This window comes from Macrotis lagotis, chromosome 7 (assembly GCF_037893015.1).
Source record: "Macrotis lagotis isolate mMagLag1 chromosome 7, bilby.v1.9.chrom.fasta, whole genome shotgun sequence".
Lineage (NCBI taxonomy): Eukaryota > Metazoa > Chordata > Mammalia > Peramelemorphia > Peramelidae > Macrotis > Macrotis lagotis.
The window spans coordinates 160,069,354-160,141,442 of record NC_133664.1 but is presented as its reverse complement, the minus strand read 5'-3'; the positions used below and the strand labels follow the sequence as shown (position 1 = coordinate 160,141,442).

The 72,089-nt window shown below is 33.3% G+C and overlaps 1 pseudogene; it reads right to left on the bottom strand.

The window, feature by feature from the left end:
• Nucleotides 1–32,059: 32,059 nt before the first annotated feature.
• LOC141494185 (adenosine 5'-monophosphoramidase HINT3 pseudogene) lies at nucleotides 32,060–45,817 on the bottom strand (annotated as a pseudogene).
• Between the last annotated feature and the right edge of the window lie 26,272 nt (nucleotides 45,818–72,089).

Below are 72,089 nucleotides of genomic sequence, written 5' to 3'. Positions count from 1 at the left end.
GAGAATAAATCTCTCAGATCCTAAATTGGACAAATATAAAATGAGAATAAATCTCTCAGGTCATCAATTGGACAATTACAAAATGGAATAAATCTCTCACATCATGAATTGGACAAATACAAAATGAGAATAAATCTCTCACATCATCAATTGAACAAATACAAAATGAGAATAATTCTTTCAGATCCTCAATTGGGCAAATGCAAAAAAAATTCTGTCAAAAACTCAATTGGTCAAATGGAAAGTTCTTTCAAAAGTAGAACTGAGGGGCAGCCAGGTGGCACAGTAGATAAAACACCAGCCCTGGAGTCAGGAGTACCTGGGTTCAAATCCTGTCTCAGACACTTAATAATTACCTAGCTATGTGGCCTTGGGCAAGCCAATTAACCCCATTTGCCTTGCAAAAACCTAAAAAAAACAAAAACAAAAACAAAAAAAGTAGAACTGACCAATTCAAAAAGAAGTTGCAAAAGGTTAAAGAAGAAAACTCATCCTCAACAAAAAAGAATGGAGGCTACAGAAACTAATGACTCCATGAGACAGCAAGAGTCAGTTAAACAAAATCAAAAAATAGAAAAAAATGAAGAAAATGTAAAATACCTCATCAGCAAAACCACTGAACTCAAGAATAGATCGAGGAAGGGCAACTTGAAAATTATAGGACTTCCTGAAAACATTGAAGAGGAAAAAAAAGCCTGGACTTACAGGATCTAGTGGTGGAAAACTGCCCTGATATCCTGGAATCAGAGGGCAAAGTAGTTATTGAAAGAGTACATTGATCCCCACCAGAAAAAGATCGTAAAATGAAAACACCAAAGAATGTGGCCAAATTCCAGAACTATCAGATAAAAGAGAAAATCCTGCAAGCAGCCAGATAGAAACAATTTAAATATCAGGGAGCCACAGTAAGGATCACACAGGACCTGGCTACATCAACATTAAGGGATCGAAGGGCCTGGAACAAGATATTTCAAAGAACAAGGGAGCTTCGAATGCAGCCAAGAATCTACTTTTCTGCAAAGCTGAGCATTCTCTGCCAGGGAAAAAGATGGACATTTAACGAAATGGAAGAATTCCAAAGATTTCTCATAAACAGACCAGAGCTAAACAAAAAATTTGGACATCAAACAGGAGGTTCAAGAGACACATGAAAAGGTAAAAAAAAAAAAGACAAAAAAAACAAAGGGGGTGGTAAAAGGAAATAAAATGTTATCCAGCAAGTTGAAACTGGCTATATCCCAGCATGGGGAAAAAGATTATCATAAATCTTGAGAATTGTAACTCTAACAGAGAGAATATAACTAGCCAAAAATGATGGACATTCATGACCTATCCATGAGATTGCTATCTAAAGAGATGTAACTGGCTTTAACCCCACTTGGGAGAAATAATTATCAGGAATTTTGACTCTATTTGATAGAATATACTGAACTAGAAGGGACAGACACTGAGAATTTTCTATGACTTAGATAGAATGATCTAAAAAACACTACCTCCTTAAAAAGGGGGACAGGAAAGAGACAGGAGGAAGGAGGGGATTGAATGGGGTAAATCTCATTACACTAAGAGGTACAAAAAAACCTATGGTAATAGAGAGGAAGAAGGGAGCAGAGGAGAAACACCTGAATCTTCTTCTCATCAGACTTGGCTTAAAGTCAACCTGCACATACTCAGTTAACTTATGAAACATCTAACCTTTCAAGTGTTAAAAGGGGAAAAGGGAAGGGGGGATGGAGAAAGGGAAGGGGAGTGGGGGGGGGAAGGGGAAATAACAAAAAGGAAGGGAAGGGAAAAGGGAAAAAGGGAAAGGGGAAAGAAAGGGCAGGGGGGGGAGATATAGGAGGGCAAACACACTGAAGGGGGTGGTATTCAGAAACAAAATACTGGGGAATATGAATAGGGGGAAGGGGAAAAATACAAACAGAGGGAAGATAGTATGGAGGGCAATAAAGAATGACTAATCATAACTTTGAATGTGAATGGGATGAACTCTCCCTTAAATGTAAACAAATAGCAGAATGGATTAAAAACCAGAATCCTACAATATGCTGCTTACAAGAAATACATTTGAAGCAGAAAGATACATATGGAGTAAAGGTAAAAGGTTGGAGCAAAATATATTTTGCTTTAGCTGAAGTGAAAAAAAGCAGGAGTAGCAATCCTTATCTCAGACAAAGCAGCAGGAAAAATAGATAGCTTTAAAAGAGATAAGGAAGGAAACTTTATCCTCCTAAAAGGTACATAGACAATAAAGTCTTTTCAATACTGAATATATATGTATATCTGTACCCAGTGGGACAGCACACAAATTCTTAGAGGAGAAGCTAAAAGAACTACAGGAAGCCATAGACAGCAAAACTCTACTAGTGGGAAACCTCAACGTCCCACTATCAAATCTAGATAAATCCAAACATAAAATAAACAAGAAAGAAGTTAAGGAGGTAAATAGATTGTTAGAAAAATTAGATATTGTAGACGTATGGAGGAAACTCAATAGGGATATAAAGGAATATACCTTTTTCTCTGCAGTACATGGAACTTATACAAAAATTGGCCATGTACTAGGACATAAAAACCTAATGATCAACTGAAGAAAGGCAGAAATAGTGAATATGTCTTTCTCAGATCATAATGCAATAAAAGTCATATGCAATATTGGGCCAAGGAGATATAGACCCAGAACAAATTGGAAACTGAATAACCTCATTTTAAAAAATGAGTGGACCAAAAATCAAATTAGAAAAAGAATTAACCATTTTATCCTAGATAATGATAATAATGAAACAACATAACAAAACCTATGGGATTCATTCAAAGTGACTTTCAGGGGATATATTATAGCTCTAAATGCTTACATGAATAAATTGGAGAAGGAGGAAATCAATGAACTAAACATACAACTAAAAAAATTAGAGAAAGAACAAATCAAAAATACCTAATTAAATACCAAATTAGAAATTCTAAAAATTAAAGGAGAAATCAATAAAAGCAAAAGCAAAAAAACTATTGAATTAATAGATAAATGAAAAGTTAGTATTATGAAAAAAATGAATGAAATTGATAAATCTCTGGTCAATTGAATTAAAAAAATGAAAGAAGAAAACTAAATTGCTGGCATCATAAATGAAAAAGGTGAACTTACCACCAATGAGGAGGAAATTAAAGTAATAATTCGAAATTATTTTGCCCAACTCTATGCCAATAAATTTGAAAATCTAAGTGAAATGGATGAATATTTACAAAAATATAAGTTGCCCAGGTTAAATGAAGAAGAGATTAAATACCTAAACAAACCTATCTCAGAAAAACAAATTCAATGAGCCATCATTGGGCATGATGGATTCACAAGTGAATTCTACCAAACATTTAAGGAACAATTGGTTCCAATCCTACTTAAACTCTTTGGAAAAATAGGGAAAGATGGAACTCTGCCTATCTCTTTCTATGAAACCAATATGGTGCTGTTACCTAAACCAGGAAGAATTAAAACAGAGAAAGAAAATTATAGACCTATTTCCTGATGAATATAGATGCAAAAATCTTAAATAAAATCTTAGCAAAACGATTACAACAAGTTATCACTAGGATAATAAATTATGATCAAGTAGGATTTATTCTAGGAATGCAGGGTTGGTTCAATATTAGGAAAACTGTTAGTAACGCCAATTATATCAACAACAAAACTATCAGAAACCTATGATCATATCAATAGATGCTGAAAAAGCTTTTGACAATATACAGCATCCAGTACTATTAAAAACACTAGAGAGTATCGGAATAAATGGACTGTTCCTTAAAATAATTAGCAGTATCTATCTGAAACCATCAATAAGTATTATATTCAATGGGGAGAAGCTAGGGGCATTCCCAGTAAGATCAAGGGTGAAACAAGGGTGTTCATTATCACCACTACCATTCAATATTGTATTACAAATGTTAACATCAGCAATTAGAAAAGAAAAAGAAATTGAAGGAATTAGAATTGGGAAGGAAGAGACAAAACTCTCACTCTTCGCAGATGACATGATGGTCTACCTAGAAAATCCCAAGAAATCATCTAAAAAACTACTGGAAACAATTAGCAATTTTAACAAAGTTGCAGATTATAAAATAAACCCTCATAAATCCTCAACTTTTCTGTATATGTCTAGCAAGATACAGCAGGAAGAGCTAGAAAGAGAAATCCCATTCAAAGTAACCTCAGACAATATAAAATATCAGGAGTCTATTTGTCAAGACAGACTCAGAATCTTTTTGAAAACAATTATAAAACACTTCTCACACAAATTAAATCAGATTTAAATAACTGGGCAAATATCAACTGCTCATGGAAAGGTAGAGCTAATATAATAAAAATGACAATTCTACCAAAATTAAACTATCTGTTTAGTGCCCTACCAATAAAAATTGCAAAAAATTACGTTAATGAGTTAGAAAAAAATGTAAGTAAATTCATATGGAGAAATAAAAAAGTCAAGAATTGCCAGGAGCTTAATGAAAAAGAGTGCAAAAGAAGGTGGCTTAGCCCTACCTGATCTAAAATTATATCATAAAGTATCAGTCATCAAAACTGTTTGGTATTGGCTAAGAAATAGAGTGGTGGACCAGTGGAATAGACTAGGTGTAAAAACAGGAGATGATTATGGTAATCTGCTGTTTGATAAACCCAAAGAGTCCAGCCATTGGGATAAAAACTCCCTCTTTGATAAAAACTGCTGGGATAATTGGAATTTATTATGGTAGAAACTTAGATTAGACCAAGACCTCACACCCTTTATCAAGATAAGATCCAAATTGTTACAGGGCTTAGACATAAAATACAATATTATAAGCAAATTAGAAGATCAAGGACTAGTTCACCTGTCAAATCTATGGAAAGGGGAGCAGCTTATGACTAAGGAAGAGTTGGAGAACATCACCAAAAACCAATTAGATCATTTTGATTGCATTAAATCAAAAAGCTTTTGCACAGATAAAACTACTGTAACCAAGATAAAAAAATGTAGTAAATTGGGAAACAATCTTTACCATCAATGATTCTGACAAAGGACTCATTTCTAAAATATACAGAGAACTGAGTCATATTTTTAAAACAAAAAGCCATTCCCCAATTGACAAATGGTCAAAGGATATGCAAAGCCAATTTACAGATGAGGAGATCAAAGTAATTCATAGCTACATGAAAAAATGCTCTAAATCATTAATTATTAGAGAAATGCAAATTAAAGCTTCTCAGTACCACCTCATACCTCTCAGATTGGCCAATAGGACCAGAAAGGATAATGATCATTGTTGGAAGGGTTGTGGGAAATCTGGGACACTATTATTACACTGTTGGTGGAGCTGTGAACTCATCCAACCCTTCTGCAGAGCTATTTGGAACTATGTCCAAAGGGCAACAAAAATGTGCATACCCTTTGACCCAGCAATACCACTACTGGGTCTACATCCTGAAGAGATGATGAAAAAAGGGTAAAAACATTACTTGTACAAAAATATTTAGCAGCCCTGTTTGTGGCAGCAAAGAATTGGAAATCAAATAAATGTCCTTCACTTGAGGAATGGCTTAGCAAACTGTATGTCATGGAACGCTATTGTTCTATTAGAAACCAGGAGGGACAGGATTTCAGGGAAGCCTGGAGGGATTTGCATGAACTGATGCTGAGTGAGATGAGCAGAACCAGAAAAACACTGTACACCCTAAAGGCAACATGGGGGTGATGTTCAACCTTGAAGGGCTCGCTCATTCCATCAGTGCAACAATTGGGAGGAATTTTGGACTGTCTGCAAAGGAGAGTGCCATATGTATCCAGTTAAGGAGCTGTGGAATTTGAACAAAGTTCAAGGAGTATTTCCTTTAATTTAGAAAATTTTGTAGCAAAAAAAAGTTGTATACTCTATTGGGTTACTACAAAGTGCTAATATAATAAGGTATACAGAAGTGATTTTATCCATTAAGTGTTACATAAGTATAAACTAAAATTATCATAAAAGGAAATCTTTTAATCAATATTATATTGAAATAATAATAATGATATTAATAATAATAATAAACTGGCATTTGTATAGCATTTTATGATTTATAAAACATTTCACATATTTTCTCAATCTTCCCTCATATCAACCCAGGGTGGTAGGCACGATTATTATCTTTATTTTTCATAAGAAGGAAGAAATTAAGGGACTTAACTGGGCCATAGAGCTATTAAATGACTGAGAATGGAAATGAACTCAAGTCTCTGAGCCTGGTTCTCAATCCACTGAATCGCCTACCTGCCTTTTAGGTAATATCAGTAGACTTGAGATTGGACTAAAGAGAAGAAATATTTTAACAACAAAAAAAGTCATTTCAAGGTTGACAAGGTCTGATCCTTATAATGACCTTATGAGCTAGATCATGTAATTCATATGCCTTATAGTCTACAGATGTGAAAAGAAAGGATGAAAGAACCACAGTTCAGGTTATTTGCCCTCATTTACCCAGAAAATAAATGTGAAAGTCAAATTTCTAGCTCAGTCTTTCCAGACTCCAAAGTCAAATGCTCTTTCCTTTAACTTCTAGTCTTAGTTATTGAACCTGGTCCATATCCCTACATCTAACAATAACCCATTCAAATAAAAACATTTCTAATCTCTTAGGAGAGTGGATTTCTTTTAAAATGAAAGTCAATTATAAATATGTAATAACATAATAACATAATTTTTCACTGAAATTCAGATAACCACAGAAGCAGCAGCTGTTAAAGGGCATTATTATAAAGATCTTGGCACATCCTCTAACAATGACTAGAAACACTCAGGAAAAATAATCACAGAGTCAGTGTAGAAAGCTCCCAGTGGAACATTAAAACTGTGATGTTGGTAATATCACTTGCTAAGCATTCTTGAAAAGTGTGATAGAACTTAGTTTTATTGAGGTAAAACTTCTCCATGATATTATAACAAGAGGTAAAAACAACATCTTTAGTCAGTAATGGTCTAGATTATATTTGCTGAAGGGAAGAGATAGTAGCTGTATCAGTGAGAACCTAACACTATAAAGTAAATGATAGAACTTTACTCTAATGAGAATAAGAATGCCTATTTGCAACAGTGATTCCCCATTTAAATCTTCCTTATAGCCAAATTTTATCTGTTCTTTATTCAATTGCCTTGGGTCTTTTGAGATGCAAATATATCTCATCACTTTCAAAATGCATTGGTCTCTTCAGACTTTAGAAAGCTTCTGCACATCCAGTTTTCCACCTCTGGACCTAAGTAGAATCTAAAGTTAATTCCAGGTTTTCAATGAAGTCTTCATATTTAAATTTCCTCCTAAATTCAATATGATTTTTGCTATGTACCTTATTTTAAAGTGGAAAAAAATAAAAAAAGTTTAATTTTAAATCATATAGACAGGTAGTCAAAAATTAATTTTGCAACCATTTATAAAAATCACTGGTATTTTACATATTATTTATGACATTGAAATTGTATATTTGACTTATTTAGTTTTTATATTAAGTCTTACATACGTTTAGAAAACTAAAATACTTTTAAAATGATGAGATAACTTAAGAAATGGCTTTTCAAAGAGCAAATAAAACATGATCTTTCCTAGATCACTTAATATTTTGTGGTCTACTTTATCTGAGATAGTTCGACCAGAGGGATTCAAAATTCTCTTCCAACTTTAAATCTATTACTTGATGTTTGTAAGATCCTGATCCTCTAGTTCTCCAAATATTTCTATAATTTGATAATCTTTTCTATGGCATTTTTTGTTAACCATTAGTCTTTTCATTAAGGTGGTGATATGTTTAATACCCAAATCCAGGAGGGATGGAGTCAGAAAAATGTAGGATTTCTCTTCCCTTCTAGAGTAGCAGAACCAACAAAAGAATGGGAAAGAAACAATTTTTTGGACAGTACAATATAGAAGACCAGCAATAAAGGTCTATCCAATCTGGGGAGGGAGGGAACCAGAGGGGAACACAGCCTAGTGAAGGCTGAGTCCAATTAATCAGCAGCAGGCCTTGAGAAGGTGATAGCCTCTTCAGGAGCTCTCAGATCACATATGTAAAGAGTCCTACAAGTGGTCAGAAAGTTATTACAGGAGTCCCTTTGCTGGCACTGGGTGCAGGAGTCTGTTGCATTATCAAAACACAAATCCAGGTTTCAGTCTTTGGTATCAACTCCAGAGGAGTACAAGCAGAGTAAAACTTGGAAACACAGGGGAGCAAAGACCATGGTCACAACTTCAGGATGGGGAAAAAAGCAGCTGTGGTTGTTCACAAAGTAAAATACAGGCCAGAAAAACAATTACTACACCTCTTCTGAGATCATAACACACCTTGAAAAAACTGAAAACTTACAGACTCCAAGAACTAGCTTTGAGAGCAGGATCAAAGACTTGAAGCTTGGGATATCTGTCTCATGAGAAAAACCTCACTTTAACATAGACTTAAAAATTAAGAAATAGGATTGAAAAATAAACAAACAATAAAAAAAGGAACCTGATCATAGAAAGATACAATGTTAACAGGGAAGATCAAAATTTAAACACAGAAGGAAACAAAATCAAATCTTATCCATCCAGTGACACAAAGTAAAATGTGAATGAGTCTTAAATCCAAAAAGAATTCCTGGAAGAGCTAAAAAAAGAACTTTAAAAATAAAATTAGTTGGGACACTAATGCACTTTTACTGAAATTGTGAACTGATGCAACTATATTGGAGAGTAATTTGGAACTAGGTCCAAAGAACTACAAAATTGTGCATGTCCTTTGAATATTACTACAGCATCTATATCCCAAAGAGACCATAAAAAGTATTTCTCTGTGTGTGTGTGTGTGTGTGTGTGTGTGTGTGTGTGTGTATGTGTGTGTGTATGGAGGAAGGGTGTGGGAGCCATCATGTAAAGAATATTTATAGCAACTCTTTTTGTGTTGGCAAAGAATTGGAAATTGAGGGATACCCATCAATTGGGGAATGGCCTAAAAGTTTGTGGTATATGAATGTAATGGATTTTATTCTATAAGAAACATGAGAAGATGGAAAAACCTGGGAAAATTTACATGACCTGATTCTGAATGAAATGCTAAAACCAGGAGAACATTGTTTACAGTAACAGCAACATAGTGTACTGATCAGCTATGCTAGATATAGCTCTTTTCAGCAATACAAAGATCATCCATATCCAGAGAAAGAAATACAAGTCAGTGTAGATAAAAGCATGCTATTTTCACTTTTTTTAATTTGCTTTTTTTCTTGTGGTTTTTCCCATTTGTTCTGATTCTTCTTTCATAGTATGACTAATATGGTAATATGTTACCATTATTAGGCATGAATAGCCTATATCAGATTGTTTGTTGTCTTGAGGGGGGGAAGGTGGGAGGGAGAAAATGTGACAAAACTAAGTGCTGAATCTACTCTACAAGCAATTTTTAAAACTATATCAAAAATAAAAGTTAAAAAATTTAAATTAGATATGTAGAGGAAAAATAGGGGAAAAAAAGGAAAGATAGTGAAACAAGAAAAGTATGAAAAAAGTCAATAGCTTGGTAAAGCAGACACAAAACTACTGAAGAAAATAAAACCCACCAAAAAAGAATAAATCAAATAATAAAAGATACACAAAAATCCAATGAAATGTAGAACTTCTCAAAAGAAAAATTGACTACATGGAAAATGAAATACAAAATTTCACTGAAGAAAATAACTCCTTAAAAAAGTAGTATTGGACAAATGGACAAAGGAGTTATAAAAACTCACTGAATAAAATAATTTCTTAAAAATTACAATTGAGCAAATGGTAGCCAATGACTTTATGAGAAATCAAGAAACAATAAAAGAAACAAAAGAATTAAAAAATAGAAGACAATGCAAAGTATCTATTTTGGAAAAAAACTGACCTAGAAGTGGATTGAGGAGGAATAATTTAAAAATCACTGGACTGTGCAAAGGCCATGATCCAGGAAAGTACCTAGACATCATCATCTTCCAAAAATTTATCATGGAAAATTTCCCTGATGTTTTAGGAGCAGAGAGCAAATTAGTTAAGGAAAGAATCCACCAATCACTTTCTAAAAAGGATTTCAAAATGAAAGCTCCAAGTAGTTTCATCATCAAATTCCAAAACTCTCATGTCAAGGAGAAAATGGTTCAAGCATTCAGAAAGAAATGGTTCAAATATTCTGGAATTAAAATGAAGATTATAAGAAATGTAGAGGGCTCTACATTAAAGTATTGGAAGGCTTGGGTTATGATAGTCCAGAGTGTAAAGGAGCTGGAATTGCAACCAAGAATCACCAGTCCAGCTAAACTGAATATAATCCTCAGTAGAAAAATGTATATTCAATGAAATAGAGTACTTTCCACTATTCCTGATAAAAAGACCAGAGATAAATAGAAAATTTGATTTTCAAGTAAAAGACTCAAGAGAAGCATAAAAATATGAATAGGAAAGAGAAATCAAAAGGATTCAATAAGATTAAAATGTTTATATTGCCATAGGGAAGATGAAATTTATAACTCCTAATACTTCTCTTATTAGGGCAGTTAGAAAAGAGCATACATACAAGATGAATGTTATTGAATGACATCTAAAGTATAAAATTAAACTAAAGGTTGATAAAGAGGATTATACTAGAAGAAGAGAGAAGGGAGAGGTCATACAAAAGAGAGGTCATATACTTCACTTTTACAGTGATGGGAAATTGGTGGAGGAATAGTGGGGGAAGCACTTGAACCTTTGTGCCTTCAAAATTGGCTTAAAATGGGAATAACATCCAAGTTGAGTAGAGAAATATATATATATATATATATATATATATATATATATATATATACATATATATATATATATTATCTTACAAAAATAGGAGAAAAGAATAAGACAAGGAGAAGACTGAATGAAGAGGGATGGATTAAGGGAAGCAGCAGAAACAAAACACTTTTGAGAATAGACAGGAGAGAGAAGAAGTAGAATAAACAGGAAAAATGGATGAAAGAAAATATACAGTAATCATATATTGTGAAAAAAAATTAATCATAGCTTCTCAATTTATATTTATACAGAGAGAGAGAGAGAGAGAGAGAAATCAAATTTATAAAAATTAGAGCCATTTCCCAATTGATAAATGGTCAAAGGATAAGAACAGATAGTTTTCAGGCAAACATCTATAATAATATGAAAAAATATTCTAAATTATAATTTATTAAAGAAATGCAAATTAAATAAACCTGAAGTAACACCTCACAACTACCATATTGTATAATAAGACAGAAAAGTAAAATGAGACATTTTGAGAAATATGGGGAAATTAAGACACTAATGCATTGTTAATAGAATTATGAATTGATTCAGTCATTCTGGAGAGAAATTTGAAACTATGCCCAAAGAGTAATAAAACTATGCATATCTTTTGATTCAGCAATGCCACCATCAGATTTATATCCCGAAGTGAAAAACAACAAAAAGGAAAACTACTTATATGTATGTAAATATTTATAGTAGTTTTTTTAAGGGTGGCAAAGAATTAGAAAGAATATATCCATCAATGGAGAAATAGCTAAACAATACTATTGTGCTATAAGAAATGATTAGTAAGACATAAGAAAAAGTCAGTAAGACTTAGGTGAACAAAGGTGGCTAGGTGATGCATTGAATAGAGCTCCAGCCCTGGAGTCAGGAGTACCTGAGTTCAAATCCAGCCTCAGACACTTAATAATTATCTAGCTGTGTGGCCTTGGGCAAGCCACTTAACCCCATTGCTTTGCAAAAAAAAAGACTAAGATGAATTAATGTAAAGTGAAATGAGCAAAACTAGGCAAACTGTGAAAGATTTAATTACTCCCGCAATAAAATGATCAAAGACAATTCCAAAGGACTTATAAAAGAATGCTATACATTTCCAGAAAAAAGTACTAATAGATTCTGAATGGAGATCAAAACATACTTGTTTAACCTTTTTTTTTTTACTTTTCTTTCACAGCATGAGTAATATAAAAAATATATTTTTCTTGACTATACATGTATAACCCATATCAAATTGTTTACCATCTCAATAAAGGGGAAGGGCAATAGAGAAAGAGACTATTAAAAATGAATGTTAAAAATTCATTTTACATGTGGCTGGAAAAAATAATCTATTAAATCAATGTTGTAAAAATCAAAGTCAATTATTAATCTGTTATATAATTCATCTATGCTATCAAAATTTTTCATAAAATTGCCATCACCTACAAAAGCTTGAAGTGTTAAAAGGAATTATTATAATGATCTCAGTGCATCTAAAATGATTACAATTACTCAGAAAAATAATCATCATGTCAGTTTATGAAGCTGCCAGAGGTAAGTTAAAATTTTGTTGTTAGCAATATTACTTTCTGATATTTCCCAAAAATCTAATGAATCTCACTTTTATTGAAAGCTTCTCCAATGTTATTATAGTAAGAAGTTCAACAGCATCTTTGTTTACTAATCAGGCACATTATATATTTTTGCTAGGAAGAGAGGGCCACTATAAAAAAAAAAACTGAAAAAACTCATGGGTTAGAATCCTTAAATGATAAAGAAAAAATTCAGGTTTTACTCCACATGTTAGCTATTCAGTCAGCAAAATTCATTCAAAATAAGCTTATACTCTAAGTAAGTATCATTCAATATGTTAACATTTGTTTAGAAACTACTATGTTCCAGGCATTTTGGTAGCTATAGAAAATAGAAATAAAAAGTGATATGATTATCTCACCTCAAAGAAATTAAACTGGGAAGAATATTATGTATATACACATGAATGTATACATGTACATTTACATTATTTGTACATGATATATATATGTGTTATATAATATAGTACATATATATGCATATATATATATATATATTTATTTCAACTTTTAAGATTTATAGCATAGATCGCATAGTACCAATCTAACATAATCAACTTTTTGATTTTGGTATATTGTTGCAAGTCCATTGGTTTAGAGAATTACCTGTGTGAATTTTCTACACATGAAATCTGACAAATCACTATGTAAGAATTCCCTTAAATCTGAGACTTAAATGAATTACTTACCCATGATAACAGTTCATTGTTGTTAGGGTCACGTCATGAACAGAGGTTATACTAATTCCTAAATTGTTTCTCAATGCAGTAAAATGGGCTTCCTCTCCAACTTTTAAATCTGCATTAGTAAACAACAATACATAACTTATAGTTATGTTTTAGATATTCAGTATTTGGAGAGGTTTGAATCAGATCTTCAGGTTCCATTGAGATCTTCCAATGAAAAAATCTATCTATAAAATCAATATGCATTAGATGTGGATGATGAGTCCAGGTCTTTATAATACTAAGTTATGCCCTCTATTCATTATGTCATATTCTAAAATCTTTACAATATTTTTAAGAAATTATTTTAAAGAAATACCACTAAAGTATAGTTATAATAACCTTTGATACGAGAGTGGGATATTTCAACATGCAAAGGGATTGGATGTAAGACTATTTTAAGATGATAGAATGAAAGTATTAATTAACCCAGTCCTTAGAACAAATTCTCTAGCAAAGATTTAAAAGGTCACCAGAAGAAAGAATAAAAAGAAAAATCAAAGGAAAATAACAGTTAAAATCCTTTATTAATACCAAAATGACAAAGTAACATGGTCCGTAGCTTCTGGACCCTCTGAAAACATATCTATGGTGTCGGAAATTGGTCTAACCTCAGGTAAAAATATCATGAAGCCATGATATGTTAAAGTGGGTGGAGTTGGGCACAAAGCCAATATTATGTCTGATAAAAACGTATAAGCAAAATTGACCTGAAACCAGCAAGATCTTTATTATGGTCAATAGGGTCCTATTTAAAAATAGATCCTGCTCCCAGATGTAGCTAAGTCATAGAAAAAGACTTTACTGACAGAACTCATATAGCATGAGACCAACCAAAAGATATAAAGTTTATGTATTTCTATGGACCACAATAGAAGACAGGACCAGAACCCTTAGGACAATGGTTGATCAGGTCCAGGGTCCCGCCTGCAGACCTAAGAACAACACAGTCTTTGAATTTTTTTTTGGAAACTGAAAAGCCTTTTTCAGAAGACAGAGGACTTGTCTGGGATTGTTCAAGGAGAAGGAAATGGAGACAGAATTTAGGTCAACAAAATGTACTGAAAGACCCACCTCATCTTGGGCCAAAAGGACACAAAGGTAGAATTCAGAGATTATAGCAGAGATCATTTCTAAGTTAAGTCACACAATTAGAAATCCAGTTGTCACCAGTCATCTAGCGAGGGGGAAAGCTAGGCAACATGTACTTGTTCCACTCAAATGTGTGGGAGAACCTAAAACTTCACCTTGATAGAAAGCCTTACTTTAGAAACTGAGTGTGTTGGTTCTTGTCCTTCAAAATTAAAGAAAACCAAAATGACATCACTATGTCTGAGACAAATTACAGTGAGTCCAACTGAAGTAGATCAGACCAATATGAGTTTGGAATGTTCTACCACAGGTCAGGCACAAGTAGTCCATGTGAACACTTGGGAGGGATTCTCTAAACTTACATATGTCACATTTCTTTTGAGCTGCTTCAATTCTGCATTCCTCATAGAGTTCAGGGAACTGATGAGGGAACATCATGCTGGGCAGTCCTGTGCCAGTGTCTCCCTTGTTTATAACCATTTCTAAAGTTCTTCAATGAGACCTTCAACGTCTTTCAGTATCACTTCTGACCCCTTGTGAGCATTTGCCCTCTGTAAGTTCTCTATAAAATAGGTTTTTTTGGCAAGTGGCATGGGCACTGAAAAGAAAATAAACCTCTTAAGAAAAAAAATTAGAAGCAAAATTATAAATAAATAAAGTTATAAATAAATAAGTAAAAGTTGGAAAATCTTACTCAAGTAGTTTTAGTCTTATTCAAGAAAAAATTGTAGTAAAAAGAAATCAATTATTTTATCCTTAAATAAAATAAAGTCAAAAGAGAGAATGGAAATCTAATTAACTGTCTTGTTTTCTGGTTCAGGCAAAGAAAAATTAAATACAGGCACTGAGATTTATATAGAAATAAATTTTTAAAAAATTGGAGTTCATGGAGTAGAAAAAGGATACCAGAGAGAATATAGACTTGAAGAATGAATAGTCATACAAAATATTTTTAAAGTGAATAATAAGGGAAGCATTAAAGAAAAGAAAAAAATCTAGTTATGAGGGCCTTGGGTAGATAAAGAAATGAAAAATAGTGGAGTGGGTTCAAATGACTTTATTTGTAGATTTTTAGTGGTCATCTTTTTAGTTCCCTACCTTCACCTTTCTAAAGATGGACTAGAACATAAACAGAAAAAAAATTTAAAAGATATATTGGAAAGAAAAACAAACTTCATTTAAAATTAAGACAGTATAAATGGGATGAACTCACCAATAAGATGAAAGATAATGGCAGAATTATTTAAAAAGCAGAATTTAGCACATTCTATTTACAAAAATTATATTCATTTGAAACATAAATATATAAACAAAATGAGAGGTTGGAAAAGAATGGATTAGAAAAATAAAAAAAGAATAAAATAAAAAAAGAATGGATTATTACTTCTGTATTTTCAAAAATCAGAATTGGTAAATATGAACTCAAACAGGGAAATAAAGTTTTGTTTGATTTTAACAAGTGACTAAAAAGGATATTAAGAAATACATTTTGCTAAAATATGCAATAGCTAAAAATATACTTTACTTTTTTACTTTGTTGTTGTTTTTGTTGCTTTTGCAAGGCAATGGGGTTAAATGATTTGCCCAAGTTCATACATTTCAATAATTATTAATATCTGTGGTTGAACTTGAACTCAGGTCTTCCTGTCTCCAGGGCCACTGCTCTATCCACTGTACCACCTAGCTACCCCTAAAGATATAATTTCAATAAACACTGTGATACACAGTATAGTAAACAGTTATAAATAAATACTGATTAACATAGAAAAGTATTTAAATACTTAAAGGGAAAGCTGAATGAATTATAGGTAGAAATTATTATCAGAATTATAGTCATTCACTAGTAAATTAAAAAAAGTTAACAGGAAAAGTCTGTTGCACCATGATAAGGAGTGGAGTGCTGTCCAGGGTAGGCAGCTCCAGTCCAGACCCCAGTAGACAGGGAGGAGGCTTTGGAGGTGACTAAATTAATGTACCATCATTAGTGACCATTTCTGAACCTCTCGGTTCACAGAATGGATAAAGAAAATAATAGAATAAATTCTCAAATAAGGATCAATGAGAATATTGGATAAAATATTAGCAAAGAGGGGACAGAGCCAAGATGGCAGCATGAAGGCAGCATTCCTTGAAAACTCTGACCCCCCCAACCCTGAAAAATCAAAGCGAGCTTCACCAAAATCAGGGTTTGGAAAAAACCCCAGGTGCAACCCAGCCCAACCCAGGGAAGTCCAGCCCAGAGATCACCAGCAACAGCCTGAAAGGGCGGTGAGAGAACTCTGCTGCACCTGGGTGAGTGTGGAGTGAAGAGCACCAGCTGCAGAACCTTCATCTAGAATCAGGAGAAAGCAGCATGGTAAGGGAAATCTGCAGAGATTTCTCTGCTCTCTCAGGGGTAGGACTCTGCTATTTGCCTACCTCACATATTACAGTTTGGGCTTCCATACTTAGATAGCTGGATTCCACCTGCCTAATAGCCCCAGGGTAGAGGGAAGTAAGGGGACCATCTACATATCAAAGCACAGGCAAGATAGCATAAGACCTTGGAGGAATAAACATCCCAGTGGGGTTCCCCCCCCCCAAAAAAAAAACCCAAAGCCTTGGAAGTGCTGTAATTAGTCTTGGGCTAATGAAATGAGTAAATAACAGAAAAAGAAGAATCTGACCATAGAGGTTACTTCAGTCCCATGGAAGATCAAAACACATACTCAGATGATGACAAAATCGAAGCTTCCACATCCAAAACCTCCAAGAGAAATACAAAATGAGCTCAGACTGTGGATGAGCTAAAAAAAAAAAAGACTTTGAAAAACAATTAAGGGAGGTGGAGGAAAAATTGGGAGGAGAAATGAGAGCAATGCAGAAAAATGAAAACCAAATCAAAAGCTTGGTGAAAGAAATACAAAAAATACTGAAGAAAATATGTTAAAAACCAGTTTAGGCCTAATGGAAAAAGCAAAACAAAAGGCAAATGAGGAGAAGAATGACTTAAAAAGCAGAATTGGCCAACTGGAAAAGGAGATAAAAAAGATCTCTGAGGAAAATAACTACTTCGGATGAAAAATGGAACTAAAGGAAGCTGATGAGTTTGCAAGAAAGCATGAAGAAATAAAACTCTTTCAAAAAAGCCAGAATTTAGAAGAAAATGTGAAATATCTCATTGGAAAAACAACTGACCTTCAAAACAGATCCAGAAGAAACAATTTGAAATTTATTGGACTATCTGAAAGCCACGACCAGGAGAAGAGCCTAGACTTCATTTTTCAAGAAATAATACAGCAAAATTGCCCTGAGATCCTAAAAGCTGAGAGTAAAATAGAAAAATGAGAGAAATCACCGGTCACACCCTGAAAGGGATCTCAAAAGAAAAACTACCAGGAATATTATAGCCAAATTCCAAAACTCCCAAATCAAAGAGAAAATTCTAAAAGCTTCCAGAAACAAGTAATCCAACTACAAAGGCTCCATAATCAGGATTACGCAGGATCTGGCAGCATCTACATTAAGGGTTCATAGGGATTGGAATATAATATTCCAGAAGGCAAAAGATCTTTGTTTACAACGGAGAATCAACTACCTAGCAAAACTGAACATACTCTTTCAGGGGAAAAGATGGATTTTCAATGAAGCAGGGAACTTTCAAACTTTCCTAATGAAACAGCCAGAGCTGAATAGAAAGTTTGATCTCCAAGTACAGGATGCTGGTGAACCATAGAGGGAGTGGAAGAGAGGAACTAATTATGAGGAACTTGATGCTGTTGAACTGTTTGTATTCCTGCACAGGAAGACGACATTGACAACTCATATGAACTTTCTCATTTATAAGGGCTGTTTGAAGGAGCATATATAGACAGGACATAGGAAGGAGCAGAATATAATGGTATGATGTGGTAAAGGATGGAGTCAATGGGCAATGGGGCAAAGTACTGGGAGGAAGGAAAAGGAGATGAAGAAGAAGCTGAGAGATTTCACATAAAAGTCAAGAAAAAAGCTTTTTCAACGAGGTGGAGGGCGGGGGAAGGCAAGGGGAATGAGTGAGCCTTCATTCTCAGCATAAATGGCTCAGGGAGGAAATGACATGCACACTTAATAGGGTGAGGAAATCTGTCTTGTCCTGGAGAAGGATGGGAGGAAAGGGACAGGATGAGGGGGAATGGGGGGAGAGAAGGGGGAATAAGTGATAGAAGAGAGGGAAGAAGGTACTCAGATGCAACACACTTTTGGACAGGGCCAGGATGAAAGGAGAGAGAGAGAGAATAGAATAAATGAGAAGTGGGAGGAATAGAATGGAGGTACAGCTAGTAATAGCAACTGAGGAAAAAATATTGAAGCAGCTTCTCTGGTGGACTTATGATAGGGAAAGCAACTCACCCCAGAGACAGAGCCATTGGAATCTGAACATGGACTAAAGTATATTTTTTTCCCCCTCTCTCTATTTTTGATTCCCCATATTCTTGGGGGAGGGGGTTATGTTTATTCTTATGTTTACTCTTATAACATTCAATTTACATCAATGTATGGCATGGAAACAATGTAGAGACTGTCAAACAGCCTTCGGGGGGGGAGGGAAGGGAGGCGGGGGGGGGAATTGTAGAATTCAGAGCCTTGCAAAAAATGATGGGTACATATTACTATTGCATATAATTGGCAAACAAATAAAATGTTAAAAAATAAAAAGATGAATTAACAAAATAAAAAAGTAGCAAAGAAGATATAATAGCATTAAAACAATTTGTATAAAGTATAAGAAATAAAGAGTAAATCAAATTTATTTGAAACTTAGGATAGTATTAACATTATAATAATCACACATATTTGCATGTATATCTATATCTATTTTTCTCTACTTTACAGTTACAAAAAAATATGCTTCTCCAGAGTTAAATTTATCCCTTCGTTTTTTGGGTGGGAAGTGTTGCAAAGCAACAGGGTTAAGTGATTTGCCCAAGTACACACAACAATTAAGTGCCTGAGGTCACATTTGAACTCAGGTCCTTCTGACTCCAGGGCTTATGCTCTATCCACTGCGCCACTTAGGTGTCCCAAATTTACCCCCTTCTAATCTCATCACTATGCTGCTGACTCAAGTATTTATTCAATCCTCCTGCTTTAAAGGACTAGAAAGCAGAATATCAAACTCTCCCCTATGCCTTCCTTTATAAAGGACAGATATTGGACCCTCAAATCAATTTTTTTGCTCTTCCTGGTTTCAATTCTAGGGAACAGGAGGCCCTGGTTGTATAACTGCTAATTTGCCCCACCCATCCATGGTTTCTTGAATCCTTTTATGTGTTCTCTTTGCCCCCACAACACATTATAAATTCTGCGAAGACAGAAACTATCATAATTCTTATTACTTTTATTTCCAGTGCTTAGCACACAGCCTGACATATAATAATAGGTCCTTAATAAATATTTATTGAATTTTTAAATAGATAGATACATAGATACATAGATATCCATATCTTTTATGTATGTATATGAGTGTGTATGAATAAATATTTCATTTGTGAAAAAGGCTATCTTAATAGTAAAATTAAATAATGTTCCATATTAGAGCCATACTTGCAGACAAATCTATTGACAAAACACAAGCTAAAACATTTAATAGTGGAAGGTGAAGCCAAGATGTCAGAGAAAAGTAGCTTTCTCCAAGCTACTTTACATACCTTTAAATAATGTCCCCAAACAAATTCTAGAGCATTAGAACCCAAAAAGGACAGAGTGAAATCATTTTCCAGTCCAAGATAATTTATAACATTAACAAGAAAGGTCTATTGCACCATGGTGGGAGTGGAGTGCAGTCCAGGCAGGCTGCAGCAGTCCAGGGTCCAGTAGATAGGGAGGAGGCTTTGGGGGTGACTGATTCAGTGGTGGCATTGGTCATTTCTGAACTTCTCAGTGCACAGATAGTAAGGGGTCAGACAATTGGCCAAAAAGGAGATTTTAGAGATTCCTTTGCTGGTACCTGGAGCAGAATTCTGTTGCATAGTCCATACATGAATCTAAGTTTCTGTTTCAGGGCAAGGGGAAGCACCATTATACTACAGCTTGTAACCACAGGGTACCAGGGACCATGGTAATAGTTCCAATTGGAAAAGAGTGCTTGCAGTCACTCAGTGACCAGTGCACAGCAGAGGAAAACAGTAAACACACCTCTCCCTAGATCATACAATCTTGTAAAAAACAAAACCTTACAGGTCCCAGAAATATCTCTTAAGAAATTTTGTACAAAATATCTGAAGCTTGAGATAGTACCACCTCCACTCCAGAAGCAGAGCTCAACTTTAACATAGGGTTAGAAGTTAAGAAATAGACTGGAAAATGAGCAAAGAATAGAAAAAGATCCTGACTATATAAAGTTATTATGGTGACATACACTCAGAATAACACAATACAGTTAAAATTCCTACATCTAAATCCTCAAAATAAATTGGCCTTTAGGCCAGGGAAGAGCTCAAAAAGGAATTTTGAAAATCAAGTAAGAAAGGTGGAGGAATAATTGGGAAGAGAAATGAGAGAAAGATGCAAGAAAATCATGAAAAGGAGACACACTAAAAATGTAGTGAAAAAAATCACCTTAAAAATTGAATATTCTAAATGTAAAAGAGGCACAAAAATCAAATGAAGAATATAATTGTTTTTGTTGCAAAGCATCTGGTAGCTGTATCTATAATTTAGTTTTGGTTCATATGGGACAAGAAATGACCAAGAGTCTCAGATTATGAAAGGTTTTTTGTTTAATAAGTGAATATCATAAGTTTCAATAAAGAAAAATTCTCATAAAAATTAAGTCACTAAGATCACAAGTCACAGTATAATCAGTCATCTTACCACAATCAATCAACATCTGTCATATCAGTTTATCTTCTCACAATCAGCTATCATATGCAAGGGATTAGCAACACCTGGATTCATATGCCTGGGGAGTACCAAGAATATTCATCCAGAATCTTGCAGGGAATATGCCCTGGGATATGCATCCATACTTCAAGGGGATCTCCAAAGAATAGCCCCTTCAGCCTCCAACTTAAATCAGTCTCCAAACAAAGAAGTCTCCGTGCCAGGTCATATGGTCTGCTTTGGGTGGTGTTTTCAGCAGCCCAGGAATTTGACATCCATAAAACACCTCAAGGGAATGATTATGCTTAGGGAGAAAATGACTATTTCTCCCCAAACCTAATCATTTCCCAACCCACTTATATACTCAGTCTCAGGTCTATCTTGTCAGCTTGAGGTCAGATAATGAACAACTTTTACAGAAGACAATATAATTTTTTGTATTCCCAATATAGTCTTGTAAAGTAGAATTGGCCAATTGACCAAATTAACTAAAGAGAAGAACTTCTTTAAAAAGTAGATTTGACCAAACAGAAAAAGAGATACAAAAAGAGGAACAGTGAAGAAACTAATTCCTTAAAAAACTAGAATTCAAAAGACTGAATTTATGAGATATCAAGAAACAATAAAATCAAATCAAAAGATTGAAAAATATACAAAATGTCCAGTATCCAACTGGAAAAACAATTGAGCTGGATATTAGATCTAGGAGAAATAACTTAAGAATAAAAAAAAAATCTAGACATCTTTGTTCAAGAAATTTATCAAGTAAACTACCTGGATATTCTGGACCAGAAGCAATAAATTGAAAGACTCCATTGATCACTTCCTGACAGAGATCCCAAAATGAAAACTTCCATGAATTTTATAGTCAACTTCTAGAGCTCCTGGATCAATGAGAAATTAATGTTAGCTGCCCAAAAGAAAAAAAATCAAATATTGTGGAGTCATAGCCAGGCTAATACAAGATTTAGCAGTTTCTATATGAAAAGATTGGAGGTTTTGTAATATATTTTTGAGAGCAAAAGAGATAGAAACAAAAATCACCTATCCAATAAAATTAAATGTAATACTCAAAGGGAAAATGGACATTCATGATGAAAAGACCTTATTTTCCAACACAACTGTTAAGAAACAAGTTTCTATCAGAAAAGGACATCATTTCTAAAGTATATATAGAATACAGACAAATTTATAGAAATAAGACCCATCCTCAACTGATAAATAGTGCTTTCCATCAAAGTAAAGCAATCTAGTCATGTGAATAAAATACACTGTCAATATTGATTAGAGACATGCCCTTAGTTGAGCTATCAACATACTGAGCAGATTAACGAATATAATAGAAAAGGAAAATGGTAAATATTGGAGGCATTGTCTGAAAAGTGAAGCACTAATGTATTATTGGTGAAGTTATGAAATGATTCAGCCAGTTTGGAGGACAACTTGGAACAATGCCTAAAGTATTATAAAACCATGCACAGTCTTTGATCCAACAATACCACTATTAGGTCTGTACCTCAAAGAGTTTTTTTTTTTTAAACGTACAAAAATATTTATAGCAATTCATATATTAGAGGCAAGGAATTGGAAACAGAGCAGATATCCTTCAATAAGGGGATGGCTGAACTAGTTGTACGTGATTGTGATGGAATACTATTGTGCTATAAGAAATGATGATCAAATCCAGAAAAAGCCTGGCCTTACATGAACTGATACAAAGTGAAATGAGCAGAACCAGGAGAACACTGTGCACAAGATCAACAAAACTGTACAATGAGTATTGTGAATAGCTTAGCCATTCACAGCAATACAATGATCCAAGAGAATTCTGATGAACTTGTGATGAAGGGAAATGTCCCCTCTCCAGAGAAAGAACTGGTAGAGTCTTAATGCAGATTGATGATATTCTTTTTTTACTTTCTTATTTTTAAGAGTCAGGCATTGTGTGTTTTCTTTAGTAGCTTGACTTACATGGAATTGTGTATCTCATTTCAACACATGTATGAATTAATTCTAGTTGTTTGTCTTCTCAATGGGAGGGGCAGCTGTGAGAAAAGGACTGAGTGATTTTGAAACACAAAATTTGAATAGAAGGTTAAAAGTTTTTTATATGCAATTTGAGGGAAAATAAATATTGAAAAGAAAAATTTTAAAACACATGATAGAAATTTTCTTAATATGGTATTTAGGAAAAAAGGCTGGAGTTTTTATTTCAAGGAAGATTAGGAGAAGAAAAGTCCTTTAACATATACATACATACATATGTGTGTGTGTGTGTATATATATATATATATATATATATATATATATATATATATATATATTGAACAGTCTCAGGATTCAGTCCTTTTCTAGAGAAGCAGGATTTTCCTTTGCAAAAGCATTAAATTCACTAAAGTATTTTAAACAGTGAACAGAAGAACAGCTAGCATTTATATGGTGCTTTAATTACAGCATTATTACAAAGGACTGAATCCTGAGACTGTTCAAAATGAATACGAATATTAAGAATAATAATAAAATTAATCTGCTTAAGTGTTGAGTTGAGATCAGACAAAAATGATTCATATGTTTTCATTTAAAATTTTGAACAGATAACTCACAAGATATGAAATGTTCTGGCAATGGGGTGAGGAATTCAAAGAAGGTAATGTGAGGTGAATAACTTAATTTAGGAGGGTTGATAATCAGAAGCATCAGCAGCTCCCAGACTTTTCCAAGGTAATGTAAACTCCTTGAAGGCAGAGACCATTTTCATATTTGTCTTTATGTCCTTCTTTGTAATATAGAGTCTAAGAGATTTGCCTATTAAAACAAGCATTTAAATAACTTACCAGTTTCATACCTCCATCTTTTGTCTGATATTTTTCTTGATCTTAACTCTATCTGACTATAATGCAATTTTGACATTTGTAACTCACAACACAATTTGAAGCATCTTCATACCAATCTACAAGAGTCATAACTTTCAGATTTGGAAAGGACGTCATTTGTCATCTGTTTTAAAACCATATTCCCAAGGTATCTCCATTACAATATTTCTAACAAGTTATCCTCTGGTCTTTCCTAGACCTTCAATGAAATGGAACCTAATATTTCCCAAGGCGGATCAGTTCACTTTGAGGCATATTTAACTGTTAAGAAGTTATTGTTATTTCCCTGACATAAATTTTCTTGTTCACAACTTTCACTCAATTGATACTCATTCTCTCTTCAAAGGTCAAATAGAAAATCAAATTTCTTACCCCTACAACAGTCCTTCAATTATTCAACCATAGGTAATTAACTTATCTCTCTCTGCTTTTGCCTCTGAATTTTTTCTTTGTCCATACTAACATTTTTGTTGTTTGTTCCACGTATTCTTGTAGAATCATGTCCTTTCACCATCCCAGTTATCATCATCTGAATCCTCTCTCGCTTTTCATTTTCCTTGCTAATTTACCTTGCCCAAAATTGAACACCATAATCCAGAAGTGACCTGATCAGGTAGATTTTGCCCTATACTACTTATATCTATCTTCCTCAGTCAGTAAAGTATAATCATATATGGACCACATGTCTAGATGCTCCTACTTCCTATTTGCTCCAGTATCATCCTTCAAAATTCTCAATAAATTATACTCTATGTATTTGCCAATCTCTTTACTTCTACTAGGGATCACCACAAGTCAATAATTTTTCTGAGTCAGAATCAAGTTAGTCCCCTAGTTTTTCCCCCCTTTATCTTTTAAATGTCATAGTCATCATCTGATTTGAACATTTATGTCTTAAGAAACTTGCAGGTCATGAATTAGATCATATATATGCATTAAAACCCACACAATCTAAAATAGAATAAATATAATTAGTCATTGATTTTTTTTTTTAAAATGACCTACAAAGTACAAAACAATTAGTCATAAAAGACTACTTTTCCAGGGCTAGGACCAGATAGCACAAGTTATCAAACAGGGCATGTGACAGGAAATGAGAGTTTGTTATAATTCTCAGAACACCATTATATACAAACTGATATTTTCAGTTTTCTCTGCACGTTAGTCTACACAATAATTGACCTTTGTAATAATGCTGTAATTAAAGCACCATATAAATGCTAGCTGTTCTTCTGTTCACTGTTTAAAATACTTTAGTGAATTTAATGCTTTTGCAAAGGAAAATCCTGCTTCTCTAGAGAAGGACTGAATCCTGAGACTGTTCAAAATGAATACGAATATTAAGAATAATAATAAAATTAATCTGCTTAAGTGTTGAGTTGAGATCAGACAAAAATGATTCATATGTTTTCATTTAAAATTTTGAACAGATAACTCACAAGATATGAAATGTTCTGGCAATGGGGTGAGGAATTCAAAGAAGGTAATGTGAGGTGAATAACTTAATTTAGGAGGGTTGATAATCAGAAGCATCAGCAGCTCCCAGACTTTTCCAAGGTAATGTAAACTCCTTGAAGGCAGAGACCATTTTCATATTTGTCTTTATGTCCTTGGTACTTAACACAGTAAAAACATTAGATGATTAATAAGTGCTTGATAAATTAGATAGGACTTTGGATCTTATTTATTTTCCTTTGAGAACCAAAGGTTGCCAGTTTAAAAAATAAAATCTATGCTTAGGATTCTGTACATGAACCATTTTACTGAAACTTTTATCTTTTTTTATTTATGGGGGTGGAAATGTGGTAGAGCTTTCAATGACCTTATAGCAGATACTTCTCTTTCTTAAACCAATATCTATTGGAAAAGATAGATGAGAGTACAGCAAGGTCTATATAATATAATGAAGACTGATCACTTCTGCCTTTGAAATGTGAAGCTCATTGGGCATCGATTTAAATCACAGTTCATGTCAAGCAGAGGCAGGTAACAGGATATGAAAAAAATAAAACTAAAGACAAAATTTCTTCTTTTAAAAAAATCTGAACAAAATCAACTGACCCATTTCTAAGATGAGGATTCTATTCCAGATTTGTAAAATGAAAAAAAAAAACCCTGGATTTTATTTTCCCCTATTTAGAAGACCATATAAAATTCCTTTTGAAATATTTGGACCCTATTATCAAATCTTTTAGCATTTTGTCCATAACTATTTTATACAGCAAAATTAAACATGCTAACCAAGGTTTTGGTCCAGGAAAATTGTTACAGGGCAGGAAATTTGACCCAAGGAAGGAGATTAAAAGACTAATGAAAAGTTATTGTATCCCTCTTCAGGAGAAAGTAAGGTAAGCCAGGTGCTGGGAAGAAATCTTATATTTCAGTGGGGTAGAACTTTGGTCAGTTGAAGTCACTGACAGGATAGTAAGAATGGAAGCCTGAACACACCTTAATAGAAAAACAGCTTCATTTTCTGTGTTCTAATGAGATAACATGGGTCAAAACAGGGGGCTTTAAGAGGCCTTCAGTAGTAGCCTAGCCTAGAGAAAGTGAGACAAACCTTACCTTGGTCTAATGGTGCTTTTAGCAGTCATATTTGTCATAATTACTTTAATCTACCTGTTATTTTTGTTTATGATCATTTATTCATTTATCTAAATATGTACATACAGTTGTATTTTTTTAAAAAAATTAATGTTCTTAAACACGTCCCTCTTGTTCCCACAATGAGGATGTAAAAATCATTGAGTTCATTTCATATGAGGATATATTAAAGACATTCATCATACACACACACACACACACACACACACACACACACACACACACACACACATATATAAAACTCAGAGAAGAGAAGATTCTGAAAAGGGGGTTAGATATAATATATGTCTTCAAGTGCTCAAAGGGTTATCTTTTTTTTTAGGTTTTTGTAAGGCAAACGGGATTCAATGGCTTGCCCAAGGCCACACAGCTAGGCAATTACTAAGTGTCTGAGACTGGACCTGAACCCAGGCACTCCTAACTCCAAGGCCGGTGCTTTATCCACTATGCCACCTAGCTGCCCCTATCAAAGGGTTATCTTGCAGGAAAATATTTGTTCCATTTGGTTACAGAAAGCAGAATAGGTATGAACAAAGGGCAAAAGTTGGTGTCAAGAAAAGTTTGTTAAAAATTACAGCTATCTGAGGTGGCTAGGTTGTGCAGTGGATAGAGTACTGGCCCTGGAGTCAGGAGTGCCTGAATTCAAATCCGACCTCAGACACTTAATAATTACACAGCTGTGTAGCCTTGGGCAAGCCACTTAACCCAATTTGCCTTGGGGAAAAAAACACCTAAAAAATTATAGCTATCCCAAAGTGAAACAGGCTACCTTAAGAGACAGTAAGTTTACCCCCTTGGAGCTATAAATAAAAGATCAGATGATCATTTGTAGGATAGGTATTGAGGTTTTGAGTGTGTTATTTTTGACATGGGGGGCAGTACATGGAAAAGGCTAACTTGATGTACCTCGAGATCTTTTCCATTCTATATTTTTGTTTTAAGTTTCCTTCCATTGGTGAATTAAAACAAACAAACAAAAGAAGGATCATCTCCACTTCACAGTAGATAACTGAATATGTACATTTTTTTAAAAGCTAGTTGTATTGTGTAAAATGAAAGTATATAAAAAAGTTCTTGTCTTGAAGCCTGAAAAGCAGTATTGGGGAAAGCTACATAAAAATGAATATATATATATATATATATATATATATATATATATATATATATATATATATATATATATTTAGGTGAAGGAAACTGTGCCTACAGTTGTCTATTCGGACTAGATGAGACACTAGACATGTGTTATCAATTCCTTCTCTAGCTATTTCCATACCAACTACCAAAGCCTCCAAGTTCACTTTCCAGATAGGAAATCATCATAATCAAATCAACTCTTCATTTTTCAAGAAAAATGCTTTATCACTCTACTTGGCCTTGGGTCTATATAGCATCCCTTTCACTGTCCAAATCAAAATATGCCTACTAATTTCCCATGCATACTATGTATACTTAGACAAATATTAAATTACTTGAGATCTCAGGCAATCTTCTATTTTCATACATATCTTTAGTGCTTTGCAAGGAATTTGACAAATAGTAATGCTTAATAAGAGGGGTTTTTTCATTCATTCATATAAATTAAATTAAATTTTGTTCAGTTTTAAAAAGGAGTATGTTTGCTGTTTTGATTAAGATTTTATTGAATATAGAAAAATAATTTTGGTAATGTTTTATTTTTCTGTTCTAACCCAACACTTCTATGAATGCTGAATTTATTTCTCATTTTTTACTCTTAAAATTTTAGTCATGAGTTCTCTTTTTACTATTACTATGCATTCCTACTCAAAATAATTCTCAAATAGTTGGGGTATTTTTGTCTTTTTTGTAAATTATGTTAATTTTAAAATTTTCAATCATATTACAAAAATTAAGAAAAATCAATATTTGTATACTTTTCTTTTATACTGATAAAATTTTGTTGTTTCCATGGTTTTTGCTACAGCTAAAGCAAGTAGATTTTCTATGCACATTATCATATGAATTCATAATCATGATAGTTTTCCCTCTTTATTTCCAATATTGATCTCTCTAATATCTTTAAATGAAGAGAGAAACCTCAGCATCTCTTTAAGATCTAACATGCGCAAGGCATCATACAGTTTGCAAATATTATCTCATTTGATCATCAAAACAACCATGCATTGTAGACACAATGATTACTTTCATTTTGCAGTAGAGAAGATTAAGGTAAATGTATGTCCAATGACTTTCCTGGGTGACATTAACTTTACAGTTTTTAACATAGGTTTTTCTGAGTCTAGATCTAGTACTCTAACTAGACACTTTTATGTTTTGTTTCTTACTATAAAATTTTAATAGACGTAGTAGTTCTATTATAATTAAGAAAGAATACATATTTTGTTTCATAATAATTATATTAATAGATTTAAAATATGTTATTATTTTTGTTGATCTTTTATCATGTAGCTTGAATTTACCCCTTTAATACCTGTACTCATCCATTTACTTGTGAATTTTTCTTGATAAAGTTTTCAATGTTTTATTGTTCTTTGAAATAAATGACTGTTTTCAAACTATATGGAACTGTTTGACAAAAAAGAAAAGAAGTAATTTTAAATCCAGTGCTATGTTTTGAAAACATTGTATATTGTTATCAAATTTGAACATTTTTCTTCCTTTTTAAAATACCATGGTTGCTTCATTATATATTTTAAGTGAAAATTGTTTGTAAAACCAAAATATTTCTTTCAAAAGGATTTTTATTGGTTCAATTTCATTTTTTAATGATTATAAATTGTTTGTTGTATAACTAAATGTTTAAGCCTCAATTTTATTTTTCTTAATTTATCTTCAACATAATATATTTTAATATTTGCAAATTTTTATTGATCTTTTTCTTTCACCAATTATTTCTTTGATTTTTTTGTATTTTATTTGAGTATTATCCTCCTTTAGTGTCCTTATTATATTCATAATTCAATTTAATTTTCATTTGGCATGTGTTTCTGTCCATTGATATTTCAACTTGAACTTCTGAGAGAATTTCATTCCTTTAACATTTAATATTACAGATTTTTTTTAATTTTTACTTACTTTTTTCTTTTTCACATTTTTTATGTGGCTAATAATCTAGCATATCTCACAGTTCAGTAGTTACAAAGTACCACAGTATTCATAAGTAATGTTTTCAACAGTACCTTAATATTTTTTGCAAAAACTTACAAATTCTTATTCTTATTGTATTATTGTATCTTGAAGATAGCTAGCGAGCCCCTTTTTGATCTATTTTACTGAAAAGGTCAAGTGAAAAGTTTAGTAAACTGAAAAAAACATTCGTTCTGGCAACAAACATGATGAATTTCCAATAAAAATGATTTCCTCATTTTCCTTGGGATTTCCAATTAGGACAGGGAGGAAAAAAAAATGTTTATTGTACCTATATACAAATATCTATGGAACAACTAGAAGAACTTGAACTGCTTGGGAAAAATCTATGAAACCACACAACAGCACTTTAGTTTTGTTAAATATGTACATCTACCTAAGACCATTGGAGTCCATTACATCAATTTAAATTAAAGAACTGGCAAAGTGCTAAAAAGATGAGAAGCAAGAACAAAGCTCCTTTCCTGTAAAGTGATTTTTGAAGACAAAGACACTGACAGTGCTTTCACTGACATGGAAGGATTATTCTGAAGTTTTTCCTGAAAGCCAGGCCAGAATTTAGCTTATATTCAATCTCATTTGCTTTTTTAGTTTCAGGTCTCCCCACTCTGCAATGGATGGAGAACTTGGAAGACCCAGTTTCAAGTTCTTCTACCATTTCACATCTTATTATGTGAATAAACTATTCTGGGCCTCAGTTTATATGTAAAGAAGGGGTTGAATCAGATGATATTCAATATTTCTTCAACATCAAACATTTTCTAGGTCTAGGGTGTATATAATCATAAGTCTACTAGCAAGTCTCCAAAATCCAGTGACTAAAATTAAATCTTGAAGCTCATTTCACACTTCAATCTTGAATAAGAATGGAAAAACAATAGTAAAATTTAATGCCAGCTTTTTTATAAATATTCCATTAATTAAAAGTATTGTTTCTTTAGTAACAAAGTAGGCAAACATGAATAGCTATGACTAATTACCATTCCATTCCAACACAGAAGCTCTAATCCTTACATATGCTTTTATATTCATCAAATAATATAATTCTCCAGAAGCAATATACTATTATTCATTATTACTCACCATTTTGAGTGTAAACTAGAAAGAGATATACTAAAATGGACTAGCATCAAGACAATGGTACTTCCTTCTTTCATCAATGTATCTAATGAAATAAACTATCAGGAATAAGAATTTTATTTATTTTTTTCCAGACTTGTGATTTCATCCATGTAGGGAACTGCTGCTAGGATGGAAACTCTCTACTAACGCAAACACATATATCCAAATTTCATCTTAGAGAGTTGCACTGGAAACTTAGAAGAAATTGTGACTTGCCCATGGTCACAAAGCTAGCATATGTATTAATAGGCAGACCTTGCTATTTCTAGGGCCAGCTCTCCATCCATTATACCCTTTGGCTTTTCATTAATTTTATAGGCTTCAAACAGGATCCCGTTTTATTTTACTTTACTTTATAAATCCTAAGCATGTGTGTGGGAGGGGTAATGGGGCAGCAGGAAGAAGCAGCATAGGAAGAACAAATTTATTGATTTTTAGGTTCTTCAGGCAGAAGAAAATTTTATCATTTAAAACAGTTCCTGCCCATTTTTAATAAATTCATGAGTTTACGTTGTATAAGGACTCTTACCCACACCATGTCACTACAGGCAAAATCTCATCCACTTACAAAGAACAATCTAAATTTAATAAATTTAATGAATATATTGCTAGGAGTCACAATCACAGCCTTTATGAAGCTGAAGATGAACTATCTGAAGAAAAGCTGAACTTTAAAAAGTGGGATGCACTCTGAACCAGTAGAAAGGTAAGTGGTATCACACACACAAGAAACCTTTCTAATCCAAGTTACTGGAATTCTTAGGTGGTATTTTGTCAGTATATTTAGAGAATATTTAAATGGGATGAGGTTAAAGGAGATGAGAAATAATTATTATGAATTAGAAAACAGATCTTGGAATAAATAACGTGGTTTAAATCTTCTTTCATTTCCTGTCATGTAACAGCTATAACCAAGTACTACTAATACTATAAATAACAGGTAATAAAAGTGGATTTTTTAAAAAGACGAGCAGAATTTCTTGGAAGTGTGACCCTTTTTAGACACATTGAAAAAGCAATATTAGAGGTCATCCATCAGATATGAAAATTAACTTATGCATACGTATATATATACACACACATCTATGTATACAGAACCTTTTTATAGGTTTATTATGATTTTACCTGCAATGTTTAGCTGACAATCTCCATTAAAACATTCCCAAGGTCATCAGGTACTTCTAAGAACAATGACCACATGACTCATTAAGAGTCAAACAGAAGCTTTCCTGTCTTTTCAGAGAAGGAAATTCTAGACTGCTTTAGATGGTCTGTCCCTAAACACATATATTTTATACAATGGCAAAGAGATTCCTAAGCACCCAATTTTTAACTGACTGTGAGCCCAGATTAAGACAATTCTTCAACTGTTAGCATTTCCAGCCTGGAGAAGTTCAATCAGCTGATCAGCTGTGATGAACCAGTATGAATTGAGTCTATAAACCAATCTGGATAAAAAGCCCAGTTGACTGGCTGGTGCCAGCACATGAAGGTGCAAGAGGGCTGTGGAGCAGAATGGAGGCCAGTGGAAACCCATTCTCACATCATTCAGGTCTGCGACATTTTTGTGCTGAAGAACAGTTTTTCCAACAGTAACCATTTTCTCCACTAAGAGTAAATCTTCTTTCTTTAGGGCTTTACAATTTCCAGTGTGCTTCTTTGGCACCACAAGATAATGGTGTGGAGCACCAGGTCTGATATCTTGGAAGCAAACCAGGTCTTCAGGCTCGCAGGGCAGCAGTTGGGTGCTGGGCTCCTCCCGCCGGCCGATCCGACGGAACACGCACTTGGGGTCGTAGCCCTCGCCCGCCGGGGAGGCGGCCGCCCCTTCCTCCGCGCCGCGGTCGCGGCGGCTCGCTGCTGGGGGACTCCCGCTCCCCGGCCATGTCCGAGGCCCCGCTCTCAATATTACAGATTTTTTTATTGAGTTACTATTCTTTTTGAATTGTTTCTCTGAGATAAGAACAATAGAAAAGATATATCCCACATGTGTAACTTTGGAGATAGACTTAGGAGTTCATAAGTGAAATTAGCCAGGTGGCAAAATTTTCTCTATAAAAATAGAACAAAGCATTTTCTATGGTCATAGCCTGATAAAGCTATCCTGAAGTTTTACTTAGGTTGGGGTATTCATCCTATATAGATAACTAAAAAACAGGGAGACTTTTACATCAAGAATGGGGATTACTTTTGGTTTAAAAAGTAGGCCAATAAAGTAAGATTACCTACTATTTTAAAAGACAGAGGAGGGGCAGCTAGGTGGTGCAGTGGATAGAGCACCAGCCCTGTAGTCAGGAGTACTTGAGTTCAAATCTGGCCTCAGACACTTAATAATTACCAAGCTGTGTGGCCTTGGGCAAGCCACTTAACCCCGTTTGCCTTGCAAAAACCTAAAAAAAAAAAAAAAAGACATGGAGGATGAACAAAGAAGATTCCTTTTCTCAGGATAGTATTGGGATAAGGGAACTCTAGGAACTCCCTGTCCATCTTGGCCTATGAGTGATAAAAGCTCTAAGCTTCCAAGGCAATACCAAGGTTTGCATAGCTAGGCAGGAGGTAAGGTAGGAAAAGACCTCAGAAATCACTGTTCAATCAGTACATGTGATAAAACCATGGATATAGGGAAAATTGAATGCCTGCCTGAAGTCCCTGAAGGAAAGCATACCAATAAATCATTAGGATAGTATCAGTTTGCCCCTCATATGTCTTTGTTACTCTGCTATTAGTATACTCCCAAGAGATTAAACTGAATGGACTGTCCCTAGAAATTCAATGCTTTCAGATCCCTCTCTTGGGATTCTACATGACCTTGTCCTTCACAAAGAAAAGAGAACTCTCCCTTGGGTTCCTGTCAGAACACTTCACAGGTCCATCTCTGTCACTCCAGATTTAGGGATCTGAACCTTACTCCCTTTTTATTGGCAGAAGGCAACAGAAACCATCTCCCAGTCCCTTCAGAAAGATTCTCTGCTCTCTATCAGGACCAATTGACCCATGCTCAACTTTAGCTTACAAAGGGGAAAGTCTGAGAAGAAAGGTCATACTGAAAATTAGTCCATCAAGAGAGAGGTTAGGAAAAATCTGGTTATCAACATTCCATCACCAGACATATGCTGGTACTTGCTCAGCGCTGACAGTGTATTGTGGTACCTCAGTAATACAGGAAAAAGTGAAACCAATTCAAGTCCAAGAAACTCTAATAGCAGCTAGATCACCACCAATAGTCCTATTTTCCTTTCATTCAGGTTATAGAGTAGAATGGTTTTAGTAAAGGCAAGTGAGAAGGCTGCCTTGCACAACATGCCCCTCAATATAATAAACAGTCTCAAAAACTTTTTGAAAACAATTACAAAACACTTCACACACAAATAAAATCAGATTTAAATAACTGGGCAAATATCAACTGCTCATGAACAGGTAGAAGTAATATAATAAAATGACAATTCTACCAAAATTAAACTACATGCTTAGTGCCCTACCAATCCAAATTTCAAAAAATTACTTTAATGAGTTAGAAAAAAATGTAAGTAAATTCATATGGAAAAATAAAAAGTTGAGAATCTCAAGGGATTTAATGAAAAAAGTGCAAAAGAAGGTGGATTAGCCCTACTGGATCTAAAATTATAATATGAAGCATCAGTCATCAAAACTGTCTGTTACTGGATAAGAAATAGTGTGGTAGATCAGTGGAATAGACTAGGTGCAATAGCAGGAATTGATTATAGTAATCTGCTGTTTGAGAAACCCAAAGAGTCCAGCTATTGGGGAAAAAAAACTATCACTTCAATAAAACTCTTGAGAAAATTGGAAGTTAGTATGGCAGAAACTTGGATTAGACCAACATCTCACACCCTATACTAAGATAAGATTGAAATGGATATAGAAGCTAGAAGATCAAGGAATAGTTTACCTATTAGATCTATGGAAAGAGAATCAGTTTATGACCAAGGAAGAGATGCAGAACATCATTAAAAATAAGCTAGAAATTTATGACTACATTAAATTTATAAGTTTTTGCACAGATAAAACAACTGTAAACAAGATCAAAAGAAATGTAGTAAATTTGAAAACAATTTTTGCAACTAGTATTTCTGACAAAGACTCATTTCTAAAATATACAGAGAACTGAGTCAAATTTTTAAAAAGACAAGTCATTCTCCAATTGACAAATGGTCAAAGTATGCAAAGGCAATTTACAGATGACAAAATCAAGGTGATCCATAGTCATATGAAAAATTGCTCTAAATCATTACTTATTAGAGAAATGCAAATTAAAGCATTTCTAAGGTACCCCCTCATGCCTCTCAGACTGGTCAATATGATCAGAAAGGACAATGATCAATGTTGGAATGGATGTGGGGAATCTGGGACACTTGTTGGTGGAGCTGTGAACTCATCCAACCTTTCTGGAGAAAAATTAGGAATTATGCCCAAAGGGCAACAAAAATGTGTATACCTTTAGATCCAGGAATACCACTACTGGGTCTATACCCTGAAGAGATGATGAAAATGGGTAAAAATATTACATGCAAAAATATTCATAGCACCCTGTTTGTGGTGGCAAAGAATTAGAAATCAAGTAAATGTCCTTCAATTGGGGAATGGCTTAGCAAACTGTGGTATATGTATGTTATGGAACACTATTGTTCTATTAGAAACCAGGAGGGACAGGAATTCAAGGAAGCCTGGAGGGATTTGCATGAACTGATGCTGAGTGAGATAAGCAGAACCAGAAGAACATTGTACACTCTAACAGCAACATAGGAGTGATGGTCACCCTTAATGGACTTGCTCATTCCATCAGTGCAATAATTGGACACAATTTTGGGGTATCTGCGATGGATAATACCATCTGTATCTGGAGAAACAATTGTTGAAATTGAACAAAGACCAAAAGAATATTACCTTTAACTTAAAAACCCCCCATTATCTTATGTAATTTTGCTATCACTTATACTTTATGTTTCTTCCTCAAGGATATGCTTCCTCTCTCATCACGTTCAATTTAGATGAATGTATACCATGGAAACATTGTAAAGACTAACAGACTGCCTTCTGTGGGGAGTATGGGGAGGGAAGCAAGATTAGGGGGGAAAATATAAAATTCAGAATAAATAAAATCTTTTAATAAAAAAAAATAGTTTTCCACAAGACCTTCCTTACTTTCTTCAAACATCATAAGGATAGCCATAGAGAATTCTGGCTATCTATGAGTCATTACTGTTTGACTAGACCATTTTCTCTTTCTGTTATAAGGTTCTTTGGTAGCATCCCTTACTCTTCTTCTTCAGAGTTCTTGATTGTATATATGTTGCCACTTGATAATATTCATCTTGTGCCTTCTGATTCCCTTTTGGTTGACTCATATTATTAGTTCTTTGAGGCCATGATATTTTATCCTTGCTTCCAAATAGCATTGGCTGCATACATATATACATACAGACTTACATGTGTATGAATTTGTCTATATGCTATATTGTATATGATACACACACACACACACACACACACACACACACACACACACACAAATGATTACAGAAAAACCTGGATGGACTTATAAGAATTGATAGAAATAAAAATGAACAGAATCAGGAAAAACATTGTAAACAATATATCTACATTAGGTGATGATCAATTATGAATGATTCAGTCCTTCTGATCAACATAATAATAAGAAAAGTACAAAGTACTCACTATCTGTATGTATTCCCATATAGATAGAAAACTGATGTATGATGAATGCAAATTGAAGTATACTTTTTCACTTTATTTTTTTCCATGTTTTTCTTTTGATCTGTTTCTTCTTTTTCACAACTCTGACTAATATGGAAACACTATTTACATGATAATACATGTATAACCTATAGAGAAATGCCTACTATTTTAAGAAGAAGGAATAGGAAGGAGGAAGTCAAAATCTTTTTTAAAGTGAATTCTAAAAATTGTCTTCACAAATAACTGGGAAAAATAAAATGCTATTAAATTATTAGAAAAGCTGGCAATGGTATTAAAAAAAGAAAAACTGAAAGCATCAGAATGGATAATGGGGTAAACAAATTATCTCTTTTTCTAGATGATATGATTATACACTTGGAAAACTAAAGGCTACTTGAAACAATGATTTTTAACTATTTCAGCAAGATATAAAATGAATACATAAAAATAATTTCTATATATCACCAACAAAGTACCCTAAGAAGAGTTAGTAAAAGATACACTATTTAAAATTACCACAGACAGTATAAAACACCTGGGAGTACACATGACAAAACAAACCTAGAGATTGGATGAACATAATTACAAAACACTATACAAATAAAGTCAGTTTTAAAATAATTGGAGAAATATCAATTGCTCATTGGTAGCCAGAGTCAATATATAGGATAATTCTACCTAAACCAGTCTGATTAGTCAATACCATCCCAATTAAATTCCTTAAAAAAATTATTGAGGTAGGTAAAATAATTTTAACAATTCATTCGGAGTAGCAAAAGGTCAAGAATAATGAAGGAATTAATGAAACTGTAAATGAAGAAAGTTTACCTGTACCAGATCTTAGACTGTATTATAAGAAATAGTAAGTTTTATCAGTGGAAGAAAGCAAACACAGCACATTAAAGGAGATGATTATAGTAACTTTCTGTTTGACAAATGAGAAGATTTAACCTTGTAGGATAAGAATTTACTCAAATTAAAGTTAAAATTGTTGGGAAAATTACAAAATTGTCTGGCAGAAATTGGGTATAGACCAGTATCTTAGACCATTTACTGAGATAAGATCAAAATACAGACATGACTCAGATGTAATGGGAGATATAACTTAGTTCAATAGAACATGGAACAAATTCCAAATCAGATCTATAGATAGGAGAAAAATTTTATGAACAAGCAAGAAGTAGAAACTTTGTGAGATGTAAAATGGATAATTTTGATGATATTAAATAAAAAAATTATACAAATAAAGCCAGTGTAATCAGGAGTAGAAAGAAACCTAAAAATTGTGAAATTAAATTTATAGAAATTTTTTTGAATAAAAGTCTCATATATCAAGCATATAGAGAATTTGTCAAATATAACAATGAGGGGAAAGAAAAATACAAAATATATACATATTCATTTTTGCACTTATTCTTTCCAGCTATTCTGAATCTGTGTTTGCAAAAAGGCATTTCTATTTCTTTTTTTGTATTTGTTTTCCCAGCAGTAAGATTAGTACCTGATACAGGTCTTTAATAAATGTTTGATGTGTGTGAGAAACTCCATGAGTTTGACATTAAAAATAATAATTAAATTAAGTATGTGTTAACTTTCAAAGTTTGTCCTAATAAGGGACACATATTCACCACCAGGTTTAAGAAAGAGAAAATCAGAATTAAGTTACAAAAAACATTTATTTTTTAAGATTTTATTTGAATTTTACAATTTTTCCCCAAAACTTACTTCCTTCCCTGCCCCACAGAATGCAATTTGTCAGTTTTTACTTTGTTTCCATGTTGTACATTGATCCAAATTGAGTGTGATGAAAGAGAAATCACATCCTTAAAGAAGAAACAAAAAGTATAAGAGATACCAAGATCAGACAATGAGATATTATTTTTTTTCTAAATTAAAGGGAATAGTCCTTGAAATTTGTTCAAACTCCATGGTTCTTTATCTGGATACAGATGGTATTCTCCATTGCAGACAGCATAAAATTGTCCTTGATTGTTGCACTGATGGAATGAGCAAGTCCATCAAGGTTGATCATCACCCCCATGTTGCTGTTAGGGTGTACAGTGTTTTTCTGGTTCTGCTCATTTCACTCAGCATCAGTTCATGCAAATCCCTCCAGGCTTCCCTGAATTCTTGTCCCTCCTGGTTTCTAATAGAACAAGAGTGTTCCGTAACATACATATACCACAATTTGCTAAGCCATTCCCCAATTGAAGGACATTTACTTGATTTCTAATTCTTTGCCACCACAAACAGGGTGCTATGAATATTTTTGTACAAGTGATGTTTTTACCCTTTTTCATCATCTCTTCAAGGTATAGACACAGTAGTGGTATTGCTGGATCAAATGGTATGCTCATTTTTGTTACCCTTTGGGCGTAGTTCGAAATTTTTCTCCAGAAAGGTTGGATGAGTTCACAGCTCCAACAACAGTGTAATAGTGTCCCAGATTTCCTACAACCCTTCCAACAATGATCATTATCCTTTCTGGTCATATTGGACAGTCTGAGAGGTGTGAAGTGGTAACTTAGAGAAGCTTTAATTTGCATTTCTCTAATAATTAATGTACATACACATTTATTAATATTTCTCTAATCTTGCTGATTATCTAGGCATGTGTATGTGGGAGGAGGAGGCATCTAGAAAACCAGATGCCCAAAAATACAGCTGTGAGAAAGGTACTTTTTTTTTAATTCAGCTAGACTACTGAAACATCACTCAAAATCTTTCCTTCTACTTTGTATCATGTAACTCCTATGTACAATGAAGCAGCAGTAGGTCTCTATAAACTAAAGGCTGAAGTAGCGAAGGTAAGAGAAAAACATCTCAGAAGATATCATTGTTGCTGTTTGTCCTTTCTCAAAGATGGCTGTGATATCAGGAAGGTGATGCCATGACATGCACATGAAGGTTTACTGTAAGTCACTTTCTCCTCCAGAGACATCTGAGTCCACTTGCCAGATGTGGATCAGGATAACTGGAGATAGCCCTTGGTTGCAAAGCAATGGGGTATAACTTGCCTTAGGTCAGTGTCAAATGTCTGAGTTTGAATTTGAACAAGGGCTCAGGCTTTATCCACTATTCCACCTGACTGTCCCTTTAGCTAAACTCCAAATGTGTAAATGTATCACCAAAGTTTCCTTTAAAGTCAACAAAATAACAAACATTTTTATCAATACCATTTTTCCTAAAAATACACAGCTTTCCAGTATCTCCCTTTTACATATTCCTTTGCAATTTCACATTCCCTTCTTCTTTCTCCCCATACTCTTCAACTTAGATGCTTCTTTGCTGCTTCCATCTTCAAGTAAATATGCTATGGAAAAGCACAGTACTGAAGAAATAAACCAGTTCGCTTCACAGATTTCCCCACCCCCCAAAAAAAGAGTTCTGGTTCCTAAAACCCTAAGCTTGATATTCTCTTCAGGTGCTGTATTATATGACTAGCCAGGCTACCAATCTGTTGAATATATTATATCCAGTAATGACCTCAGATAAACTGAAACCTGGGAAAAGCTTTAATTTAGAAAAGTCAAGGTCACCCACACATTCTGCGTCATTGCCAGGCATCCTAATCTTTTTTCTTGCCACAGGACTCTTATGACTTTGGAAAAGAGCTAGGTTGATGACTCTGCACAGTTCTACTTCACTCAAATCCACTTCACACATAAAAAAATATTGTTTTTCTTTGAGAATGAGGAAAACAAATCCATCTGATGAGAATAGGAGCAGGGTACTCAGTTCTCTTCCAAGGTAAAGCCCCCAAATGAGTGCATGTGCCTCCCCCTTGTTCTCCCTCAACTCAGAGATCCATAAATGATTACCTATGAAAACTAGATATTAGTAGATTTCTTTGGAACTTATCTTTATTTCAGTAGATAGAGTGTTAGGCCTAAAGTCAGGAAGATTTGAATTCAAATCTAGCCTCAGTCTTATTAGCTGTGTGACCCTGGGCAAATCACTTGACCTCTGTTTTAATTCAATGAAAAAGAAAATGGCAAACCATTGTATTTTTGTCAAGAAAACTCTATGAACAGTTCATAGAGTGACAGACATAATTGAAAGACTGACCAACAAATATTTATTTTAGAGAGTAGCAGAATACCATCTTCAGTGAATTTGTAGATTTCTTTGGTTTCTTTTCATATAATAAGCTATATTTGACCCTCATTGGTCATTTCCATGGGCTATTTTATTTTTTGCTAAAACCTCAACATGATGAAAGTTAAAATTATCGACTTTTTGTTTTGTTCAGGGACTGTTTTTATTTCTAAGTCATGCTGTTTATTTTTTATACTATAGAATTCATTTAAATCTTTATTTAAATAGCTAAATTGACTTTCAAATAGGCCTAAAAGTAAATTAATCACATGAAAAGAATTTTATTATTTCTGAGTTGCTAACCTGCTGATATCACTTTGATTCAAATTTGTTTTCAATGAAGCTTTCAAAATTCATATGAAATAACAACTTTCTAAAAGCATCCTTTTAGCTAATTCTAAAGTAATAGTATTACTTATTATTCCTATGATATATACATATATGTATATATCCTAGGACACATCTTCATGATACTTGCCTTTTTTGTTTATTATTATAAACACATTTTATTTAGCATTAACCTGACAATGAAACACTCATGAAAGATATGAGCAAAGTTTAAGTCAGGAAAAAGAAATTAATTGGAAAAAGGGAAATGCTTTATAAACTCTGATACCTAAGTACTGGGTATTCATTTTGTAAAGTCAGACTCAAATACAAGTTAGAGAAATGGAAAATAATTTTTTATTGGAGCATTTTTCTAGCATGAAAGAAAATGTAAACACTTTAGACTTAGCCTTTGGATCATCACTTGTCATGTTCACCCTAAAGTGAAACAATCATGTTGAGAACTTTTGATTTTTGACATATTTCTCACATCTGTCTCTTCCTCCCTAAAATCCAATCCTAGTCAAGGTTCTCACAACCTCATGCTTGAATTATTGCAATAAACATACAATTCCTCTTCCCTCACTTCAGTTTCTCTACTTTTTTCAATTCTACTGAGATCTTTGTTGAAGTGATAACAGATCATCACTGCTTGATACTCTTAAAATATTTCTTGCATAGTTATTCTTCTCCTTAAAAAAAATCAGTCTGTGACTCTCAGTTACTTAAAGGTTAAAGCCTATATTCTTCTGACTGATATTCATTGCATAACTACCTTATTTGCCCTGAACTAAAACTATTTGCCCATCTAAATCTTACTATTATTCATCAAGAACAATTGCTCTTTCAAGTTTTACTTCTGCCAAAAGAAAGAATTGTCTTGTATATTCCCACTTTTCTGTCTTTGGTCACATTTCATACAATCATAAAATTTCAGGTCTCAAAAGAACCTGAAAGGTAATACAATCATTGATTATGAATCTACTTTACAAATATTCTGACAGTCACTCAACCTTTGTTCAAATCCTACTAACTCCAGGAACCTCCTTATTTTAAAGATATACCATTTTGTTTTTGTGCAACAGAAATTCTTAGGAATTTATCTCCCTAAAACTTTATCACATTGGCATTATTTTTCTCTTTGAAAACAAAAACAAAAAAGTGAACATGACTTCTCTTCTTCTATCTTCTCTTATCTCCAAGTCTTCCAATCTATACTCCTAAAACATGTTTTTTTTTTTTTTGTGACTCTTTCCCATACTTTTTATCCTTCAATTTTACTCCAATTAAGTAAAAGTTCTTCCTAAGGCTTGAGGTCAGGAAAAATTATTCAACATATGATCTGACTTATCAATGTAGGATGGAATTATTATGTCACTCATTCTTTCCTCTTTGTTTTCCAATTATATACAGTGGTAGTTTCTATCTAACATTTTTTGGCAAGGTTTTGAATTTTACACATTTCCCCCACCCTTTCTTCACTTTCCATTCCCCCACCCCCCACAGAAGGCAGTCTGATATTCTTTACATTGTTTTCATGCTATATACATTGATCAAAATTGGATTGAGAGAAAAAATGAAATACTAGAGATAGAAAAATTATGTAGTACATAAGACAATAAATTTTCATTGCTTTTTTTAAATTTTGGACCCTATCATACAATAATGAGATACTAATAGAATGTGCTTATCAATTACTAAGTGATATATAAATATTATCTACTATTAAAGTAGTTTAGAACATATGGTTAAAGATGGAGTTTTCATTGACCTTACAATGCAAATTCATCACAAGTGAAATGCTTTGATCTCTGATTTCAAGACCTAATGCAGTTTGACAACTCACTTTGGGCCAAAGGACCTTAAAGATTGATTTATAAGCAGAAATAACGAGGGAAACTGACCCTTTCAATTCCTCTATGAAAAGGCCTCACTAGTGCTCGGTTCTGTTCTACCTCCAAAAGTCTCTCCCAGGCATTGGAAGCAGAGACAAAGACCAACAATATATTTACATCTTTTTTTTAATTTTTTTTTTAGGTTTTTGAAGGCAAATGGGGTTAAATAGCTTGCCCAAGGCCACACAGCTAGGTAATTATTAAGTGTCTGAGATGGGATTTGAACCCAGGTACTCCTGACTCCAGGGCCGGTGCTTTATCCACTGTGCCACCTAGCTGCCCCAATATATTTACATCTTTCCAATTAAATGTTCTTGCAATTGTTCAGTCATTTTTCAATTGTATATGACTCTGTTGTATTTTGGTTTTTTTCTTCATTTCTTTTTTATATTTATATTTTATTTACACATTACTAAAATAATCTTGCTGTAAGAATAAACATAATCTTCCCTATTCCAGCAAAAATAAAAAGACACCTCACAAAAAAACAAAGTGAAAGAAAGAGAAAAAGTAATTGTAGTTCTGTCTGTGTTCCATCAGCTCCGTCTCTGGGGTGGATCACATTTTTTATCATGTCCATCAGAGAAATTGCTTCTGTTTCCCACCCCCACATTTTCTATTGTTAATTGCATTTCCCTCCTTCTATTCTTCCCCACTCCCCCTTTATCCTATTTTTTCTCTCCCTTCATGTTGTCCCTTCTCAAAAGTGTTCTATGGGGCAGTCAACTGGCACATTGGACAGAGTATCAGCCCTGGGGCCAGGACAACCAGAGCCCAAATCCCACCCCAGACACCCAACCACCACCCAGTTATGTGGTCCCAGGCAGGCCACCCACCCAGTCCTTACACTTTGCAAAAAAGCAAAAAAAAAAGTGTGCTGTATCTGACTACCAGCTCCCACAATCTACCCTCTCTTCTATCTACCTATAACCCCCTCCCTTCCCCCTGCCCCCTTTCTCCCATCCCCTTCTTCTCCTTTTTCCTCTAAGGCAAGAGATTTCTGTTTCCTATTAAGTGTGCATGCTGTTTCCTCTCTGAGTCATTTCCAATGAGACTGAAGGTTCCATCTTCCCCCCTTCCATTCTATTGCAAAAGTTTTCTTGATTCTTTTATGTGAAATATCTTAATCCATTCCACCTCTCCTTTCCCTTTCTCCCTGTACATTCTTTTTTTTCACCCATGAACTCCAACTTTATAATACTTTATGCTTTCAAATTCAACTCCCTCCTATGCCTTGTCTAGATATGCTCCTCCTAATTGCTCTATTAATTGAGATTGTTCATATGAGTTACCAGTATCATGTTCCCAGTCAGGAAAACAAACTGTTCAGCATCATTAAATTCCTCATAATTTACCCCTCTTGTCCCACCCCTCTCTGTGCTTCACCTGAGTCCTGAACTCAGTGATCAAACTCTATTCAACTCTGATAATTTCAACAGGAAAGTTTGAAATTCCTCTATTTTGTTGAATGTCTATCAATTCCCCTTGAGGCAAATGTTTAGGTTATTTTTTAGGTTTTTGCAAGGAAATGGGGTTAAGTGACTTGCCCAAGGTCACACAGCTAGGTAATTATTAAGTGTCTGAGACCAGATTTGAACTCAGGCACTCCTGACTCCAGGGCCAGTGCTCTATCCATTGTGCTACCTAGCTGCCTCTAGATGTTCAGTTTTGTTGGGTAGTTGGTTCTTGGTTGTAAACCAAGCTCTTTTACCTTCTGGAATATGATACTCCAAACCCTAGGATCCTTTAATGTAGTTGCTGTGATATCCTGTGTAACCTTGACTTCAGCACCACAATATTTGAGTTGTTTCTTTCTAGCTGCTTGTAATATTTTATGACTTGGGAATTCAGGAATTTGGATATAATGTTCCTGGAGGTTAATTTTTTTGACTCTCAGGAAGATTTTGGTGGATTCCCTCAATTTCTATTTTACTTTCTGCTTCTAGGATATCAGGGCAATTTTTTTTTTTAGAAATTCTTTTAAAAATGAAGTCAAGGCTCTTTTCCTGGACATGATTTTCAGGTAGTGCAATAATTTTTTAAATTGTCTTTTCTGTATCTCTTTTCAAGGTCAATTGTTTTTCTAATAAGATATTTCACATTTTCTTCTAATTTTTCATTCCTTTGGTTTTGTTTTATTGTTTCTTGATTTCTCACAATCATCAGCTTCCTTTAGTTCCATTCTGCATTGAAAGAATTGGTTTCTTCATAGAGCTTTGTTCTCTTCTATTCCATCTGGCAAATTTTGCTTTTTAAGGTATTCTTCTCCTCCTTAACTTTTTGGACTGCTTTTTCCATTTTACCTAAACTGATTTTTAACATGTTATTTTCTTGAACTTTTTTTGGTATCTCCTTGACCAAGCTGTTTTTCATGTTTTTCATGTTTTTCCTGATCACTCTCATTTATCTTCCCAAATTTTCCTCTACCACCCTTACTTTATTTTCAAAATCTCTTTTGAGCTCTTCCATAGCCTGAGATGAATTCTTATTTTTTTGGAGGCTTTGGAAACATAAGCTTGGACTTTGTTGTCTTCTGAGTTGTATTTTGGGACCAAAGTATTTACATGGTCAGGATCTTTTTTTCTGATTGCTCATTTTTCCAGCCTGTGCCTTGGTTTTGAGGTGCTTCATAAGTTTTTGAGTGTTATTGGGACACTACTGCAAGGACCTATAAGAGGATTTGACTGTCCTCTTGCTTGTGCTCTGGTCTATGGATGACCACAAGGACCCTGCCTCTGTCCTGGATCTGTGAGAAGGATCCCTACTCTATGGAAATATGGGGCCTCAGACTGTGATCAGGGTCTGAATGCGGACCCAGCACAAGAGTCCTGTCCCAGGGATAGCAGAGAGTCCTAGGCAGTCTCCCTCCACCCCCTTACCTTCCCCAACCCTTAGCCTTCTGTAGGCTGAGCCCTCTGGAAGCAGCTGACAGCTGACTCCCTGAACTGGTGGCTCCAAGGGCCTGCTTCTGGTTCCCAGACTGGGGCTGCACTGAGGACCATGCTGGCCTAGGCTGCATGCTCACTCTGGCAGTATTTACCCCCCCCCCCCCCGCCCCGATCTCCCAAATTGTGCTTGGTGATCCCTGGGATGGGATGTTTTGATACTGCTTCTTTTGCCAGGAACCAGTGCCCCAGGGACCTAGGGATCCAGGTACTATACAGAAAGGCTGAGCCAGCTCATTCACTCTGCCACCAGAGGATCCTGGCTGTACTATTGCATCTTCCACCTAGTGGAATAAAGCCTTTCCACAGATCTTCAAGTTACTTCAGGCTGGAGAATTGTTTCATTAGAAATTTTTGTGTTCTCCTTCAACAAAATTTAGTCACAATTTTAAGGTTTTAGGAATATTTTGGAAGAGAGTTTCAGGGAAATCCTGCCCTCATGCTGCCATCTTGGCTTCACTGCCTGTATATGACTCTTTTTGATTCCATTTTAATTTTTCTTGGCAAAGATACTAATGTAGTTTGCCATTACCTATTCCAGATAATTTTATAAATGAGAAAACTGAAGAAAACATGGTTTTCTTGCCCAAAGTCACAGAATATTAAGGGTTCATAACAGTTTTGAACTCAGGAAGATGAATCTTCCTAACTCTAGGACTGTTACTCAACTACAAAACCTCACCATCTTCCTATATGTCCTTCTAGCAATAGGTGCCTCAACTTGAGATAAAAATGACCACAATACTGTCCAGTTCAATTGCACTGCTTTCATAGCTCTGTTAATACATTCCACATTACTCTATTTACTCATATTTAGGTTATAGTTCATAACAACCCAAATACTTTCCTCATAATCACATCTTATCTTTTATAAATCTCCTGAATTGAATTATAGAATTTTTTAGAACCCATAAGCAAGATTTTATATTAAATTACAAATGAATGTCATTTCAGATTTCACTCACGTGTTTAGTGTATTAACATATATTAGAATTCTGATTTTATTAAGTATATTTCTTTCCCACTTTTGTGCTGTTTGTAATAAATAACTGAGCTTTCTTCATCCATGTAAATGGCAATTGAACAATGACAGAGTATTAGAGTTCTCCATTAGACACCTCTTTGCACATATGTTTCTGACCTTCTGATAAAAAAAAAAAGATCTATTCATCTTTATCTTCAGTGATTTAAACAATCCACAATCCCCTTTGGTCTATTATATTACAGTTGACAGTTTGCAACCTTGTCTAGAACATATAATCCAAGATTTTACAAAAATCCAGAAATGCTTTTTCTTCAGCATTCCCTTCTCATAGGAAAAATGATTACAAGATTAGTTGAGCATTATTTGTTCTTAATAAAGTTGTTTTCAGTGATAGCTGTTTTGTTTTCTAGGGACTCAATGTAACAATCCATTTTAGACTTTTGACAGAAAGCAAAATCAAACTCACTAGCAAGTAGTTTGATGTGTCCACTTTTCTCCATATGAAGAATACAACATAATTTGTTCATTTCCAATCATTTAATACTTCTGCCATTATACAAAATCACTGGTTGAGAAGCCTCATATTCCTTTAGTACACTGAGAATCAGTTCATTTAAGTGACAGTTGGTACATTTTTACCATCTTATTTATCTTTTGTTTCTAGTTCCTGATAAGCAGATTTGTTCTGTTTTCCTTAGTCTAAATATCATACCTTCTGATAAACAAAATAGAAATAAAGTAGGAAATTAGTAGTTCCATTCTGATTTAAGTCATTCATTGTCTTTTCTCCAAATTCTAATTAGCTGTCTTGTCATGATACCTGGAGAAACCCAGAAAAGCCAAGGAGTAAGGAAAATATGTGAATTTGTTTTATAATTGTGTACCCCCTCAGTAGAAGGAAGTAGTATTCAGTCACTGGGGCATTTAAAGAGATAGAAGGGTGATTCTTTTCATTGGAAAATGTAGACTGCTTTATGAGCATTGCTAGGTTCTGACCCTAGCAAATCTTTAGCATATCAGGAGGAATGGAACTGAAATGATCTGTAACCTAGTGTTTTCCATCCTGGGTATAGATACTGTTTGTGGTCCAAAAGTTCACTCAGACACTGGCAGTCAGAAGTACTGTTGTGATGTTTCTGTGCTTATCATCCACCCTCTAAGTGTCTTATGTTCCAAGCTGTCCTTAGACTGCCCCAGGCTCAGAGCTTAGGTAAGCAAGCAGGCAGAATCTCCTGTTTAATTTTCTAAATTCATTTGCATAAAACTTTCCTAACTACCCTAATTCACATTAAACTATCTTCTTCTCTCTAAATTCTTCTAGATTTACTTTAAGTTTCTTATAATACACAAAGGTAGGACTACATTTTATCTAGAGAGTTGACCCTGAATCAAAGAAGACCTGTGATCATGATGGTCTCTGGTAGTACATACTGGCTCTGAGATCTTGGCCAAGTAATACAGAAAATTTTTGTCCCAAATACACACTGGTTCTGAATACCTTATTTGCTTGTGTTTGTATCTTCAGCACTTAGCATAGGGCCTGGAATATAGTAAAGATTAATAAATATTTTACCTTCTTTCTTTCCTTTCTTTTTTTCTTCTTTCGTTTCCTCCCTCCTCCCTCCTTTCCTTCCTTCCTTCCTTCCTTCCTTCCTTCCTTCCTTCCTTCCTTCCTTCCTTCCTTCCTTCCTTCCTTCCTTCCTTCCTTCCTTCCTTCCTTCCTTTCTTCCTTTCTTCCTTCCTCCCTTCCTCCCTTCATTTTTTTCTTTCCTTCTACTTGGTCTGTCTATCATCTATCTTCCCAATGCTTACAAGGGCTTCAGGGTTTTGCCATTTGACCTGTCACTTCTCCTTTTAGAACTTAGGAACTACCTGACCTAAGAGTAGCTAGGTGATGCAGTGGATAAAGAACTGGCCTTGAAGTCAGGAGGACTGGAGTTTGAATTCAAACTCAGACACCTGACACTAACTAGCTACCTGACCTTGGTCAAGTCACTTAACTCTGATTGACTCCAATTCTCCTGATTTATATCTGGCCTCTGAAACCAGATAGCTCCAGAGGAGAAAGTGGGGCTAGTAATTCTGTACAGCACCCCCTCACTCAAATCCAATTCATGTGCTTGTTATGGCATCACCTCCTTGATGTCATGTCTTCTTCAAAAGCGAAGGTCAAAACATCACTACCTGATCTTCCCATCTACCAGATACTGAAGTTAGACTTGAGTGTTACTATATGAATTGTCTATCTCAAATAGAATATGGGTCTCTTAACTGAAAAAAATATCTCCAGTTTCTATTGGTCAAGACTTTAGCACAATGTTAGATACATATATATGTTTAATATGCACTTTTCCATTTGATTTCACTGTGAAGCCACATTTTATAATATTAGATATTACTTTACTAAACAATCCACTTTTCCATGTCTGGCCTTGATTATATTCCACAGGTTTTCAATGGAATTTTTGCTTTTGTTTTGTTTATATATTAATTTGTTTGCTTATTTTTAACAGCTCTTCATCTATTCATATAGTTATATATTTGTATTGATTAATTGATTTATTCATTTAATTTTAGCTGATTAATTAATTGAGAATAGTTTTCCTATCTTCTCTATGATGAATTTGAAGCAATCAGATGTTAGACAATTCCACTGCTGATTACTATAGAAACTTTGATCTGCTCTGTTTTCAACCTAGACCAGGTTTTCTTCCTTAAGTTATCTCATACCACCTCCCCAAATTGTAGGGACTCACCATGTTAGTATCATACTACATGTGGTCACTCAATTGGCATTAGCTAGACTAGAAGTCTAAACATTCAATATCAAGAAATTCAAAAGCATCAACATCTATAAGACTAGGGATTATAAGCATGTACTGCAACTCTTACATCAATGGAAAGTTCAGAGGGGTTCCCAGATGATTAAAGCATGTTTATTTTTACTACTTAACTAAATGTATTAAGTTTTGGTGACACATAGCAAGTTACATACTACAGAATTAAATCTATATTGAGAAATTTCTATGATTTGGGAAAATTTTGCTTCACTACATTGAGCAGAGTTTATCCTTCTTCCAAGACAATTGAAAGTAAAAAAGATAAAGGTTAAATAAATAGAAAATCCCCCAAATTTTGATGAGTGGGTATTTTATAGGCTGATAAGGACACCTAGGCTTACTTTGACTTCTTACAATAAAATTTTGGATATAACTTTGGATTAAAAAAATAACAAAACTTTAATCTTTGAATTCCTTTTCTCTGACAAGTGTTTTTCTTTTTGTAAGCAAAAATTAACAGCTTGTGTGTGTGTGTTTGTGAATTTTACTTGTCTTCCAATTTCAAGAAGCTTGCACTAAAAGATAGAAAAATCATTAATGACCCCTGAAATTTCCCTGAAGATTTTTGCTTATTTTCTTAGGATTAAATAGGATGCTTTACAACATTAGCTTATAAATTTTCACCCATACTTTTCCTTATATTTCAATGTGACTGACTTTTCCATTATGCTAAATTCCTGTAATTCATTAAAGCCTAACTCAAAAACAACCCAGTTCTAAAATCCTATACTGTTTTCCCAAGTTAGCAATTGCCCTTTTCCTATGGGACTTCATAGAGGTCTTTAATTATATCTCTTTCATTAACTTACAATGAATTATTTCTCATTTGTTATGTATTTATTGTTTGAACCAAATGACTGTTCCTTACTAAATTTTATATTGCTAAAATAGATGTTTTAATTATAAATGTATTTTGAAACATAATTATGTATATATAGGACATCTTCAATAAGTTGTAAGTACAATGAGAACAGGTATCATATTTTATCTAAACAATCTGAGCAAAACCCATAATGATAATGCCATTACTTGTTGCCCTTAGATCCTTTATTCAAGGATTAGCTTGAAAGTTTTTCTAGGAGACGTCTTTTTTTATTTCCCCTAGTTATTAAGGCTACTTCACTGATCCTTAATTACTCTACATTTGTGTTGTATTTAAGTTATAATTACTTAAATAGGAAGAAATATGTTATAGCAGGGAAATATGTTATGTTATAGTGGGGAAAGCACTAAGTAGACTTAAATACAGTTTTTACCCCCTCTGGTATTTATCACCCATTTAACAAGGACAAGGCATTTAAGGTCTCTTTTTTTCCTAAATCTAAGCTAAAGGGGTTAGTCTTTGGAATAACTTCCATTTGTACAACTATGATCCTATGAACTGCATATTTTCCCCCTTAATGATTTGATTCTTCCTTCCTTCTTGCCTTCTTTTTTCTTTTTTCCCCTTTGCTTTTTTCTCTTTCTTGGCTTCTTTTTTTTTACTTATTTTTTCCTTTTTTTCTCTTTTCTTTCTCTCTTTCTTTTTCTTTCTTTCTCTTTCTTTTTCTTCCCTAGCACCCTTCATTTACCTGGGATAAAGTAACTATTTAATAAATACTTGTTAAATTTAAGTGAATTCATTATTCAGAGTCTTTAGGACTGACATAGCATTGCTTCTTTCTCCTTAATGTGAAAGGCTCTAGTAGAATAGTAAATATATATATATATATATATATATATATATATATATATATATATATATATATTAGCAAATCATTTAATTTCTCTGTGCTATACTTTTCTCATTTATAAAATAATAGCCTTGGATTTGATAGCCTCTAGGATATATCTCTTAGCCTCAAACCCTATGATCATAGATATGTATGCCTTTCATAGAGTATGAGCCAAACGAACCTTGATGTGCCCTCAACTTTTTCCAAGTTTTATATATATTTATCTCCATTGGTATTGGTAAATGCCCATCCAGATTTTGAGGCAAACTGATTTCAAATGATGTAATATGGTATAGTAGATAGAAAACCCTTGGTTCTGATGTTACTTTGGACATATGTTGGTTAGGTCAGTCTTGGTTATTAGGTCATTTAACTTTGTCATGCTCTACATAATTCTCTAAGTAAACAAATGAATATTTATCAAGCATTTATTTTATGCCAGACACAGGGCTAAACCTTGAGATGATAAATAAAAAAAAAAGAAGAGGGGAAAATCCCTACTCTGAAGGAACTTATATTTTAATGGGAGTACATGCTATAGAAAGGAAGCTGAAACTATATTAGGATAGGAGAAGGCATTTACATAGGGAGTTATATGAAAGGAGAGGTGTATATGATGGAGAAAGTTCAGAGATATGGGGGGTACAGACCAGAGAGGAATAAAAACATGCCTGGTTTGGGCACTTTCCTTAAAATGGAGATTGGGGTAGAGGGAATACTGGAAAGAGAGCAGGGTAGATCCACGCACTTTAGATTTCCTCCACAAAAAAAAAGTCAACAAATCATCTTAGGAAGCATATAGAATAGCAAAAATGAACAAGAATAGAGGCAGTACAGTGTTCCTCCTATGCCAACTAGAGAAGATCTTAAGAAATTCTGTCAGAGATTTGAATTAAGTGAAGTAAATCCTGAAATAATAAGAGACTAGCCCTAGGGGCAGCTGGGTTGGGAGATAGACCACCCTAGGTCACAGGAATTCCCTCCTCTAGACAGTGTAAAGAATCCGACTTCTGGGCAAGATTAGAGAAAAGAACCTCGACTAGTAAGGGACTCCATGCCTAACCATGATACTATCTTAGTCCTGAGTAAGAAGGAACCAATATACAATTAGTATACAAGGCATTTAAGAGGCTTACAGGACACTTGGCTGTGGACACTTATAGGAGAACCAAGTTTCAGTCTTGGTTTCAGGCCAGCGGGTAGAACTAAGGGTTATTATAATCACTGTAAGGTTCTCAGGGAATAAGATCATTTCCTGCACAGTGTTTGTAAGAACTCCAGCTGTGGCTTAAAGGAGAGAAGGAGTCTAGAGACTGGGCCCAGGACAAAACTTTTGAGGCCAGGAATACCATCTCCCACATCAAAGGACTAGAGGTAAATATATTAACAAGTTGTTAAAAATGAAACATAAAAATAAAAATAAAAATTAGCAAGCAAAGAGAAAGAACCAAAGCATAGATAGTTACTACAAGAATAGAGAACAGGTCTCGTCTTCAGAAGAAGCTTAAGGAAAAAAACAACCTTTTCTACCCCAAAGAGTACCATCAAATTGCTACTTATAAAGAATTCATAGAAAAATTCAATAAAGACTTTAAAAACTAATTAAGAGAGATAAAGGAAAAATTTTAAAAATATGAAAAGTCCAAGGAAAACCGGGTTATGAAAAGAAAGTTAATTAACTGGAAAAAGAATGCCAGTATCTTAAGGAAGAAAATGACTCCTTGAAAATTAGAACTGGGTAAGGAGAAGTCAGTGAACTCATTAGAGATCAAGACATAATAGAATAAAACATAAAGAATGGAAAAAAATAGAAAAGAATGTGAAACACCTTGGAAGAAAAAAGAGAACAGATCAAGAAGAGAAAAAATAAGAATAATCAAAATATCTGAATGCTATTATTTAAAAGAGGATCTTGATATACTAATACAAGAAATAATTAAAGAAAATTGTCCTAAAGTGTTTATACAAGAGGAGAAAGTAGAAATAGAAAAACAATATCACTGAGCACCACCTAAAAGAGATTCTAGAAGGAAAACTAGTAGAAATATCATAACCAAATTCTAACATTCATAAGGTTAAGGAGAAAAAGAAAAACAAGGGAAAAAATTAAGCATGACAGTCACAATTAGAATTACACAAAACCTAACAGTGGCTATCTTAAAAGACCACAGGTCTTGAAATACTAGATATTGAAGAGAAAAGAATTGGGTTGTGATTAGATATATCATCACAGAAAAATTAAGCATAATCCTCAATGAAAAAAATGAACATTCACTGAACTTTCAAACTTTCAGGATTTTGTTGCAAGAAGACCTGAACTCAAAAAACCCCACATAAGAACCAAGAGAAATATAAGGTAACCATCAAAGACTAAAATTATAATGGACTCAATAAGAATAAAATATTTACTCTTTATATGTGGAAATGTAAACATATGTCCAAAATTATTAGCAATTGGGTAGTTCAAAGAAAAGATTTGGGGTAGTACTAAGTAGAATGGGATTCTTAACAGTAAAATGCTATAGGAAAATATTCTTTTTAAAAAAGAAGTTACCATCTTCTACAAATGACATGTGAAAGGAAGAACTAATACTGATGAATTAGATGAGGAAGGAGAGCTGGTAGATATGAAAACCTACTCTTATTGGAAATGGGTTAAAGAGAGAACTAAATTAAACATAATACACACACACACACACACACACAGAGGAGAGGGAGAGACAGAAGAATATTAAAAACCTTTTAAATTAAGAAAGAAATAAAAGGAGGCTACTGAGTTAGAGGGTAAGGGGGCATATAAAAGAGTATGCAGATAATTGAAAGAGGAGTACAGAAGCATATGTAAAGGAGGAATTTTTCAAAGGGTGGTAGATTAAGGAATAGGAGGGCAAGGTATTCAGTAGATATCGAGCAGAAGAATGAAGAGGAGTTGTTGCTTTTAGGAAATGTTACAAAAATTAGAGATACAGACAAACCAGCTATATAGATATCTATGAATATGTATGTGTATATATTTTTGTATCTATGTGTAGGCATGTGGGTATATGTATATACATAATTATATATATATATATATATATATATATATATTTTGGGTATATGTATGCATGTATATATGAATATGTATGCATTTGTATATATATATATATATATATATATATATATATATATATATATATATATATATATCGATGCTTAATTGTAGCCTGTGGAGAAGAGGCAAGAAAAAAATAAACAGTTCACAGGGGAGAACAGAAGAAAATTCACAAGGAAACAAATAAAAGATAAATAAATTTGAACACATTGCATAGTATTTATTTATTTTTGTTTTGTTTTGTTTTTGCAAAGCAAACAGGGTTAAGTGGCTTGCCCAAGGCCACACAGCTAGGTAATTATTAAGTGTCTGAGGCCAGATTTGAACCCAGGTACTCCTGACTCCAAGGCCGGTGCTTTATCCACTATGCCACCTAGCTGCCCTGCGTAGTATTTATTACACAGACTTTCTCAAGATGGAAAATTTGGAAGTAGTCAATCAAAGGAACGAACATAGCATTTGGTTCCAAATTGAATTGGTTTACTCAAATTGGAAGGTAGATATGTACAGTTAAAACTACAAAAATCCATACCTACCCTATTTTGAATTCACATGCACAATATTGTGGTAAAATGCCTTCTATAATAGTATTGAATTTCAGTGAAACATTACAAAACACTTTTATCCAAATAGCTGCATAAGTAATAATAAAATTATGCTAATTACTGTTGTTTTCCAACTACTCAGAAGGCATTTATGTGGCACTAAGTTTCCTTAAAAATGAATTCTACTTTTAATTTTACCAGGTATATTTCTTGATCTTGAATAAAAACAGAAGAAAGTTAGATGTCTCACTTTACCATATCATGCATCAATATAATGAGTCCATTAGTACAAAATATCTGACTATTAGTACTCCAATTTGCGTATGCAATGTATTGTAAAGTTGTCATAAAAATATTCTTTATCCTATGGTATAATGTCATGATATTTAGGAGTGACCATTTTTCTGGAAGCACTGCTGCAGTATATTGCCCCATTAAATCATGAGTCACACTAAAAATGATTTCACTACAAAAAAAAAGTGTTTCTACTCAAAGTCCTTTGTAATCCTTTTTTCTCATGATATTCCTATCTTTTTTTTTAATTTTGGAAGAATTCTTCATTTACCCCATCAAAGCCTAAGCTTTTTAATGTAATTGACAAATGAAATCTGTTTTTCAAAATGAAAATTAATAAACTGTTAAGCATTTTAAGTCAGTTGCAAAGCATTCATTTCCTTTATGCCTATTTCTAATTATAACTTATAGGTGTCATCTTCCCCAAAACCTTGGTTTCCTCCATTAGAGAGGACATGGCATCCAGGACATCATAAAGGCATCAGACTTCTATTAATACAACTGAAGTGATACCTAAATGTTCATTAACTCAAGAAAATGTTGGGAAAAAAGGTAGAATTGAATTCAGAATTATGTTAGATTTTTTAAAAAAATTGTTCTTCTTTCTTATATCATATTTAGGTGGTTAAAAAATAAGGAAAAGTTCACATATGTGTTAAGTGGATAGTAACACATGTGGTCACATTCTAGGTCCTTCATCATTGTCTTAACATTCTGTTTCCCTAAAATTTGTTAATACCATATATGTTACCTTAGCAAATAGGAGTAGGGGAGTTTAGAATACTAGGAAGGCAATCTTCTGTAGAGCAAAAAATAAAAAGAAGAAAGTATAGTGATAGCAAACAGAATCATATGGGTGATTAGATTCACTGTAGGTAAGAAAGTCCCAGTCACATGAGTATATGACTTGGAAAAATAAGGCGTTTCTTTTCTGTGGAAGGGAACATAAAATGTGTGAATGAAAGAGGTTAAAAATAAAGGGTATTTCACTATGTGTTAAATCAGTAGAAATTTGGAAGAACAAAGTATCCCTGATCTAAAGATATGTGCTAGTTGGATTAATCTCTTTACTACTTTCCATTTTTCTCTTACACTAATAGTTCTCTAGCACACAGAAATACTCATGATGTTCTCATCTTCCAGAATACCGTTCTCCATTTTTATATATCCTTAAATGTTTTATGATCTGAGTTTTAGTTTAAGGTTTCCCATATTTTGTAAAGACTTTCCTAAGAAATGCAATCATTTCTTTAATTGCCTATGCTTTTTTTTCATTTGGACCACACAACTATTCTATATTAATTTCATATAGTGTTTGTTCACCAATTTTTTCATATATATTTACTTCTGTTTGAAACAACATTTACTTATTTGTACAGTTACAAGCATATAAATATACATTTTATATGTGAATTTATATTTGTAAATAAAATTGCATATATTTTGGGCAATAACATATTAAGTTTTGTATATAAAATCTACATGTGAATATATGTGAAACATATATTTCAAATATATTATGCATATATTTCATCTTTCCAATTATATAAAAGAACCAGGGTACAGGGTATATATAGTGATGGGAAGATGTCATAAGCATGGTTCTGGAGCCCACGCCCTCAGGTTCAATGTTGGAACAAAATGAGTCATTCATGAGTCACTGAACATTTAACAAAGGAGGAGGTTTACTTTGACTGAACATAGCAAGGATGCACCAAGGATACAGTAGCAATTAGCTTCTGCGGATAGAAATGGATCTGGTCAATCTTACAGTAAGTATCTGGGGCTTTATTTGAATTTGGGTCTTTCTGACTACAAGTTTTCTATATATCAAACTATCTAGCACAAATATATTTTTTTCTTATTGACAAAAGCAGTCATCATCAGTTAGAAAGCTAGACAAATATAGGTATTTTGAGTTGAAGCATAGATTTGCAGAAAATGTGACCAGGGAACAAGTATGGAGGCACATACACACACACACACACAGTAGGTAAGTGTGATTTGGGAGCAATTGTTATGGATAACATGCCTCTGACAATGTCTTCTGGCAAATTCTATTTGTCTGAACCTAGGATTAAAGCTGTTCACAGTTGAATGTCATTTCCTTTGCTTCCCACAAGATAACATGACTTTTGTTCCCCTCTTTTCTCAGTTCTCTTTACCACTGTCTATTGAGATTTTTTTTTAGTTTTTGCTAGGCAATGGGGTTGCCCAAGGCCACACAGCTAGGTAATTATTAAGTGTCTTGAGTCCAGATTTGAACTCAGGTACTCCTGACTCCAATGCCAGTGCTCTATCCACTGCACAACGTAGCCACCCCCATCTACTGAAATTTAATTGGAATTCTCAGATATAGTACTCTTACCTATTAGAGGAACAGTAAGTGTTGTTATCTCTCTCATAGTTTAGGTCGAAGAAATGAAGCTTCAACTCTTTTATCAATCAGCCACTTAATCAATAGATAAACAAGCGTTCATTAAATTCTTACTATATGTAATTCTGTATGTATATATATGCTCTCTAAATACAAAGATTAAACTATGTCATTATCCTCAAGGAATTTATACTCTCAATAAAACTATATTTGCAATTATAATTAAATACAAATATGTGAAATAAATATATTATTTGAGGAGAGACATTAATAGCTGAGTGGTTAAGGAGAGGCCATGTGTAGGAGGTGGTATTAGGATTTTGCTTTGAATAGTCTAGGAATAATAAAATAGAAAATTAGAAGAGATTGCACTCTAGGCATTGAGGACAGTCTGGTAAGGGCAAGGATATAGCAATTTTTGGGAAGTAATAAATGAATCACAGTCAAAAATTAAATAATAAACATGAAAACATATTTGAGACTAAAGTGACTAAGAAATTTTAAGCTATAGAAAAGAGATTGCATTTGCACCTAGATGACACAAGGACCTACTGGAGTTTATTGAAATAATAATGGCAAATGTCTTCTTTAAGAATATTATTGTGGCAGATGTTTGAGGGAAAATGGTTTGGAATAAAGAAAGATTTTAAATAGGAAAACCAAATAAGACAATAATCAAGATGAGAAAGGATATACATTTGAATGAGCGTAATGATTTTTTGAGTAAATAGAAGGGACACATTTATGAGATGTGTTTTAGTTGCTTTTGGAGACAATTACTTAATATCCATAATATCATAATATCTATCAGGGACTTGGCAATATCTAATAACAATTCAGGGACTGGATATACAGATTTGGAGATCATCTATGTAAACAAGATAATTGATCAAATGAGAGTTGATGTAGTCACCAAGAGAATACAGAAAAAGAAGAGAAGATTGGACAGAATATTGGAGCTCTTATCTTACAGTTAGAAGAGGATGATAATACAACAGAATAGACTGAGAAGAAAAAAAGGCTTATAGATAGATGTGAGGAGAATCAAGAGATAGTATTATTGAATAAATTCAAAGAAGAGAAAGTATCTAGGAGGAACAGGTGATCAGTGGTAAAAAAAAAAAAAAAAAACAAAACAGTTGAAAAGGCAAGGCCTCCAAGCACTCAGCTGGGCAGCTCCCAGATTCTAGCCACCATGAACTAAATTGTTTTGAATCACAAAAGAGCTAGTTAGCTAGTAGAGCACATAGTAATTCAGTCTGTTATTTGAATTCTACTTATTATCACAATCCATTCCCTTTCCCAAACCTTTGTCTGATTTGGGACAAAATATTATGTCAATTCCCTCAATTCATGAGAGCCACCTCCTTCTTAATTCATTTAGAATGTACTTCCAAAAAATGTAAAGGGCTGTGTGAAAATTCAATATCATATTTTGCTCAGTTTCCACAAGATCTTTTCATTCTTTAAAGAGGAAGGAAAGAATAAGAAGGGCTAGTGGACCTAAGCTTATATATGTGTGTGTGTGTGTATGTGTGTGTGTATACATATATATATATATATATATATATATATGCATGTATATATATATATATACTTAAATTGAATCTTTTATATTTCTTACACTTATTGTTGTACCTAAGAAATAGTGACTGATTAATGTTTAATGTCTGACTAATTTTTAGCTTTCCACTGAAGTTCTCTTGTCCTAAACTCCTTTTATATATATTCAAACATAATCAACAATTTATATCCCAGACTTTGAGATGTCCAACATTCTTTCTCCTCCAAATACAACCACTATGATTTGAGCTTTCATCTCCTCTCAAGACTATTGTAATGACCTTCCTGGTCTTGCTGTTTTCATTCTAACTCTTCTTAAATCTACTTTATATAAGTGTATCTACTAGTGGCAGCTGCTTTCCAGTATTTTGGGAATTAAATTTTGGAGAATACTTTGTAAAAATTGAAGCATTTCATTAATGCTTGTCTATGATTATTTAAATTATTATATAGAATACATGAAGAGTATTTGTATAGAATATGCTGGATAAGAGTTTTTAAAAGAATTTATAGAGGTTCTTTAGTGCCATTGCTAGAAGCTATCCTTTATTATGTACCTTGGAAATCCTGAGGATTTTGAAAAGAAGACTAACATAATCAGAGTGGAAGATAAAAGAAATATATTCAGTCAATGAAATGAGAGGAGATTCAATAAGGGTTAGAATGCAGGTAAGAAATCCAGGAAAGCCACCTTGGGGAAGCCACTTAACCACATTTGCCTTGTAAAAAAAAATAAAAAACCTAAAAAAATAGAAAAAATTTTTTAAAAAAGTCCAGGAAAGAGATTATTGCAATTATCTATTTGAAAGGTGATGAGTATATAAACTGAGCTGTCTTTCCTAGCCTGATTACTTACTCCAAAAACCAATATCCAGAAGGAGACTGCAAGGAATGGTTAAACATCACGGCTAGCAGTCAGGACCAAATAGAGCAAGTTGTGAACCATGGACTAATTCTATATTTGGTTGGAATTCTGACAAAGTGAGATTTAAGTCATAGAAAGAAATTGTATGAACCGTCACATACTACCCAATTAGTGGAACAATTTAGCAGATTGTATATTTTGTCTAAAATTAATTACTGGAACCATTAATTAAGAATGGAAAATAGTGTAAGAGTCAAGGAAGAGAGGTGGTATGTATCTGAAAACAATAGGTATAAAGCTAAGAGAAATAAATACCTAGTAGGATGAGCAGAACAATAATAAAAAAAGGAGCATAATATTTCAACTTCACAATACGTGTGACTCTCCTACTTCCTACCACCAACTAGAGTTAAAACAAATCATTTGTGTATTTGGTAAATTATCTTTTCACCTTGAAAATTATTGATGTGTTTTGATTTTCTTACAAATATTTATGGGTTTCTTCTACTTTTTGAGATGTCTTTCTGTAACAAAAGTTAAGTAAAAGTAATAATACAGTGACTTCATTTGAAAACCATGTGTAGCATTTGACATCTGTAGTAACTGTCAATGAGAGGAATAATAGATTATTCATGAAACAGAATTTGAACCAACTAGAATTTATTGAGTCAGTCAGCAGGAGAACCTCATGTGAGGAGACAAAATCTTCCAAAAATACTATACAAGGTTTATATAAGTTTCAGGGAGTGAACAACAAAGGAAACTGGTGAGGTGGGGTTGGGGGGGGGCAGACAAAAAATGATTCATCAACGACCCTAGTGCTAGGGCTGGAAACTGGTCTGGCACAAATCCTTTTACTTAGTATTCTGCATACTGGTATGTAGATATTAAACTGTTTCTCAGACCAGGTTGCATAACAAGATACCATAGCACATTCTATTTTGGGTTACTTGCATTGAAAACATGAATAGCAATGTATGCAGAAATATGTATGAACAAAAATGGAGTTCCAGTGATTTTCAAAATGGAGAAAGTATGACCTATAAGGACCTCTATACAACTCTATCTCCCATCCCTTACCCAGCTCTCTCTCTTAAAAAAAATACATAATAATAGAAAACTATTTTCTCTCTCTCCCATTCCATTGTGGGGGGGTGAGGAAAGGAAAAAAAATTTGTAACAAATATATAGCACATCAACTTAATCTAGTGCAGAAATACTGGTAATTGCAATAATTCAAGATAAAAGAATCAAGAAAAAATCATAAATAAAGAAATAAAAGTATCACCTTTTGCAGATGATATAATAATAAAACCCCTTAAAATCAACTAAATTAATTGAAAGTATTAATATCTTTTATATCTTATTTTATATTTATATTTATATCTTATTTTATATTATATATCTTAAGATATAAAACATCCATATAATCATCATTTTCTATATTATAGATAGAACCTAGTAGGAAGAGAAAGCGAAATGTCATTTAAAAGCAATACAGAATGAATGAATACTTGAGAACCTATGTATAATTACAACTATCAGAAAACTGTTTAGCTTGTTCTTATGCATTTAAAGACCTTCACAATCTTTCCAGTCTTCCCTCATTTTGCTTACTTCCATATGTTTAGTGATCCAGCAACACTGGCCATGCTGTTCCTTATTCAAAAATTCTTTTCCTGATTCAGTGCATTTTCACAGGTTTTCCCCCTGTACTTGGAAGGATCTCCCTTCTCCCCTTTGCCTCCTCTTTTTCTTCAAGATTTAGATTAATTTCCATTTTCTGTAGAAATTCTTGCTATGCCTCACTTTCCCTGCAAGTGTCTTTTCTCTGAAATTACTTTATCTACACTGTATGTATGTTGTATATGCATGGTTGTTTGCATATGGTCTTCCACTTTATAGAGGGAAGGACCATATTCTTGCCTTCTTTTGCATTTCTAGTGTTTAGCAGACTATCTGGTTTATGGAGAGAGCTTTAAAATGCTTATTGACAGAATAAAAGAATGAGTGTATTTTTGAGGTTCTGCTGGTATTTGTGGAAAAAATAATCCACATGATATGTGGAAGTATGGAAGTTGTGTTCAGAGGAAAGTTTTGAGGTAAAGATATAAATTTTTAAGCCATTTATCCTGAAATATATGTTGATATCACAAGAGTAAATGATAGACATTAGCAAGAGAATGGAGGGAAAACGGATCATGAATTGAATCTTGGGAGATAGCCAAATTTAAGGCATATGAAATGACAGTAAAAAAAAAAGCAAAGGAGACAGGAATAGGAAAATTAACAAAATAATAATAGAGATAGCTACAAGCTCAACTAGGGAAGAAACCAAGAGAAAAGCTAGAAAGGGTGTTCAATAATCTAGTAAAGGAACAGATCAGTTATCAAGGAAAACAGTGACAACTCAAAAGATTTTCACTACAGTGTCAGAGAAAGAAGACATTACCGAGAATTGAAAAGTGAATTTTGATGAGTTAGTGGAGGAAATAATTATAGACTATTCCTTCTAGATGGGTTTTTGACAAGGTTCTTTCCTTCTTTGAAATTTGATGATTTTTAAGTTTGGTGAACAACCTGAAATGTCATCACAGAGACTCCAGTTGTCCTGGTCATATTTGAAGAATATTCTCTGGGAAGAATTATTTTTCCACAAGATTTTTAAGGAAAGACTTAAATTTTTGGAACTTCATCTGTCACTTCAGATGTAGACTAGATAGATAGGGTAACCTATCTGCCTATACTTGTGTAAAGACTTGACTTGAATTGACAAGAGGGGATTATAATTGAAAAAATATATATAAGATATATGGATTTAGAAAAGACAAAGATTTGCAATCCTGTAATTCCATGCATAAGAATAAGCTATGGTAAGTAAAATAGTTTTGCTTTCTTATCCAGAAGACAAGTGTAAGAAAAGTATCTTTTCCCCCACTTGGTTATTTTTACTTCTGATTTATAGTCATTGAGCAGATTACTGCATTTTCCAGTTATCAGAGAAGTAGCTTCTATTGTATTTCAGAAATAAAATATATTTTCCTCCAGGGTTCACACTTCCATCTACTTCCCTCTTCCCTCTATGAGTTTTATTCTGTGCTTTCAATAAAACTATGTTAGAGAGTCCTCTGAATTTTTCTCAGAGAATTCAACCTAGTAATAAGTCACATTTATATAACACTTTAAGGTTTGCAATGCAACTTCCTCACAATAACCTAGTATTGAATGTAATATTAGAATTATTACCATTATCTTGGGGGGTGAAGTAAAGTTCAGGCAGCATTGTAGATACAGCACTGGATTTTAAGTGAAGAAGACCTAGTTTCAAATCCTTTCTGAGCCACAGGGTAAGTCACTTCCACTTATCTCTATATTTGTCCTCAGGAAACATCTGTACTAAGTTAAAGACAGGATAAGATTGGCATTGGAGGAAGGTTTTCTACTACCAGGAGTTAATCAAACTGATGAAATCACTGATGCAGATCTTTATTATATTCTCCTATTTAAATAAAATTAAATAGAGGCACAGAGAGGTTATATGATATGCCCACGATGACCCAGCTAAATAAACTTGAGAGGTTTCTGATTCCCAAATCAATTGTCTTTCAATTACATACACTATCTCAGTTATAGAAAGGGAAATTATAACTATAATATAGCCACCCCCTTTTCCTAAAATGGCATGTAATTGCAAATTCCTTATTTAACAATCATTTCACGTAGTATGCTTTAAACCAAGGCTCGTTCTAAAACATACAGGATGAGAGGCAGAATAATATATTGGAGAGAGTACTGACATTTGAATTAAAAACACCTACATTCAAATTCAACCACGTATAAATATGATTGGCTCTAAGCAAATAATTTAATCTTTCAGGGCACCTTGCAAATTTCTAAAGTTATAAGTTTTAAAAGAATTGTATCAGTTGATAAATTTTCCATTGCAGAAATTCTTTATGTTGTTTTTGGTGTTTTTGTTGTTGTTGTTCAGTTAGTTTTCTTAGCAAAGGATCTACACTCTATCCACTGTGTCACTTGATTGTCTAGGAATTCCCTATAACAATGAAATTAAAGGCTTATACAATACATATATTTTGAATACACTTTTTATGTATTCAAATTTAATTCAATAAAATATGGAAGACCAAAACAACCAATTTCATAATGTCTTCCCAATTTAGTTCTGATAAGATAGATGAGTTGAGATTATAAACTAATCCACATGACTTTTGCCAAATAAATTATTTAATATTGATATTTAAAGATAACACTGCAAAATTATGTATTTATGTTGAAATATATGGTGGAGCAGTGGTTTTCTTGAACTCTAAGTTACAGAACAGATACTGACTTGCTCTTAAAAGTGGATCTGTACCCATGCTTTCGTAGTTCAGAGTCAATTTTTGAATAAAATAAGACATTCAACAATCGTTAAAAATAATTGAGATTTGCCTTGCTTTTACAATGCAGCTATTTATAATAAGGATATAGTTTCACTTAGCTTCCATATATAGGATTTCGTTTGACTCACATCTAATTAGCAGGGTGATGTCTTTGTTGTTGTCCAGAGAAGTTCATCAGTACTATATATCACATCAAAAATTGCATACTGATATAGGTTCTGAATAACACTTCCATCTGTCACTCTTGCATTTTCTCACTTTCTGATGGAGTAGAACAGAGTGTGTTTTTGCTTTTGTAATTTTTAGTATACTGCTTTCAGCAAAGTTGTTAATTCCTTCAATACAGATGCAAACTCTGCTATTATACTAATGTTAAATTATGCCAATTGAAAAGTCTACAAGTCAGGAAAAAAGTGGAAGGAGAGTTGGTGCATGACTTTTTGTTCATAGATGACTGTGTACTCAATATAACTTCTAAAGCTGAGATGCAATATAATATAACTGATTCTCTGACACATGGTAATTATGATCTGACAATTATCATCAAGAAAAAAAGTTCTTTGCTACCCAGCACCACACTATCCATACATGGAACCGTTTGAATACTGTGGATAAGTTCACTTACCTTGGCAGTATACTTTTCAGGAAGGTGTACATAGATGATAAGGTATATTTTTATGTTTTTATGTTTATTTATTTTTAGGGTTTTTTGTAAAGCAATGGAGTTAAGTGGCTTTCCCAAGGCCACACAGCTAGGTAATTATTAAGTGTCTGAGGCTGGATTTGAATTCAGGTACTCCTGACTCCAGGACCAGTGCTCTATCCACTGCGCCACCTAGTCACCCCTTGTGAGGTATTTTTTTAATGCCTTTAAGATGACCAGGATCTTCATCAAGGAAGAGGGGAGAACAAGGACCAATTGTTTTGAAGCTTTTTAGAGAAAATTAACCCAAATTGCAGGGAAAAGAGGAACCTCAGTACATATCTCATTTGCTTTGAGCATGGAGTATTCCACACCCATTTTAAAGAAGTTAAATGTTTATACCAAGAAATTAAAAAAAAAAACTACCAAGTAAAAACAAGGCAGTGGGCAATGGATAATGGATCAACTCTTTCCTCAAAAAAGTCTATGTCAAAGTTCTGAATCAGACAATCAACCTATTTAGTTTCATGACCATGAGTAATTCACTAGTCACTTAACCACTCAGGGATTCAAATAGTCTTCCTCAAACTAGATGCCAATTTGAATCTGTGGATGAAATTTCCGGATAAAGAGGATTCCACTCTAAGAAAAGTACAGATCTAGACTTTTCCTCTCAACCCTATGTACCACTCTCCTCTTCAATTAGGGTAAATACTTTTCATCACCAAAATAATGGAGTATAAAAGTATATATATCTTCATGAATTAGTTTCAACTGACAAAGTATGTACAACTTAAAAGATAAGAAATAAAATTTTTAATTTTTTGAAGAAATCATTACTGTAGCTCCTTGAAAATAAAACTTTGTGGGTGTGAATTTTCATAAAGATTTTACATTTTGATTTTGATGGAGGGATAAGATAATTTGAAATCTTTGAATAGTACCATCAGGAAATCTATTAGACAGTGACATGCAGTAGACCAGTTTTGAAATGAGAAAAGAATAAAGTATTGTTCCTATGCAGAAGCAGATTGATTTCAATTTTGCAAGATTTCTGAATTGACAGAAGGCAGACAGTGACTGCACAAATGTAAGCTTTAAATTTTAGCCCAGAACCATAATAATGCTGATATTTTTAACATTAGTAGCATGAGCAAGAAGTACAATATACAATAATAAAATGTCTGAAAATATAGCTGAAAATATAGACACACTAAACAGTGTGCAGCATTTTATAACTCAATTTAAAAAATTTTATGGGAACCTGTATCTGAACTAACTAACTAAGTTTTAATTATGTTAATTTTCATGGAGACATGAGGAAGTTAGTGTTATGGAATTGAACTTTCAATCTGTATATTGTTTTTTAATCTACCTTTCCTGTGCACTAGTAGTTAAAGCAAATGATACTGATCGGAAAAGAAGAATTAAAACTTGAAAATATATGAAATTTAATAAAACATTATATTCTTCAGCTGCTTAGCAAAGCCTAAATGGATCATGGATTTCCTCTGAATACTGAATGAAAATTCCTACTAGAGACAAGCTGAAATAATTTAGGATTTTCTTATCTTCTGTTTTCCTAAAGCCTAAAATCACATAGTAGAATTCCAATCATAAGCATAGTGATTATACTTGAAGATAGATATAATGGATCATTTGTGCCTTTGGCAAAGACAGTCTTAGAATAAAGATATATCATAAAGACACAGTGAAATTTTATCAAAAATGTTACAAAATGAATAAGCTCATAGCTTATAATTATAATTTCCAAAATTCTCAACCACAGAATGAAAGTGAGAAGTAATTCAATAAATGGTCAGATTACAAGAATCAATCTAAAGGATACCTGTTGTAAGTAAAGGAATAAAATTCTAGATGGTGTCATCCACAAAGCAAAAGTACTCACAGATACCCCAGTAGTTTGAACATGATTGATTTACATGTGAAATGATCTCAAGGGATTTCTAATCAGTTACATGTAGAGGGTGGGAACAAATAATCACTATGGTACCTACAAAATCCTTTGATCCCTTTAATATCTTGTTCTGAGATCTGTCTTTGATGAAGTAAGGTATTTTATCCACAAATTATAGATAAGGCAACTGAGTTCTATCAGTCTCTTGCCCAAGGTCACACTCTCAGTAAAGAGTGTAAAGATATCAAGAGGTGTGGTCTTCTTACTCATAAAATTCTAACATTGTGCACTAAAAGAAACCTTGACAAACATGGACTATTATGCTTTGTCCTTGCATCCTCAGCACATATATGTAGTAGTGTCTGGCACATATTATGTGCTAGCTAAATATTTTGTGATTGATTTTTATCACTCATAGGACTTACAGTTTTATTTGATTAAATGAAATTAAAAATTAGATATTTTATAAGATCCCCTCAACTTCTCAAACTTCTTTAAAACAGAAATTACAAACTACAAGTGAGATTGATCATAATATAAATATATAGTGTTGATGGGAGTTCAAAGAGTACTTTATACAGCCCTCTTATTTAGAAGAAGGGAGAAAAAAGCAAAAACTAAAGTTCAAGAAGGCAGAGTAACTTACTGGAGTTCACAAAGTAGTAATAAATAAGCATGGCAAATCCATGTCTTCTGACTCTAAATTCAAGGCTTTCCCTATCATGTTATATTGCCTATAAGACAGTAAACTTTCTACTGTGCTATAGTGAAATTTAATTTTTAAAATATGGGTTTTTATTTAGCCATTTGATAAAATCATCTAAATTATCAGCTATCTATATTAATAATTATTACACTTTCTAAGTTGTTTATATTTATAAAGAATTTTCCATTGTTTTCTTTTAGTTAACAGGTTTACTTTCCCCTGTTCCTTAATGATTTCTATTTGTCTTTATTGTTTTTAATAGCATCTCTCATTTAAACATAATAGAAGAATAGAGGAGATCACTTTTGAAATTTAGTTTTAAAAAACAATCAGAGAAAATAAAAATAAATACAAAAATATTTATATACTTTCTTTAGTTGTTTATAATTATTTTGTGTAATATCTATTTTAATTTTTTTTCATTTTTCCCTTCTTTTAAAGTAGGAATTCTCATTCTTATGTCTAAGGGGCCCAACAGGGTTCATAAATAGATTATTAGGGTGTCAGTAAGCTTGGAAAGAGAAAATAAATATTTCATTTGTACTAATCTCTAAGTAAAATTCAAAATGAATTTTAATTGGTCTTTTTTTAAACGTAACCATAATCTCCTCAGTATTCCTTCTCTATCTTCTCCCAAATAATCCCATATAAAAAAATAAAAATTTTAAATTTTAAAAAGAGAATAAACATGAGTATTACCATGGATGGAAGTTCCTTCTTATATTTCTTCTTTGGAACAATGTATGTTTGTTGTCATTTTGTAGTAGTCATTTTCTTGTGGTTGCTCTCTCCATTTTATTGTTGTAGTAATTATGTACATAATTTTATTGGTTCTATTAACTTCTTAGATCTACCAGTATTGATCTTTTAATGCTTTTCTGTTTTTCTCATATTCATAATTTGTTACAACACAATAATATTATATTTGATTCATGCATTGCAATTTGCTTAGTCATTACCTAATTGATGGCATTTATGTTGTTTCTAAATTTTTGACATTACACTATAAATATCTTGGTATGTATGAAAATTTTTCTCTTATCAGAATAAACTCCCTGGTATACAAATCAAAAATGGAAACTCTGGGTCAAATGATATGGATTTTCCAAATTGCTTTAAAAAAGAATTCGCATTGTTTACTAGATGTAACAATTTACTTTCCTATCTTCCTACAACCTCTATCATATCAACTATTCTCATCTTTTGACATTTTTTCCCCAATTTTCAAGGCATGAGGTAAACTCCCAATCTTGTTTTTATTTGTCTTTATTTTAGGATTATTGATTTAGGGAATTATTTCTTATAGATACAAATAATGTGCAATTCTTTTAATAATGTTCATCAACTGCAATTTAACATTTCCTTCAATTATTTTAAAACATTGTTTTGAAATTACCTTGTTAGACTTTACCAAATTTATAAAAAATTCTGACATAGAAGAAGTTAAGAATCTGTTTTGAAGGGATTCAAAAGGCTAAAGGATTTTTTTTTCCCTAAGCCTGTACAAATCAGAAAGCACTTAACTTTAATAGAATATTCTAGAACAATTATTTGTAAGTTAAATCACTATTGAAATGGAGTAGGGGAGCTCAATGTTTCTGCAGATTCATATATAAAGGAAACAAGTATATACTGACATAAAGGCTGTTCCAAGATTTTTAGTGTACATTTAAGTTATTAAGTATAAAAGTGTATATATGTATATACAAACAAAGATATATGCATGCATATAGATACACACACAAATATACAGGTACATATATAAATACCTTGGTGATACAGTGGATAAAAATCTGAGCCTGGAATCAAGATGACTTAAATTCAAATCTGATCTCAGACACTTACTAGCTATGTGATTCCCAAACAAATCACTAAACCTCTGTCTGTTTCAATTTCTTCATGTGTAAAGTAGAAATCATTATAGCATCTACCTCTCACATGTTCTATAAGGATAAAGTGAATAATATTTTTAAGGTGCTTTGTAAACCTCAAAACCATAAAAATATTAGCTATTTTTAATAATAAGTATTTAATAGTAAATATTTACTTATTTTGTACTTTTTGTCTTTGTTAAACTTAGTTTTCTCAAAACAAAGACCTCACACAAAATTGTGATACACAAATGTAGTTGCAATATAGGAACATAAGTGAAAAGAGGAATTGAAAGTCATTTGGGGGAAAAAATGAAAACTTATACTCTGATTTGAACAAGCACCCGTTGTTTATCATAAAACTAAAATTTTCTTCTGAGAAAACCAAGTAGAAGCAATGAATGAAAGAAACTTTCTTCCAATTCTCCTTGATTTATAAACTGCATTTTTGGTGAGTTCTTATACCCCTTGCCTTATTGCTTTTAATTTCTTTGTGACTATTACTGGAAATGTAATAACAAAGTATTAGCTTTCATTTCAAATAAGAGGAAAATCTATAATCATCCAGCATGTTTCCTACAAATAAGAATTTGTCAATATAATACTGTTTAATACAAATATTCACCTTTTTGGACAGATTAGCTTAAAGAAGATCTTCTTTGGAGCCTTAACATGAACAGAAACTAGGTGATCACCATAAAGGATTAGAATTCTGCTTGGAATCTAGGTAGGATTATAACGGGTGACCTGATACATTTGTTCTATGTTTATCTTGCTCCAAGAGGCATTCAATCAATTGCCTTCATGTCTAATGCTTGCTAATTCCCTTGCTTAAAGAGAAGATGATCAATTTAAAAAAAAAACATCCTTCTAATCTATGATATTTAAGAATATGAAAAGTGTCTAGACTTTGAAAGTAGAAGGAAAAAAGAACCTGACACAGCTAAATTGAAAGTGGGTCATCTACTCAAAATACATATCTGAGACTTGATTGACAATTTACCAAGACTTATGAAAATCTTCTATCACTGCCCATTCTGTCAATGAAATATTCTTAGACTATACTTCTAATGACTTTGACATTTCTTCCAGGAAATTTCAGGACTCACTTTGTGAGTATAGTTAATTACTTTATTTCTTCTTCAAGTTGAAGGCTTATTGGGGTAGTCATGTGATATCAGTGATGGGTAAAAAATAGCTATAAAGTTTTTAATCTTTTAATTTTATTCATCAATTTCTTATGTCTAAATGATCACCAAAAACTAAATCAAACCCTGATTTGTAGATGAAAATGGTCATATTGAAAATTTAGCAATTAACTTACAATCCAAGTGTGGGCAAGTGCATCAATGATGACTATACCATCATTTGGCGGGGCACCATATTGAACTTCTAGGTAGGATAGTCCATTATGAAGCAAATATCACTTTTCTTCTGTTTGTTATTTCTAACTAAGAAGTCTTTCCCCTCATCTATTGTGAACAGGGAATATTCATTGAATTATTAATCTAGAATCTTGGATCATGGAGCTAGAATTAGAAGGCACCTCAGAGGATATCTATTTCAATTATCTCATTTTATTGATGTGGGAAAGAGATTTTGTGACATGCCCAAGGAAATATAGAAGACCTGGAATTTGAACTTACTCCTAATTCACAATCTTCTAACTTTCTCTTGATTTTTTTCCCCTTCATAATACAACCAACACATAGTATAGTAGTTTTTCAGTCAGTTAGTAAACATTTATTAAATGTCTTTTTCATGAAACAGCAAAGAGTCCAATGGATCACAAAATATATGGTTGGGAGTAAAGTGTAAGAAAAGCATTTTGTGTTTAATCCTAGAGATAGTAAGGAACCACTGAAATTTATTTGGAATGGAGGTGGAGGTATGACAAGATTCAACCTGAGGTTTAGGAAGTATAGCAGCATCATACATGGGTTCAAAGTTTCCAAAGTCTGTCAGATATGCACATAGAAAACTATTGTATGATTCTTACTTTTTGGTGTCATAAAAGGGCTATTAGGAGAATCTAGTATGTGTTAACTGTCAAGCTTACTAGGTATGTCAATAAATTTACATCTGACAAATATTTCATCTGTGATAGTAGTTATCATGTCCTGCTAAAACATCATCAAAGATAGGTCAAACTAACAATAACAAAAGGATAGTTTCTCTGATATCAGATCAAAAAGGAAATTTTTAACCTTGTATCAGATAAGTTTATGATGCTTTTGCAAATATCTCAAGGAAAATAAAGGGACATAAGCTTGACTTTTTCTTTTTTTTCTGTTTCTTTTTGGCACTTTAGAATGCCTAAGCCAATTTGCATATTTGTTGTTGTTCAGTAATTCAATCATATCTAACTCTTCCTGACCTTTTAGGGGGCTTCATTGTCAAATGGTTTGTCCTTTCCTTCTCTGGAGATTAAGGCAATAAAGGTTAGTTGACTTGTTCTGAGTCTAAAAACTAGTGAATCTGAGATCCAATTTGAACTCAGATCTTTGTGATTTCAGGCTGAGTGTTC